The following is a 72,089-nucleotide window of genomic DNA, read 5'->3' as shown; positions in this document are numbered from 1 at the left end:
GACAGTTCTATCTCAATATCCTTTAAACCAGACACTTGAATACAGTGTGACTTATAGAAATAGATGTGAATAGCAATATATTATTAGAAGAGGAATCTGGTACCCAATACTATTTTATACTATATTAGAATATTTAGTCTCCCTGTTTTCCCATTCCTCCCCCCATGCTCAACTCTCTCATATTCACTTTTAAAATTAAAGGGGTTGTTCACCTTCCAAACACTTTTTTCAATTCAGTTGTTTTTAGATTGTTCCCCAGAAATAAAGACTTTTTTCAATTACTTTCCATTATTTATTTTTTTTACGTGTTTTCCAAAATCTAAGTTTTCATGTCTCTGGTGTTTGAGTCTGGCAGCTCAGTAATTCAGGTGCAGACTCTAAACTGTTACAATTTTGCAACATTTAGTTGATACATTTCTCAGCAGCATCTCTGGAGTATTGGCAACAATTGTATCAAGTCTAACAACTGCCTGTAATGAAACCCAGAGATTCTGCTCAGCAGGGACAAAGATAAGAAATGTATCAACTAAATGTATCCATTTAGAACAGTTTACACTTACAGGATCGGCGACCCCCCCCCTCCCAGAGCTGCTTCTGAAGGAGGCTTCAATACACTTCAATATTAGAAAAACCGTCACACATAGAAAATAGAAAGTCATTGGAAAAAGTAGTTATTTCTGGTGATCTTTCTGAAACCAACTAGTTGTTTGAAGGTGAACAACCCCTTTAAAAAATATGTGCAAAACCAAGTATAATATCCCAGGCACTACTTACTGACTCTCTTAAATGCCAATTTTCTGCATTTATGTCATTATTTTCCTTAAAATATCCCCCTAGTGTCTTTGTGTGTCCACTCACCTCTGAGTGGACACACAAAGACACTAGGGGGATATTTTAAGGAAAATAATAACATAAATGCACTTTTGGCTTCAAATAAATCACCGATTGGACACAATTGCAACTTACAGGTGTGCATCTGAATTTCTTTTGTCATTTACCCATTGACCCTTATGTGAGGGAAGGGTCTTCAGGATAAGCACCCTACACTTACAACAAGGGTGTTGAGATTAGGTTGAGCTCTCCATCTTTGTGCATTGGACCCACAGTAGGTGTGAGAAATCTCTGCAATAGGTTGTTGATAGGTCTGCAGTGATGCTCCCTCCCCCTTGGATGAAGATTCTCATCTTTCTCATACCGCAACCTGCTGAGGGGGTAACCCTTTTTAAATCACTGGGATTTTAGAGTTACAGTAAAGATGAATAAATCAATTGTAGCGCTATAGTAAATTGAGTGCACCTTACTCTACTATGGGCTTCACTTCTAGTATATATGCTCCGGATGAGACCTTAAATCTTAGGGAGTGAGCCTTCGCATCGAGGTGGAAGCAGGGTGTAGTGCAACTGTAACAATAATCAGGGTGCAAAGAATTGGGCGCCAGTGGTTCTTATAACTTAACCAAATAACAGATTTATTGAGCACAGTATACAATCCTCAGTGGAGTGTACATAAATGAGAACATTGCAGGATCATACAAGACATTGAATAGGCAGTACTCACAACACCTTTGGTCAGTATGATTCTCCTCAGAGATAGGAACAATACATGCAGCTTTGAGGAGGTACACCCAGCTTTCAGCCTTTTCCCTAAGTGGAACCTGTGGGGAATCTATCTACCCTAGGTCTGTACACTTAGTCCCTACTTCTGGGCAATGAGTACCCTGGGATCTTAATCCCACTACAATCCTCGTAGGAGCCTCAGACTGCTCAACTAAATAATCTAACTGTCTGTCACTCCTAGAGCGACCTATTAAGGATATACACTATACTGACTAGACTCTATTTAAGTTTAGGTTCCACAGGGGTCCTGTCTGCTTACTCAGACCAGGACTAACACAAAATGGACGACTCAAAGCATGGCTTCAGAGCCTTTTATATCCAGGCACAGTGCCATCTGCTGGTCACTGTTAGAAGTAGCAGGGGCCTAGCTTAGAGCAGAAAGAGCAAACAGTACCCCTCCCAACTGTATTTTAGGACCCAATTAGGTGTCCATAACATGGAGGGACTGCCTGACAATAATACTAGGGGTGGATATTCTACACATCCCTACACAATGTATAAATGTTATTGTGTTCCTGATTTATTTTTCTATTAAACAGACCAACTACAGTCAGTGTCGGACTGGGACATCAAGGGCCCACCCAAAAACCTTAGACCAGGGGCCCACTCTATTATTCTTCCTCTCCTCACTCAACCTCTATTCTCCTCATCTCTTTTCTTTACATACTATAATCTAAAATTGCATCCATTTACCCTCTTTGTTCTCATAGAAATAGGGAATGGCCATGAAATAGGCCAAATGTTTTAAAAGCATGAGGGTCCACTGACACCTGGACCCACTGGGAGTTTTCCTGGTATCCGGTGAGCCAGTCAAATACTGACTACAGTAAACTTACACTTTGTATGAGGCAAATTGCCAGTGTCCATTCACAGCAGCATTCCTGGTGCCCTTACATTGGCAAGTGGTATGTCAGTTCTACCCAGCAGAGGAAGAGGATAACATGAATAGGGGCATATTAATGGAAGTATAAAGGTGGCATTAAATAAAGGGCTTATACTAAAAAGTCAATGAAAGACTCTACATATATTAGACGGCAGATATATGATTCTTCATATACTCAGTGTTATGGCAGTTAGACACCATCTATTGTAAGTGCAAGTATTTTGATATACAAGGGCTCTGTGTGTAAATTCTGGTGTAACTCTGGTAAACACAGGGTTATAAACAAGTGCCTCACAGCTTTACTATATGGAATTATTGCCAAAGGGCAGGGTTAATTTACATGGTGCAGCTTTATAAACATAACTTAAATGTTACACCAGTTTTATGCTTTTTTGGTATAAAAGTAACTCACACAGCCCCACCCCCATCCCTGTGTCACACACAAGCATATCATGGAGGGCTTTCTGTGAGAGAAACCATCCCCTGCAATTTTAGCCAGTGAGGGGGAGAAAAGTAACCTGCAGCCAATGGGAGAGCAGCATCTTGCATCATGGCTGCAAATGGTCACTTCCTGTCATTTTAGCCAGTGGAAGAGAATATCCCGCAGCCAGTGAGAGAAGGAGTCTTGCCTCAGCTCTAATTGCCAATGGGAAAGGGAGTCGCCTCAGTTCTAATTTCCTGTAACTTTAGCCAATGGGAGAGGGAGTTTTGCCTCGGTTCTAATTTCCTGTAACATTAGCCAATGGGAGAGGGAGTCTTGCCTCAGCTCTAATTGCCAATGAGAGAGGGAGTTTTGCCTCAGTAATAATTTCCTGTAACGTTAGCCAATGGGAGAGGGAGTCTTGCCTCAGTAATAATTTCCTGTAACTTTAGCCAATGGGAGAGGGAGTCTTGCCTCAGCTCTAATTGCCAATGAGAGAGGGAGTCTTGCCTCAGTAATAATTTCCTGTAACTTTAGCCAATGGGAGAAGGAGTCTTGCCTCAGCTCTAATTTTTTGTAACGTTAGCCAATGGAAGAAAGCTTCCTGCAGTGATTCCAGAGATTGAGTGTGGGAGGGAGAAGCCCAGAGAGAGCAGGCACAGCAGAGGGAGACCTTTCTAGACAGAAGTGTTGTTCTGCCTATTATGAAGTAAGTGCTGGGCTGCAGGCAGGGGGATTTCTATAGGGCAGTTGGTATCAGGCAGGACATGGTGGGACATGAGGGAGTTTTGAGTCCCTGTGGTAGAGTGAGGGGGAGGGGTTAACAGTACATTGTCTGCCATAAAGTGATTCTCAGTGATATAATGTATGCCGCATTACTCATCATGACCAGCCAGATACTAGGCCTATTAGGGGCCCAATCGGCCATAGCAGTTTGTGGATCTAAAAAGGGGCCGGGTGTCTGGTGGGAATGGGCGGAGTTGTTCAGGGGAGTGAACTCTATCGCTTTGAGCTTTGTTTTTTGAAAGATTTCAGCCACATTTTTCTTAAACACCAGTGAACCACTAGTAACTTCTTTGGGGTAAATTCTTTTCAGAGCAATTTCCCAAAAGTGAAGCTAACAGTAACCCAGACTAACCAATTAGCATTTTGCTTTGATTAGTCTTAACATAGTTGATTGACCAGGGCTAAGTGTTTATTGGTTTCTGTGGGTTACTTCTCTGCAAAAAGCCTCCTGTTTCATAAACTCTTTAAAACGGTTGCTTTTTTTTCTGAGTACTGTGTTCCACTGAAGTGGTTTTTGGCTACCTCAAAGCTGTCTGCAGCATAAAAACAAGCTATGCTGCAATTGGTTTCGTACTAGTTTATAGAGCTAAACGTCATCTTCATTATTTTTCCATTGCACAAAGGTCTTATAGATCACTATTGTTTGTGATCACACATTTTACATACAGCAGATATTTCCATTTCTCTTAAGACTTTCTTAAAACTCTCTCTAACTTTGTATGTATTCCTCCCCACACACATTCCCCTTCTGCTTAAAAAAAAAACCCTAAGAGGAATCACAATGCATGCAGAGTTTGGCACATAGAGATCTCTCTCCTCTAATTCATACATTATGACTTATTCTCTTCACTCTATGTAAAAAATTAAGCTGCTATGCTTTATAAGCTGAAGTTCCCCTTGTTAATGTCTATACTGTTAGCCCCTCTCTCCTTAAATGAGAACTAAAGCTTAATTAAGGAAGTAGGCTAGAAATGCTGTACATTATGCTTGCCCAAGGCAACCACAGCCCTTTAACAGGGAAGGTCTGTGCTTCTGAAGATGCCCCTGTAGCTTCACATCTTAATTTCTGCTTATTCACTGCACATGCTCTGTGCTGTTATCAGTTACTGAACTTAGGAACTCACTCAAATTATATAGTATACATAGAATATAAATTTCACAATATAAGGCTGATGGAGTAATTAATACAGATAATTACTACATGTCAGCACAGAAATCAGTGCAATTAGCATGAGACACATTTTCTTCTCTCTTTTGACTCTTTATATTGTTTCAGTAGTCGGAACCAGTAACTTAGAGAACATAAACAACCAGACACACACTAGTGTTAATTTCAATTATATTTACAAATGTAAATCCAATAATTACACAAATAGCTGTTTGTTTTCAAGATCCTTTAAACAATGCTTTTTTGTTTTTGTTTTTTTTCTATTACTGTTGATTTTCTGGAGTAGGTGACCAAAATATATAATAAACTAATGGTCAGCATGTTCTACAGAAGTGGGGTAACCCATGGCAACCAATCAGATGTTTAATTACAGTGTTCAACCTACAGCTGTCTGAAAAACTAATCTCTGATTGGTTGCTATGGGTTACTGCCCAGGTGCAAATTTGCCCTGTGTTTATAAATGAGTCCCACTGACTATATTGAAGTATTTGGCACAGAAAGCAAACCATAAGGTTAGTTTGTACCAGATGCTTTAGTAAACTCTGCGCCACGTGTACACTGAATTTAATTAGTTTAACCTGCAGGGCTTGAAAGGTGGGTTACACAATGACAAGTCTCAGAGACAGAAAAACTTTTTAAGCAAGCTATACATGTAGAAAAAGTGAGATAGCTGGCATTTTCTTTTCAAAAGATATTAAGTCCATTACTAATAAGAACTTTACATAATTTAATATGAAGGGCATCATTAAGAGCATAATCACAGAGAAAGTAGACCCTGGCTGTGCAGCATTGACTTGTGAGCATTCAGTATATATGTCCATGGAAAATATCATATGCTCAAAGTTTAGGGGTAGCCCAGTAACTACTAGTTATGCCATTGGTTATAACTATCATTGAGTTTTTGAGCCGCTGCTCATTTACAACTAGTGAAGTAATGATTTTGATACGCCACCTTTTCAGTGACAGTGCTACTGCACATGTTCAGTACTGCTGCAGCTGAGTAACTAAGCTTAGGGGTCATCAAAAATCATCAAAATATTAGCAGTAAGCAAGGATATATCTTTCAGAGAAGCTGATGCTACAGGGCTTATTATTAATCAATTATGATGCAAAATGAACTTGTTTTTATGCAACCAAGTTATGTAAATTTCAATGAATTAGCCATCTGCCTTTTTATAATTTTATATATATATATATATATATATATATATATATATATATATATATATATACGTATATATATATATATATATATTGTAAGTCAGTCCCTAAGCTCAGTTATCTGACAGCAGCTCAGAGAAGAGACACTTTTACATTTTTTAAATTCAGGGCCCAGTAACAAAAGAAGAAAATAACCATTTCATAAGCTTTTGTGTGTTTGTGTGGATTTGTAGCCCAGACTTTCAGAAAAAAGAAACAAAGCATCCTGGAAGCACAATTTCATATTTGGAAATCCTCTTTTAATAGCCCCAATGGGGAAATTATTGTTATTAAAACAAAAATAGAACAAGATTTATCCAGTGTTTTTTCTTGTTATTTAGCTTCCTACGTGTCCCAAATCTCTAAGCTACCGTGCTTTGGAAGGAGGATTTCCTAAACCTCATTTACCGATACTTTTTGAAAATGTAGTGATTTGGTTGTTGATTTCAGTTTACATAGATGTAACCCTAGTGTATTCATTTTGGTTTTGCTGAGACTGGGGACAAAACATGAAACAGTCCTATAAAAGGAACCTAAAATTCCCTCAGCTGCCTCACATTTTCATGAAACATTTGTCACAATTTTGTCAAGACTGACAAATCTCTTGGTGTAACATGCAACTTAAATCTTTTGATGAGAGTAATAACATACAAAATAGTAATAGCAAGTGATCTGTTATTTCTCTAAATAACTGTAAAGTCTTCTCACAGCCACATCATCATAGGGGTAATTCACTGTGATGTGCAAAAGAACAGAGGTGCAAAGCACAGCCTGCCTTCACTGCAATTCCATAAGTTGTGCATTTGAATGACATGCAAGTTATAGAACAGGTAAGGAATGGGACGGGGGAAATCTATGTGCTCCCCTCTCCCGCTCCTAATAAATAGAGCGCCATTGAACAAAAGCATGTCTTCTACTTGCAGGGAGCAAAGCTGAAAAAAGTAGAAGACTGAGCCTGTTTTTGCATTATTGCACCCTGCAGACAGGAAGTGAACCCTCATGTGAATTACAAACCCTGCAAGTGAGTTGTCAGCCTTACTGTTAAGAGGAATAAAAACTCAATCCAGTCATATACACAATAACATGCCATGGGAGTGTGTGATTTAATGATAGAGGAATTGCAAGTTTCTATATCACTTCTCTCACACAAATTGTAACTAATAAAACTGAAACAAAACAGTTACTTCTGTCTTCTCTGAGATGTGGTGTTTTAAAACAGTGTTGCCTAAGACATAATTTATTTTATCCATGTAATCACAGTGCCACACCCTTCTTCTTGGTGATATAATTAGAGGAAACTATACTCCACATGCACAGATTATGTCTGCTCCATATGTATAAATGTAGGCAATATATTTTTGCCCCATAAGGTGCAGGGCAGCAAAATATTCAGGTGCTCTGTGAATGAAAGAGAATTACAATCACACACATGGATAATGATCAGTATATATAAATATATATGTTATGATTACTCCTCACTGAATTAGTCAGCACATTAGTTACTGTTTTACTCTTAATAACCAAGACTTTCAGTTCCCAGTAAACCTCCTTTATGCATAATTATATTATTATTATACTGTCACACAAAACAGTTGCATTATTATTCTAGATGATGGAAAGTGAGACATAATTTACTGTATATTTGTTATACATGCAGAGCACACACACCCCAACATACACATATCCAGAAACCTGCTATCTGTCTTCAACTATTGCCTGACTGACCTGTCCCTTTTCGTAACTACTCCATATACACATCCCTACATTAGCTTATGTATATTGAGTGCTCAGATTAAGAGCCATGAACTCCACCGCAAAATGTAGTGCTACTCACCCTTATTATCACTCCATAATCATGTCCCCTCTATAGTCTCAATTTTGCTTATGGTATAAGGTGTAATTTACTTGCAAAACTGTGTTATTCCTAAATCATGGGTTTAGGCCCAAATATATGCCCCCAATGCTGTTTACAACACACTGCTTGTATATAGTTTCTTTTTAATGTGTTACAATCGTCGTCATTTTTTTTACTTATTATCCATAGGAGCAGTGACCAACTCTCATTAGATAATGCAATAGGCGCCTAGCAGATTAATCACCAGGGCTGGTATTAGAAATTTACCTGCAATGTATGTGTTGGTAGCTTTGTAATACCCAATAAATCCCTCCCTTCTATGACCTGCCATGCCTGCCCAATTACCGATTTTAATTACAGGCCCACCTCTGCTTCAACCATTTCTTCTCCCATTTCCTCATGGATCCATTCCCCCCCCCCATGATGTCATCCGCCTGCCACCAAATGATGTCGCCACCTCCCCACAATCCAAAGGCCAGTATCATAAGGGGAAAAGATGACAACCCTTATGTAGACAATTAGAGCTGCGTGTTATGGTGGCCTAACCAGGTGTTGTCATTCCCATTACTGGGAGTGGTTACAATTCCATATGAAAGGCAATGTCATGTGAATGCAGGGCATATCTAGTTTTTACCCCCTCATGAATAAAGGTAGAGCTGTATGTCCAAATCACTATCTCTGTAGTGATACCTTTTAAAGTTTACATATGGTAAGCAGACAAAGCAGGCAGACTTTGATGTGGAGAGCCATATAAGGGGGGGCCGCCAGTTGGACAGCTCTGTTTTAACTGATTAGTGATTAGCTGTGCAGCATGGCTTTTCACTATACAGTTCCAAAAATACCTCCCCACATCCAGTGAAAATAATACAAAATATAAAACAAAATCCCAGTAAATTGAGTAATAATGCCTTCTTCTGCATTTTTGCTTGATTGCCCAAGATTTCCACGAAACTGTCTTCTTCCTCATTTTGTAAAAATGGTTTACACGTGGCAGATACCAAAAGATGTGGACAGGCAGGCATCTTTATCACTTGTGGGAGAGGAGATTTGCCATGGACAAAAAAACTTAATCTGTTGTGGCCACATGTGGGTCTGCAAGAGATTTTTATTGCCATATCTGGACACTGTAACTAAGAGAGAGGGTCAGACATTGATCGAGGATCAAATGGATATGTTTAGAGTTTTGATAAACTCAATGGATAACTCCTTGGGTTGTGTAAGGACAATAATCACAATCATCTCCAGAGATAGATTAAAGGTTTCTTCTTTATTTTACATTTTTGCAGCCAGCAGCTGAGTTATCAAGGCAGATTACCAGACAGATCAAACTCATTACACTTTTTGTACATTTGTAAGGTTACATATAGGATCTGGAATCAGTCAATAGCATGCTGCAGACAGTATATGTAACTTTATTTGGAGCAGGTAACTCTACTCTGAGCATGGCCATTGATATCAAAATTGAAACTAAAATCATTGCTTTTGGAGAAAACAAAAGTTTGTGCATAATTTATAGGAAATGAACAGAAAGCTACTAATAGAAAGTAACAGTACATTTAAAAAAAAAATTCTGTCAGTTGCCTCCTTATTTCTTTAAAAATATGTAAATTACTCCAGCTGGATATATATACAGGTATGGGACCTGTTATCCAGAATGCTCGGGACCTGGGGTTTTCCGGAGAACGGATCTTTCTGTAATTTGGGTCTTCATGCCTTATGGCTATTAGAAATTCATTTAAACATTAAATAAACCCAATGGGCTGGTTTTGCTTCCAATATGGATTAATTATATCTTAGTTGGGATCAAGTACAAGGTACTGTTTTATTATTACAGAGAAAAAGGAGATCATTTTTAAAAATTTGGATTATTTGGATAAAATGGAGTTTATGGGAGACAGCCATTCCATAATTTGAAGCTTTCTGGATATTTAGTTTCCGGATAAGGGATCCTATACCTGTATATATAAAGGGTTTGGTTTTCAGTCTATTAGCCTGCTATTTGTTGGGTAAGGTCTCACTGGCAGATGCTAAATCAGGCTGATTGTTTGGCCACTGATTAAACATTTGGGTCAAATCAGGGCCCTATGCAGGACTTTTTCATGTGCCCAATAGATACAGTAACTTGTGATCCTTAACTCATAAACCGACTCAAGTCATCGGTTTAGTCCCATTTACAGTATAACCACTACTGATTTGCTCTGGAAGCGCAGAGTTGGCAGATAATATCTGCCCATTTATGGCCATCTTATATTAACAGATGCATTCTTACTATACAAACAAGCATTTTTTTCTGAACTAATTGTTTAATTTTAAAATTGAATCTTGGATGTTACATTACTAAGTAGCAAATAAGGAAATATAGACAAACTGTTAAGTAATTTAGCAGTTTTTGTACTGCCATTTGTGCAGCCACATAGAATGTATTTGTGGTGTTTATACAAAGGGCCTGTAAGTGTCACTGTGCACAAGAGTTATACTGTGTACATAGTACTTTATAGACTGTTATAGAAAGTATTAGAGTTGAAGTGTATTGGCTGCATGACTCTGCTAATACAGCACTGTTATATTCTACTTATCCTCGGCTACCAAAACATAACAAATTGACGACGAGATGTCTCTTCTACCCCGCAGCAGCCTGCACCTTTTCTCCGAAACCCTGGTGAGCCTACCATACCTTTTACTGCTTGGATCCGTATGTTTGAAAATTACATTATTGCTGCTGACCAAGGGGAGATTTCTGCTGCTAGAAAGCATTCTTTTACTTATTCACTGCCTGGGAGCAAAGGGACAGCGTATATTCTATACATTACCATTACCTGATGAGACTTATGAAACTGCACTTACTGCTATAAAAAACTTTGTCATGCCAAGAGTAAATGTGGTTGATGAAAGATATAAGTTCCGCCAACGTGGACAACGTAATGGCGAATCCACAGAACAATTTGAAGCAGCTTTGAGAGAGCTGGTTGTTACCTGTGACTTTGGGAATCCAGCAGATGAATAAGAGACCAAATAGTGGAAAAAACAAACTCACCTCCCATTAGAGAGAGACTGCTCCTAGAGCAGGATTTAACCCTTGCAAAGGCTATTACAGTTGCCAGCCAAATTGAAACAGTAGTGGTAGAGGCAGGGAACTGCTGGGAATCAGCACTGTGGACTAATAATGCACAGTCACAGGCAAAATACAGTGCTAAGGAAGGGGATTCACTGCAAAACCATGCAGCAAATACAAATAATAAAATATTGCTTCCGCTGTGGTTCAACACAACACACTGCAAATTATGTTACATGTCCTGCAAAAGCTTTACAGTGCCGCAAATGCAAAAAAGTAGGACATTTTGCTAAGATCTGCCGTAGTTCTGCTAAAGATGTTCATGAAGTCACTACTACAAATGTCACAGTATTAAGTGTGGATAAAGCTAAAACATTTATTCCACACAAGTTTATTTGTACTGTCAGTGTCAGTACTGCTTCTGCTGACAAGGGACACTCCATTAACCTGATGCTTGATACAGATTCAGCTGTTTCTATACTACCAAAGGATATTTTCTTGAAATACTTTGCAAAAGATCCGCTTGTTGCACCTGCCCTGCAACTTGTCAGTTACTTTATGGATCCAATCCCTGTGCTTGGTTGCTTGCCAGTGACTGTACAATTTGAATCAAATACTGCAAAATGTGACTTTTACATTGTGAATAAGGGTACTGCTATACTTGGAAGGGATCTCTTTGCTGCATTAAACCTACAATTAGTTGATGGTATCATTACTACAGCACCAGTGCCTGCTACACAGCCAGTGTCTAAAATTTCACCACAAAGCAACACTTCACTGGGTTGTGCAAAGAAATTTCTACACAAAGTTAAAATGGATGCCGATGCGGTAACTGCGATTCCTTCTTGTGTTACTTGTCAGAATCGTGACAAAACAGCTATCACACATATACCACCACTTCAGCCAGTACCATTTCCTGATTCAGCATGGGAAAAACGTCCTATTGATATTGTGGGTCCTTTTACAGATGCTCTTATAGACTGCAGATTTGCTATTACCTTGATAGACTATTACAGTAAATGTCCTGAAATTGCATTTGTTTCTCATATAACATCAGCTATTTCGTGTTTACGGAACACATTTTAGGACATCTTCAGGAGAACACACGTTCCTGCATGCGCTGTCTTAAAGAAGAAGTATGCAGACACGTCTCTTATTCTACTCACTTATCCGCAGAAACTGCATTCACACCTCTGTGCTGCCCACATTTGCTTTTGCAATCTCCCCCCTCGTGGCTCATTCCTCAGCCCTCCCTCCTCAGTCCTCAGACCTCCCTCCTCAGCCCTCATTACAAAAGCCCTTCTGTCCTCAGCCCTCCCTCCTCAGCTCTCAGCCCTCCCTCCTCAGACCTCCGTGCTCAGACCTCAGCTCGTAAGCAAGGATGATAGCTGAGGAGGGAGGGCTGAGGGTTGAGGAGGGAGGGCTGAGGATGGAGGGCTTTTGTAATAAGGGCAGAGGAGGGAGGTCTGAAGACCAAGGAGGGAGGGATAAGTGAGTAGAATAAGAGACAAGTCTGCATACTTCTTCTTTACGAGAGCACATGCAGGAGCGTGTGTTCCCTGACATCAGAAATGGCAGGCGAGGGGCAAAAAAAGCAGAAGAGATACAAATACTTAGCCCCAAAGATGAAACAACAGTAAAACACAAGTAGAAAACTGAAATCAGCAAGGGGGACAATAGTATAACTAAAAAGTTAGCAAAAGCCAGAGATTATTAAGAAGTAAGACTGCACAGAGAAACTGTCGATTATAACGCATAATGCACCCCCTACTTGAATTTATAAAGATATTAGTAGTCACCTCGCAGTTATGTGGCCATATAAAAGCACGAGGCCGCACCTCTGTGACTTATAAAATCTTTATAAATTACAATAGAGGGTGCATTATCCACTATATATACTGTGACAAAGAGCTCTATCTTAGTAGGCTGACTGTATAAGATGGTAGGTATATAGCACCCAGCCTGAGGTATTGGCTCCTTTAAATCTCCAGGGTAACAGGCTAGGACCCTGGAGCAAGGTTAAACCAGTACGCCGCCCAATCAGTCTGCAGGTGGGTCTGTTTAAGGGAGCCTGGCTGTGCAGTGGGGGTAAACTGGGAGTGAAACTCTAAACACATGCTGTGATTTTCTTTGAACAAACTGTGTATGCTACTGGAACTCACCTTGAGACTGCAGTAAGGAGTTTTCCTGTATTGCGTAAAACAGCTTTCACTTATTATTGAGTGTTATAGCATGGAAATTGTGTCGATTTTAGTTTGTCCGGTTTGAACAATAAACCCCATGCAGGAGCCTGTTCATATTTGTTGCAAACCTGTGCTTCCTGTATAATTCTACAAAGCCTGCTTAATCCACTGCAAAAATTACAAGTACGAATCTGAAGTGCAAAAAAATAACACAGTAACATTGTATTGATATCATAGAAAAGCTAGATGCCTCAGAAATCTTTGTAAAAGCATATATCAGCCAGTATTTCTTAATTACCCTTGGTTCATTGTACTCTCTCACAAATCTTTGTACAGGTATGGGACCTGGCGTTTTCCAGATAATGGTCTTTCTGTAATTTCGATCTTCATGCCTTAAGTCTACTAGAAAATATTGTAAACGTTAAATAAACTCAATAGGCTGGTTTTGCTTCCTATAAGGATTAAGTATATCTTCGGTTGGATCAAGTATAAGGTACTGTTTTAATATAACAGAGAAAAAGGAAATTTTAAAAAATCTAGATTATTTGGATAAAATGGAGTCTATGGGAGATGGCAGTTCCGTAATTTGGAGGTTTTTGGATGACTGGTTTCTGGATAATGGATCCTATACCTGAACTAAATTATTTGTTTTCCCACAAACCAGAACAACATTATGTGAATTTCAAACTGAGCTTCGTCATGCACATTGCTGCATGTAATAATATGATGCGCAGTAACAACAAACTGTATGTAGCAATGTGTTATTGAGCGCTATATGTTGCTATATGTATGACTTTCGTAATGACCCAAACCAAATGCCTACAATAAATATGGAGACCCTATCAATGGAATTCAGTGATAGAACTCTTGCATATTTTCATGAGCCATCTTCAAATATGCTGCCTTTATGCGGCGCTTATAAATCTGTATAATCAGCTGCTATGTGTTACAAAAAAACTCACATTCTGTCATTTTTTGGCAGATATCTTGTAAAAATGTGTGTTTTATAAGCATTATTATGGTGTTTTCTATAGTAATGCTTATAGGAACTAAGAGTAAAAACGCCACACATGACATAGCCCTACATCAGTACTTATGATGCTCATGGTTTGCAATGCCATTTGATGGCACAATTAGTCATTTGCTAATTAATGTGCTTTGTAAATTGCACAGATACAACCTTTCAAAATAAAAATCTGAGAATTTGAGAGATACAGTGCAGCTAAATAACACTTAAAAGGGACTTGTCACCCTAAGAATTCCAAATCCTATTTTATGATGTTAGTCCAGCAAAATGAACTTCAAGTACACTATAAAAAATATTTAAGTTTTGTTTCTGTTAGTCTTGGAATTCACAATCATAGCAAGTAGAAAGATGCCATTTTGTGGACACTGTTATTACAGCAAGCTTTTTATTATTCCAAAATCATCTTTATGTGTCAGAATTGAGCACCTGATGCACATGCCCATGCACAGGCTACACAATTAGACAGTGAAAAGGGAAAATATGGGGGGTGCAGTTACATCTAGGAAGTACAGAATGGCAAATTCTAGCAAAAAAAGGCGAGACTTTACATTTCGAGGCGAAATCTGCAGAGTCTGTTCACGCCGGAGCCGACATAAGGCTTCCGGACGTGAGCAGACAAGAAGATTTGGCTAGGGGTCAGGGGGTGAAATCAGTCTGTGGATTTCGGCAGGCTGATTTCTGCCCCGTCTGGTCCTAGCCTAAAAGTAATTCGCTGCCCCACCCCTATGCCTAAGGCATATAGGAGGGGTAGGTTATATATGATTGACAGATGAGACTTTTAAATGTGTCTATAACAGGTAAGGATGTTTTAATAAAGAAAGAATATTGGTTTTATGTTTAATATGAAAATAACTTTTATTTTTTTAAGTTTTTTATGTCTGGGTGACAGGTCCACTTTATCGTTTAAGAGTATAAAGGTCATGTACTTGTTTGTTTTGTTTTTTCGTTTCCGCAAACTTTTTAGTGCTAAAATTTTTTTATATTTAAATAATTATGATTTATTTAGGGGGTTATTTATCAAAGGTCGAATTTTTTATACCTCGAATGAACTTACAACTCGAATAGTTTCTAATTTAAGAAAAAACTCAAATGGAAAAAACTTGAATCAGTGAGTTCAGGGTTAACGACCCAAAAACTCGAATTGATTGAGTTTTCAGTGACAAAAAACTCGAATCACTTGAATTGATCTAGTTTTCTAGCTAAACCTTCGGGAAAAAAACCTCAAACATCATAAAGGCTATTAACATCTTCAAATGGTTCAAGGGACCTCTGCCATTGACTTCTACATGACCTCGCAGGGCAAGCCCTTGCAATTTTATTATGCAGTAGTGCAACGTTTCGGGGTCACGCCCCTTTGTCAAGCATCTACATGACCTCAACAGGTTTTCTAGCTATTTTCAGGGTTGGAATATAATAAATCTTCAAAAAGTTTTGTTTTTTTAACCCAAAAATTGATTTTCTGAGAAAACTCGAAACTTAAATCTGCCCCTAAGTGTAAAAACCACATAAACTCTAATAAAACTTCAGCATCTAGAAGCTGCCGAGGTCATGTAGAAGTCAGTGGGAGGAGTCCTTAGCAAATTGTAAAATATTTCTTTACTCTGAGGTTTTAGAGTGCTTTTGGGATCTTAATGGCACTAAAAAAATCTTACAATAACAAGGATTTTGAGGTATTCATAGTTTGTATTTATTTGTTCATGTTTTGTATATGCAGATCTTTAAAAAATATGGAAACATTCCAGCTTTTTACAAATGTGAGTTAAGTTGGGTTGATAAAAGCTCCAGAATTACACAAATCCAAATTTTCATAAAGCCCATAATGTAAGCATTAGCAATCGAAAAATTAACCCATGACAAAAATAAAGATGTGATTGCAGAAAAGCTGCCTCTATAACGTTTCACGTCTTTACTTTCCGTTATACACTGACAAAAAAGTCAAAAAACCTTTTGATCAGACAGGAAGTGGTATGCTTGCATAGGTGCATCAAACTGGTACTAGTCGGGCAACACTAACAAAGATACAGAAGTTATGGAATGTTTTTTAAATTTAACACTAGATTAACAATTCACTAGTATCTTGGTACAACTCCAGACAATAGCAACAAGTGTCTCAAAATTCACTCCCAGAATAAAGATTTCATTACAACAGGTAGCACATTGTACCAATAAAATGACATTACTACCAAGGCTACTATACACATTTTGCACCATAACAGTAACAGGGGGAGGAACATTTATCAAGGGTCGAATTTAGAATTCATGTGAGGTTTTTTAAGCTCCCATAAATTCGACTTGCCAAAATGTATTAATAAAATCAAATTATTTAAACTTGGACGAATTTAAACGACCCACAAATTCTAATCAATTTGATCAAACTGGATTCGAGTTTATAGCTGCTTATATTTCACGTGCAGCTTCTTTTTACTGATACCGTCACGTTCCGATTTTTATAGATATGTGTCTGTATCACTTTAAATTCCATCACAACTCAGTGATAAACACAGTGCAGAACATTTTGTATTTAACTGCTTTATTAACTGACCAGAGCGAAATCATACAAAAATATGGTCTCCATGGAATACCAAATTCAAACTACAAATATTGGAGTGTGTAGAGCAATATTAAGGGATGACAATAAATCAGTGGATCATGTAGAATAATTACAGAAAAATCCTTACATGAATGGCTCAGAACTAATAAATATGAGATGTAAACATTTTTGCGCATACCACAATATTTTGTGGCCACTTGTCTCAAAATATTCTCTTGTTCTATAGTTTGTATGCCACGCACCCATTACAAGAGTAGTTCACTTTTAAATTAACTTTTAGTATGAGTAGAAGTTGGAGAAAATGTGCAATTGGTCTTCATATTTTTGTAAATAAATAATAATTTGCAATAATTTGTAGCCTCTCAAAGCAGTAGTACTTTGTTTGCTGGGGAAAAGTAACCCCCCATTAAAAAGCAGAAAGAAGCAGCAAATATTTAAAAAAAAAAACTTAAAGGAGAAGAAAGTCATCTTGCACTTGGGGGTGCCAAATGTTAGGCACCCCCTAATAATTGTATATACTTACCTGAAACCCCGGGCTGGTGCTCCTATCAACAGAAAACTGCACCAGCCCGGGGTTATTCCAGCGAGCACCACAGAGTTATCCTCTTCCATCTTCCTCTTTCTTTGGAAAGAGGAAGATTTAAAAAAAACTATTATATCTCCTGTGCATCCCCCACTGTTTCTCAACAAATGTGGGTGTGGTTCGGCAGCATGCCGCCTCCTAATATCCTGCCGCCCTAGGCCTGGGCCTTGGTGGCTTTTCCACAAATAGGAGCACCGGCCCGGGGTTTCAGGTAAGTCAATACAATCACTTGGGTGTGCCTAACATTTGGCACCCCGAAGTGCAAGATGACTTTCCTTCACCTTTACAACACAATTAAGACCAATGACAAAGTTGCTATAAATAGGAAATTCTATAACACACTAAGGGGTAGATTTATCAAAGTACGAAGTGAAAATTCTAATTAAAAAAATTCTAATTTCGAGCTAATTTTTGTGTACTTCGACTAAGCAGACAGCAGATAGGTTAAGCTGATAAGGCAGTCAATGCTAAGATTTACTCACTGGCAAGTTTGTGCAGTTTCTAAATAGGATTACCTATCAGGTGCAGCCCACTCAAACAAAATATAGAGCGGTCCCTGTGGCATTTGCCCGAACTGACAGATTGCCAGTCCGGGCCTGCAAGGTTCCCTCTTCCTGGGGGTTCACCGCTATGAACCAAACTTGGTCCTAGTGTCCATGTATTCCGGCTCCACCGGTACCTCTTATTCGTTGGTTCCAGTACTGGGAGCACACTAACATGGAGCTATCCCCTCCGGATCTGGTCATCCATCCCACTGGCATTCTTCATCTTGGGTATGGGCACGGTGTCTCCCGTGGCTGAAAAGAAAGTCTCTTGCACCTGCAGCCGCGGGACAGGAATGTAATCCACACAGGTTGATCTGGGCACAGCTGTCACCTAATAGTGTGTGACAGCATGGAGAGAAACTGTGCTACATTCACTTCTTAGCAGCCGCTGAAGGTACAAGCACATCCGAAGCAGGCACAGCAGCATGTGCATCCAATTCCGCTAGACTCTCCCACAAAAATGGAGGCAGTGACAAACATCTGGACCGCCTTTCTCCAAGTGTGCCAAAGTGCTTCTCGTGGCCAAAAATGGCTACCCTGAAGTCTCGTGCAACTTGGTTGATTGAAACAGGCCCGAAACCACACCAAAATACATTCACAACAAAAATGCAGGACTGCCTTTTTCCTACTGAGTCTGGCAGCTTGTCACAGAAATTTAAAGACGCAGTAGCTCAGCCTTCACAGAATCAAGGAATATACAGGCCAAGGGGTTAACAACCAGCTAGTATACTAGAGCATGGGTTAACACTGGACTCTATAACTTAAGGCAGGGCCTTCGCAAAGTGGAAGAAAATGAAGGTGCGGTGTAGTGAAACTACAACTCCCACATGCTACTGTGCTTTAACCAATAAAGAAAAGGGTGCCAGGAGGTTCTTGTAAATCAAACAGAATAAAATAACTTTATTTGTCAGAGACAAATGATCCACAGGTTACTCACAACAGTAATGAGGCATTTGCAGAATATATAGGCACACAGCTCAGACAGTATATTAGAGGTAAATGCAGGTCTATTCCTTGAGGATGTAGTCAAGGCAGTACAACTTCCCTCTAGGCAGAAATACCTCACATGTGGTCTGTATTTCACGAGTGGTCAGGGAAGAGAACCTAAAGACTGACACCCTATCCACTGTGTCCCTTCACTGTAGGCAATCTTACAGCCTGGGAAGCTACTCCCTGCTACAATCCTTGATGGAGCACAAAGCTGCTATTTCTCTCTTACCTCTCTGTCTCACTCTCCTAGAGAGTCTATAACAATTATATTCTTGCCACTCACTAGCCTCATTCATGGGATCCCTGACTTATCTCTCTCTAGAGGTACTGCTCCCTCTAGGGTGAATGGCTTTACTGGGTCTTGGTGTACCCAGGTTCCCTGGAAACATCCAGCTGGATCAGCAACCAGAAGCCAAAAGTGTGACAGGAAGTGGTCGCAGCACCTCTTGGCCAATAATACAACTATGCAAATTACAACTAGCTACATGGGCAACTAGGAAGATCAGGAAGTGTAGGGATTTAAAGCCATAGGGGCACATTAACCCTATGGGTCCCTACACATGTATTATATATACATAGGGTTTCCACCTGGCCAATATTTTAACGGCCTTGTAGGTAAAAAATGATAGCTGATCCCAATGTTATTAAAGGAAAACTATACCCCCCAAACAATGTAGGTCTCTATTAAAAGATACTGAGTAAAACAGCTCATGTGTAAATCCCTGCTTCATGTAAATTAACCATTATCATAACAATATACTTTTTTAGTAGTATGTGCCATTGGGTAATCATAAATAGAAAATTGCCATTTTAAAAAACTAAGGGCCGCCCCCTGAGATCGTAAGATTCACTGTGCACACATACAAACCACATGTAAGGTCACATGAGCCAATTAACAGACCGAGTTCTGCCTTTTGCTTCCTCACTTCTTCCTGTTACAGTTAGTGTTGTAGTATTTCTGGTCAGGTGATCTCTGAGGCAGCACAGATAGAGTCACGAAATGGTGGTTCAAGTCAAGAGATGTAAAAGGGCAATATTTATGTAAATATATATTCCAGTTTGGTAAGATTCTTTAATATGTCATTCAATTTGATATAAACTATCTGTTAGTTAAGTATTCATTTTGGGGGTATAGTTTTTCTTTAATAGGGAAAAGAGATAAATATATAGGAAGGCCGGTATTTTTCCCCAGGCAAGGTGGCAACCCTATATATATACAGTATATGTCTAAAAAGTATCTGCCTTCCATAGATCATACATTTCTGCCATCCTAGCACTATTGTGCAGGCAGACCATGGTGCAGCTGGCATGATGCTTTAATTCCAGTAGACAGGTGGACAGTAGATTTTCAGAAATTTCATAAAAACTGCAAACATTAGTAAAGCTTTGCAGCTGGATAGTTTGGAATAGGAATACATATTTGCATTTTTGATGTGGGCTTAAAGGGATTGTTCACCTTTGAAATAACTTTTAGTATGATGTAGAGAGTGATATTCTGAGATAATTTGCAATTTGTTTTAATTTTTTATTACTGAAGGTTTTTGAGTTATTTAGCTTTTTATTCAGCAGCTCTTCAATTTGCATTTTAAGCAATCTGGTAACTAGGGCCCAAATTACCCTAGCAACCATGCATTGATTTGAATAAGAGACTGGAATATGAATAGGAGAGGGTCAGCAATAAAAAGTAGCAATAACAATACATTTGTAGCCTTACAGAGCATTTGTTTTTTTAGAAGGGTCCAGCGATGCCCATTTGAAAGCTGCAAAGAATCAGAAGAAAAAGACAAATTGAAAATATAATAAAAATGTATTTGTGACATATTCATATTATGTAAAATATGTTTGAGGTTTGAGGGATACTGTCATGGGAAAAAATTTTTTTTTCAAAATGAATCAGTTAATAGTGCTGCTCCAGCAGAATTCTGCACTGAAATCCATTTCTCAAAAGAGCACAGACATGGGGCTAGACATATTGTCAATTTCCCAGCTGCCCCAAGTCATGTGACTTGTCCTCTGATAAACTTCAATCACTCTTTACTGCTGTACTGCAAGTTGGAGTGATATCACCCCCTCCCTTTTCCCCCAGCAGCCAAACAAAAGAACAATGGGATGGTAACCAGATAGCAGCTCCCTAACACAAGATAACAGCTGCCTGATAGATCTAAGAACAGCACTCAATAGTAAAAACCCATATCCCACTGAGACACATTCAGTTACATTGAGAAGGAAAAACAGCAGCCTGCCAGAAAGCATTGCATGACTTGGAGCAGCTGGGAAACTGACAATATATCTAGCCCCATGTCAGATTTTAAAATTGAATACAAAAAAATCTGTTTGCTCTTTTGAGAAATGGATTTCAGTGCAGAATTCTGCTGGAGCAGTACTATTAACTGATGCCTTTTGAAAAAAATATGTTTTCCGATGACAGGATCCCTTTAAGCCGTATATCTTGTTTAAATGTATTTACACAAAAATGTAGGAAGTTTAATGGTTTCCACAGTAGACATACCACACCCCAGCTCCACTCCCATTGAATTGAAAGAAAGATGTAACGGAAAAAAGTACATACTCTATATATTGCGGGTGGGAAATCGGCACTGCATTTTTATCAATATTTATTACTGCAATTTGCAAAATATTTTTCACTTCTTCAAAGAACATGCTAGTAATTCAGCGCTGCTGCGTCACTTACAAAAGACAAATGCTTTCACTTTCACTATTAAAGTGCGACGCGACGACTAACATGGAGGAAGATCTATAGCTGTTTGTAGAGCTGGGCCTCGGCTGGAGATCGACGTGCAACTTCCTTCAAGCCGCAACTGAAGTTCATCTGTTTGGCTGGGGCAAGATGACGAATAAAAAAACATGAATGTCATTACACACGGACTGTTCTGGGTAAGATGGCGCCTAAGAATTTGTTTATGATCAACTTGATCAGTATCAAGGGCAAGGGCGCTCAGAAATAGGGAGAAGGGAACGGGTGAACAGATTGTAGTTAGGTGGACGGACCAGTTTACAAGAATGTGCGTAGATTCGCTAAGATCAGGAATTCAGTAAGGCAGAGATCGCCGAAGAAACCAGAGCTAGAACTGGGAAAGGTGCCGAATGGAAACTAATTTCGAAAGAGCACGGAGACGCTATGAAATCGTGTCTCGACTCGAGATAAAGACTAGCAAGAAGCGGAGAGCACCCAAAGACAGAGCAAGTGCTTGAGGGGTAGAGAACTGACAGACAATGATAAAGGAGACACCACAGAAATCATGGGGGGGCGGGCAATGGGCACAGCTATTGGGGTAAATATTGGAAAAAATAAGTACAATGCAGGGCAAAATTAGCATACCTCCCAACTGTCCTGTTTTTAGAGGGACAGTCCCTCTTTCGACAGCTCCACCTGCAGTCCCTCGTTTGTACTGGAAAGTCCTGTTTTTCTCTGCACTGAACAGCCAGAAAAAGAAACAAACAGGGTCCCTTGGGAGAAGTTAGACCCGCAGCATTAAGGTCAATTCACCATCATTAGCAAAACTGTAATAACTGGAAAAAAAAACAGAAATATGTTCAAACTTTCATAACCCGCCAAATTTTGTAAAATGAACATGGTAATTAGGGGGTGTGGCCACACTTTTTTGTCCCTCTTTTTTTATTTTCAAAATGTTGGGAGGTATGAAATAGGCATGAACTACTTTTTTGTGCTTTGCGTCCTGCATAGAGAAATTGCTGCAGATCTGTGCTCTCCAAAGTGTAGTATAGAAACCTACACATTGATGCTTGCATCCATTAGTGCTAACTATATTCCGGATGGAGGCACGCCATCATCAGTGGCGGATTAAGGACATGTGAGTGCGCCGAATATTTTTAAAACACGCCCCTTTTAGCCAGACCCCCAAATACCACACTCATTAATAAAAAATAATTCTGTCATGCCAGTATTAAATGGATAATCAAAATATTATATGCAGATCTGACAGTATACTACATTTACTACAAAAATGGATAATTACCATATTAACCCTAGCTGTTCCAGTATAATCACTGTAGGAATGGCCAATGAGCACTCCATTTATTCCAGACAAGTAAGATGACTAAAAACATGGCCAACTGTGCAGAAATTATTTCACTGCAGAAATTATTCACTGTGCAGAAATTATTTCACTGTCTGCAGAAATTATTCACTGTAGAAATTATTTCACTGTCTGCAGAAATTATTCACTGTGCAGAAATTATTTCTCTACAGAATTATTTCCCTGGCTCTACAGCTAAAATTATTTCTCCGGCTCTACTACAGCTGTTGCTGGCCTGGGCCCGGCCGGGTGGTGCCCCCTGTGCACTGCTGCTGCCTGCTGCCCAACCCCTTTCTGAGCCTGAAGTTTTCAGGTCCAGTGCCAGTGGTGCTGGCTAGCCTGGCTGCTAGTGCTACTGCTAGCAGTGGCTGGCCTGGCCGGGTGGCCCTGGCCCCTCCACCCTCTGCTTTCTAGCTAGCTGGCTGGTACTGAGTGAGACAGACAGTTAGGCCTAGGCAGGATTGAAGGAAGGTGCTAGCCCCTAGGTGCACCGTGCAGGGCTGCAGCCTTAGTTAGCTAAGCACTCAGAAGTCAGCAGCTCTCAGAAAGATGGGGGGCCCGGCTAATCAAGTAAGTGTGGCGTGGCCGGGGCCCCCTACAACTGTCACCCCCTGATGGCTGCCCTGGTCGTGTGTGCCAGAGCGCTCTGACGTGCTTAACTATATTAAGGCACGGCGCAGGTCAGTGACGTCACCAGTGTGCGCATGCGTCACTGTGTGGAGCGGCTGGTGCCACGCCAGCGTACCAATTCCTAGTCGGCCGGGCAGCAGCAGAGCGTTGGCGCATGTCACACTGACACGCAGACGCGGCACGCTGCCTGCCTTCTGTGCCTTCCCAGCTGCCCTTGGGACCCCTACCGCTAATGGGCCCCTAGGCTAGCCTAGGCGTTAATCTGCCGCTGGCCATCATCTCCCCCACCACCTCCTAATTCACACCTTTTTATGTGGTGTAGAGTGAAGCCAGAACCCACATACAAGCTCACTTCTATTTGCATCTAGGTTCATAGTAAATAGCTGCTATTGTGGTGAAGTTGCAGGTTTTCAGGAAAGTTTGGACTCCATCAAGCTGGTGTCGTAAACCATTGTGATTGCAGTGTGAATTTAAATACTTAGGGGCAGATTTATCAAGGTTCGAAGTGAATTCGAGGGAATTTTCGAAGTAAAAAAAATTCGAAATTCAAAGTCATTTTTTGGATACTACGACTTCGAATTCGATTTGAAGTAAAATAGTTTGAATATTCGATAATCTAAGTACTGTCTCTTTAAAAAAAAACTTAGACTTCAATAGTTCGCCAAATTAAACCTGCCGAAGTGCCATGTTAGCCTATGGAGACCTTCTAATGCATTTTTCTAAGTTTTTTGTAGTCAAAGTAAAATCAATCGTTCGATTCGAATGAATTAATCGTTTGATCGAACGATTTTACTTTGAGCGCAAAACGGTCAAATTCGGTAAAAAAAACTTCGACTTCGATATTCGAAGTATAGCCATTCGATGGTCGAATTTCTAAGTAGATTTCACTTCGAAATTAGACCTTTGATAAATCTGCTCCGTAGTATAAATCTATGAGTGAGTGGCATGCCCACTTTAGAGCCAGTATGTTTCTGAAGCTTCAGCTTAGCCATAGTAATCACATTTTGTTAGACAATGAGGCAAAATTCTTCATGTATATAAAAGGACGAGGAGAAATTTCCAATGTATAAAACAGTCAGCAGTGTATTAAAGGGGATGTTCACTTTCGAACAAATGTCTGACCATGAACAGTCCATCCCATTAAAAACATTTTCTAACTGATGCTGGTTGTTTAAAATCAAGTATTACCAAGATATCTAGCACTGTAGCTCCTCTTTGCCAGTCCTGAACAAATCACCAATTCCGTCACCAGCTTTGGGATCACCAACCCTACCCACAGGAAGACAGTTTGGTGATTCAGTCCTACTGGACATGCCTGTCTGTAACATGCCAGCCAATTGGATCACTTACATAAAAAGGAAGGAAAGAAAGCGTATAGGCAATAGTGCCTCAGGTCTTTCGACCCTTTGCAGGGGGTAGAAACAGGGAACCAAGTTGTATGAAGAATCAGAGGTTCTTTCAGGACTGGCAAAGTGCTGCAGAGCTAGATATCATAATAATGCTTCATTTCATAAACCAATATCACTAGGCACATTTTTAAAATTTCATGCACTGTTCACTTTTGGACTTTTGTCTGAAGGTGAACATTCCCTTTGATACAAAAAAGTAATGTACTTGAAGTGTATTGCAGAAGTAAAGCTTAATCAGAAAAAATGTTCTACATTTAGAGGTCTATTTATCATGCTGTGTAAAAAGTGGAGAGATGGAGTGATGTTGCTCATAGCAAACAATCAGATTTTTACTTTTGTTTTCTAACTGTTGAAATATAATTGCTGGTTGGTTGCTATGGACAACATCACTGGCAGTGTTTCACTCCACTTTTTATACAGCATGATAAATAGGCCCCTTAGAGCCCACAAGATAAGAAGATCTACCAGCTCATATCCCAAGTCACTAAGCTACCAGGTAGGGACATCCTTGTCATGTTGTCGAAAAATAAATACATTGAATAAAAATATTTTAACATAATACAGTCTATGGGAGATATAAATGTTTAGAAAGTTTGCAATTTGTGAATTTGAAGTTGTATCTTTTTGTAACCAACCTTACTATATGCTATGAATGCTAAATAGTGTGTATTTAAATGTACTTTTACAGCTGTATATGGGGTCAGTCTTCGGAAGAATCCTCGTACGTGGCTTAATTTGTAATCCAGGAGAATATGAAATTAAAGGTGAATGCTGTCCAATGTGTGCACCCGGTAGGTGAAAGCTGCAATTTTATTGAGTACAGAAGGTGTTTTTCGGATGTTCCTGCAAAAAAAGTGCTGGCTGAGAGCAGCCAAGCCAATATTCTGTGTGCCCTCAGCCTAAGAGCTGAAAAGGCTGAACTTTTATTTTGCAAAAGGCAAAACAGCTGAACTCTGATACTCTATGGGGGGGAATTTACAAAAGTGGAGCTAGAAGTTTGTGAATTTGGTAGGAAATCTAACATTTTTATCTCCACTTTTATTTTGTCTCAATATCACCACTTTTGTGAATTCCCCCCTATGACTTTTTACCCATAGTTCTTTATGGTAATGGGTTGTAGATGTTATAGAGTAAAGGTGGCTATATACTATAAGATCTGCTTGTTTTCCCAATATGCCCACCAAAGGCAGGGCAATATCGGGTGAATCCAGTCGTTCTGCCTAATGCCAAACAATCTGATTACAACAATGGGAATAAGAGCAGACGGGACAAGGACTGCATCAATAAGCCTGCGAGATCCTCAATCGCAGGGAAAAACAAACCTGCCCGATCGATATCTGGCCAATTTCACAGATATCACTGGGGAGGCCCATCGGAACTCCCCATACACTGGCAGATAAGCCGAATCAGCATCTTAAATCGAGAGATCTACCTACCCCGAAGGAAGTCATAAGAACCCGCAGCTACGGAAAGAACGGAGGCGAGGCGGGCGTAGATCCAAATCCAGGCCATCAGTCCTGGCGCGGAGGGAAGAGCAAGAGATCCCTGCCATGGTAGGATCTGGACTGGCTTCTGTTGCTACGGACTCTGGTCAGGTAAATACAAATGAGGGTATTCCCCAATGGAACATTGATTGTAACAAGGACAATGTCATAAACTTATCATCTAAGTCTTTATCTAATAGTGAACTTTCAATACTATCAAAGGGCTTGAATTTCATTCCGGACAGGAGCGTTGATACTTTCTCCCTTATCCGTGATTTGTATAAATTTATTAGGACTTTAACCCTGAAACGACATTTTGCAAATATGGACAAGGGTAAGCTTGAGGGAGATTTTTCTTTCTCAGTGGAGGATGATTTTCTTGACAAAAGTGATGTTAATGCAGATGATTTACGACTGTGTGACCTCCCTGGGGAAATTGATAATGAGGTTCAGCTACGTGACTTTAGAGATTTATGTTTAATAAATGATTTGCAGGACCTACAGAGTGAAAATGTGGCAGGGTCTAATTTGAATATTATATGTACGGATATAAGGAAGAAGTCAAATTTTTACCCTATTGCAGCTAAGAGTCCACAAATTAATATGTTTCATAAATTAGTACAAGCTGACATTGAGAGTATGGGAGATATAAATAACCAATATAAATGGAGGAATATGACCAGGGGCGAACAGGAAGCCTTAATGAATTTGAGTCAAGATAAAGATATAGTGGTAAAGCAGGCCAATAAAGGGGAATCAGTGGTGGTTATGGATGCAACAATGTATGTAACAGAGGTTATGCGCCAATTGAGGGATGATGCCACATATACCCCCCTTGATAAGGATCCCACTTTGATCTTTAAAAGGAAACTGGAAGCTCTGTTGTGGGAGGGCTATGATCGAGGTATTTTGTCATTAAGAGAATGGGAAGGGTTGAAGTGTGAATCCCCAGTAATGCCAATATTTCATGTGCTTCCTAAAGTACATAAATCATTGATGGAGGTTAAGGGTCGCGCTGTTGTGGCAGGGATAGGGTCTTTGGGGGATGGATTGTCGTCCTATGTTGACAAGTTACTGAGACCTCTGGTAGAACAGCTGCCGACATACTTGAGAGACACTACAATGTGCATAAATAAATTCCAGGATATGGAATGGAAATCTACATACAGATGGTTCTCAATGGATGTAGTAGCCCTTTATTCTTCGATCGACCATAATAAGGGCATTGAGGCTCTTAGGTTCTGGTTGAATTTGGAACGTAGATTTACAGAGGCACAGTCGGCATTTATGCTGCAGTCGGTTGAATTCTTACTTGGATCAAATTTTTTCATGTTTGGTGGACATTACTATATTCAGAAGTGTGGGGCCGCAATGGGGGCTTCATTTGCCCCCACATATGCCAATCTATATATGGGATGGTTCGAGCGGCTCCACATTTTTGATGATACTAATCCATATAGAACTAGAATGGTTCGTTTCTTCCACTATATCGATGACTGTATAGGGGTGTGGGATGGTGCCGAACCCTTGTTGGATGCATTTGTCGGATACTGTAACTGTCAGGTGGGGGGATTAGCACTCACTATGGAAACGCATTACACATGTATTCCTTTTTTGGACAAAATGTTGATGGTTAGGGAGGGGAGGATATGTACGGACCTGTATAGAAAATCCATCACCCGCAATACCTTGCTACATGCTGAGAGTGCTCACCCAGCGGCTTGCTTGAAAGGGATTCCGATTGGCCAGTTTATACGTCTAAGGAGGATTTGCTCCTCATGGGATGATTTTCATTCCCAGGCTATGGCATTATGGGATCGGTTTATTGCAAGGGGCTATGAGATGAGTGTGGTGAGATCGGCCTATGAGAAGGCAGTGGCTATGGACAGAAATAGGTTGTTGTCCGAATGCGGCTCTAAATGGCGTAAGAAGCTTAAGACTGAGAACAGGCCAATACCATGGTTAGGTTTTGTACTACATATAGCAAAGAAACATGGTCATTACAACGTAGTGTTAGGAGATATTGGGGGGTGCTGCTCCAGGATCCAGTTCTGGCGAAGGTTTTGGATACACGGCCATCGTTTGTGTATAAGAAAAATAGGAGTGTGACATTGTGGATCTCCCGTAGTTTATACAGCTCCAGGGACCAGGGAAAATCTTAAAACTGGCTTAGATATAAAGGGAACTACAGGTGCGGTAGAACGAGATGTAAATCGTGCCAATTTCTTAAAGTTTCTAAAGAATTTTTAGCTACCAATATAGGGAGTGTTTTCACGATAAAGAAATATTTCAACTGCATATCTAAGGGAGTAGTTTACCTGATAACATGTACTTGTGGGTCCCAGTACGTAGGAAAAACATTGAGAAAGGCAGGAACACGTATTCTTGAACATATTTAGACGGTAGGTGGGTAGGAATGACTATAAATCCACGGTAGCTAAGCCCATCTTAGATAAACATGGAGGAGTTATTGATATTCAATTTCAGATCATAGATGAGCCTCATTTTGATGTGGGGGGGGGTGATTTAGATAGGAGGCTGTTGGTTAGGGAGGCGTTCTGGATTCATCAGTTGAAAACCACTGAAGCTTATTGTGGCATGATCAGGGAATGGCAATTATCATGTTTTTACTGAAGATATAGGGGGTGTTTCTAAATGTGGTATAGACTCCTTGATTATCTTTTTATGGGTGAAATAGAGTTGGCTATTGGGGATTTATATATGTCCTTTGAGGTATGGCCTTACGGAATGGGTTAATACACTTTTGTTGTGGGCCATAATTCTTTCCACGTTTGAACAATATGCATGCAAGTGGTTAGGCAATTGGTAACATTGTTTATGGATTTTGACACATTGCCATTTACATTTTACTAATAACATTTTCGCACACTAAGTTACAGTTCATATTGATTATTTTGTTGCTCTTTGGGGGTGTGCGTGTTGTCTGTATAATGATACACTTTATAGTTATTCCCTTAGATTTTCGGGTAAACAGGTTTTTTAACATATTTAAATAATATGGGGTTAATGATCATTGTGGGTGTGTCTATATGCATGCTTTTAAGGAAGTTGAAGGTTGGCTGCCGACAGTTTCTGATGAAGTGTCAGGACGCCACGAAACGCGTTAAGCGGGCAGCCAGGGTTCACTGCTGCTGTAACTTGTTCTTATATGCATACTAAATAAAATTTACATTTTTTATACTTTTGCTGGATCCCCCGCTGTTTTTGCTTTCTTCCAGCATCTTAAATCTGCCTATGTATGGCCACCTTAAGGGGAATATTTATTATAAGTGTTTGGAATATTTTATAGTAACAAATGTGTACATATTCGTGTAAAATAAATGGTTTATTTATAAAGCTCTGTTCTATTCCTTACAAATGAGGTATTGCCATGTATTAGGATCTCTGTACTCACACAAGCTTACAAGTAAAACTTCTATGAAAATTATGTTATTAGTTAATATGGCTCAGTGAAATAGAAATTAGAATTGCTGCCGGTCAATGGTCAGGTTGCAGGATTGATTTTGAACAAATTACTATCTATGTGGAATTTCCCTGTGTCTCTGTGGGTTTCCTCCCACTGTCAAAACCATATTGACCAGTTAATAAGTTTCCAGAGGGTATTTTGTTGTCCAGTTCTGGTACATCTCCACACAATTGTTGCTTAATTTTATTTGGTTGGTTAGTAATTGCCTTTAAGGCCATTAGAAGTTAAGATAACCATTCTGGAAGTGTACGTTTGCTGGCCTGGTCTGGGAAAGGTCCTAATGTATTTGTACCCTGCAGGAATTATTATTAAAGGGGACCTGTCACCCAGAGGGTATTTTGTTGTCCAGTTCTGGTACATCTCCACACAATTGTTGCTTAATTTTATTTGGTTGGTTAGTAATTGCCTTTAAGGCCATTAGAAGTTAAGATAACCATTCTGGAAGTGTACGTTTGTTGGCCTGGTCTGGGAAAGGTCCTAATGTATTTGTACCCTGCAGGAGTTATTATTAAAGGGGACCTGTCACCCAGAGGGTATTTTGTTGTCCAGTTCTGGTACATCTCCACACAATTGTTGCTTAATTTTATTTGGTTGGTTAGTAATTGCCTTTAAGGCCATTAGAAGTTAAGATAACCATTCTGGAAGTGTACGTTTGTTGGCCTGGTCTGGGAAAGGTCCTAATGTATTTGTACCCTGCAGGAGTTATTATTAAAGGGGACCTGTCACCCAGACAAAAAAAGCTGTATAATAAAAGTCCTTTTCAAATTAAAGCATCTTTTTTTTCTATTAAAACATCCATACGTGTTATATAGAAATTTAAAAATCTCAGCTGTCAATCATATATTGCCTGCCACACCTCTCAGACATAGAGGTGGGGCAGGCAGTTACTTTCACTTTTCATTTTGTGCTTCACTCCTCAAAGTCTAATTCAGAAGTTTGTGTATCGACATCAGATCCCCCAGTCTGGTGCATACTCTGGTGCATAAACAAGATATTGCCATGATGCATAACTTTCCTTAATAAAAGTTTTTTGAAAATGGCACCCACCTGCTTAATGTGATTGTGAATTCCAAGAAGGAAGGAAACAAGATTTAAATAATTTATATAGTGTAATTAATATTTCTTTTGCTTGACAATCACAATAAAAAATAATTTGCCATGATTTGGGATTATTTCTTTGGGCGACAGATCCCCTTTAACTTGTTTATGGAAAATCCTCTGAATCTGCTAGATAAACCTATAAAATTTAAATTTCTCAACCAAATACCCCAAGTGAAGCCCCACAAATTTCCTATCGTCTCTTAGCCAAATTGTGAACTGCACAATACCTGAAAAGCAGGGGCGATGGGGGCAGTCCTGTCTAGGACTCCTCTTTAATTGTATGACTGGTGAAAACATAACAGCCACCAGGACTCTGACTTGGGGTGGTGCTTATTATAACTGAACCCAACGTATGAGTCTAGGCTCCAATCCATAGCAGGTTATAACTTCACATAAATCGGACCAATATACAGTTTCTCCATGTTCAGGTACAATTCATACTTTATATTTATAGAGACAAATACAAGACTATTTACATACAGTATATTAACGTATAAAGTGATGAATAAATCTTAAAAAAAATTAATGCTCAGGGTACTCTTCTAAGCACTTTTGCAATTGACATAATTATTTTGTTTAATTTTAGAGCCATTAAGTTGTTTATAAACTTCTCATACCCAGCAGTATAGTTCAGCAGAAATAAAGAGATCTATTATAATTTTGCTCTTCTCAGGAAAGACATGAGAACGGTCATCTAAGCTTTCTGATCTCTTTCATAAGCAAAGCAATATCAGAACAGTTCTCTGAACATATTCTCTTTGAACATATTATTAGTATTAGTATATTATTAGTATATTAATATATAGTCAATTGGTGTAATTTTCACTACATATTTTATTAGAAGTTTATAGACCATTTAATACCTGTGAATTGCAAAGTGCTTAGAAGAACACCCTGAGCAAGTTTACATTCTTTTATTAAAGGTTTATTTTTAAGGACGTTAAGGGCAGATTTATTAAGGTTCGAGTTGTTGTTCCTTTAATATTTATTATACCTCGATTCTGGAAATAGCTAGATTCTGAAAACCTGTCAAAAACGTGTAGAAGTCAATGGCAGAGGCCCCTTGAACCATTTGAAGATGTTAATAGAGGGTTTTGTCCGAATACTCAAATAATTCAAGGTTTTTTTCCTGCCTAAAATGCAATCCATTCAAGTTTTTGGGATTATGAAACTCAAACTTGCAGATCAAGTTTTTTCCATTTGAGTTTTTTCTGAAATAAGATACCATTAGAGTTGTGAGTTTAATCAAGGTATAAAAAACTCTTAACATTTGACCTTTGATAAATAACCCCCTAGGACGTTTTGTGAGTAAATGTTACTAAAAATGCCCCTGCTAAACAAAAACAGGTTGTTTGTCCTAATTTTGTAATATATTAGAGCTGAGCAACTATGGCAAAGTCATCCCTAGTCTGACCACTCCTACACTGACTTTCATCTGATTCATTAAGAATTCTACTATTTCATTATATATCTTTTCATAGAGACTAAGTTTTACCTGCAACTTGCTTTCCAAATATATAACGGTTACCTTTTTATTGGCCAACACAGGGTTTGCTTGACTGGAGTTGGGGGAAATTAAGCTGGAGCCACTGCTCCTGTATTAATTGTAGCAAAACAAGAAATGTGTACTCACTACTACACACTTTTAAACCATGTTTTTATACCTGTTTCTTTTAGGAAAGGTGGTAAGCAAAGACTGTACAATCTCTGGAAACACAGTGTGTGTACCATGTGTGGGTGGAACTTATATGGATCACATTAATGCTGTTTCTAAGTGTCTCAGATGTAGAGTATGTGATTCAGGTAAGATCTTTTTCTCTACTACAAAAAATTAAAATAGATTGTCTTTGGAAAAATAATATAGAGTACTCGCTGTAGATCTTCAAAACAGTCTGTCATTTTAATTTTGCAGTCAGTTGGTTTGACGTTATTAGATTTATTGTAGATCATTCTTCATTATTAAAATATTTCCCACCATTATAGCATCTGAAATACTTTGTACTGTAGGACAAAATCCTCTCATGTATTCTAAACAGAATAGCACAAAACAATATATTGTTTACAAAAGATGCAGTTGAACCTTGATTTTTCATTTTCCTGGAATTTATGAATTTTCTTGCTGCCCTGTACAGACAAACTGCATTTTTCTTTTGTTTATGGATTTTACAGTTTCCTGGATTTTGCACCATATTTGTGCAGCCCCAAGGAGAAGGTAAAATTGACTGTGTCTTAATATTATGACTTAGAAAGTGATGCAATAGTTTTTTTAGTTACTTTTATATGATATCCTGATAGCTCTGCTTTGTGATGACAAGATAGCTCCAGTGAAAATACATACATTGTTTCCTACAGACTTGATGTTAAATTATAGATACAATTATGAATTTCTTTTTAAGTATGTTTATTTTGTATTAGTTATACTATCAACTTATGGCATTCCATGTTTTTTTCAGTTTTACTTAATAGAAATATATGTTTTTTTTTCTTTTGATAAGACTTGATTTTTAAGGTTTTCAATTAAGAGGAAATGTAAAGGAATAGTTCAGTGTGAAAATAAAAACTGTGTAAATAGGCTTGTGCAAAATAAAAAAAAATGTTTCTAATATAGTTAATTAGCCAAAAATGTAATGTATTAAGGGCTGGAGGACTGGATGTCTAAAATAATAGCCAGAACACAAATTCCTGCTTTGCAGCTCCCTTGGTTTCCACTGATTGGTTACCAGGCAGTAACCAATCAGAGACTAGAGGTGGGACCATACCATACGGGTCATAACTGTTGCTTTTGAATCTGAGCTGCATGCTAAGGATCGATGCAAACTCACTGAACAGTTATGTCCCATGTGGCCCCCCATCAAGTCGTTGACTAACTAAAAAGCAGGAAGTTCTGTTCTGTTAGACATCCAGTCACTCCAGCCTTTATACATTACATTTTTGGCTAACTATATTAGAAACATTTTTTATTTTGCACAGCCTATCTATTTACCCAGTTTTTATTTTTACACTGAACGATTCCTTTAAAGCACCTGGGAAGTAGTTGACTATGGAGCTCTAGCTATATAAAGTGTTCAAGCCACATTTCCTACTACACAGGAAAATACAAACCCAGCACAAAGAAAATTCTGAAAAGTTGTAAAGCAGAGCTTCATTAAAGTATTGCAAGGAGCCCACTATATTAGACCCAATTCTTTGGACGGATTTTTAGGGGCATATTTATCAAGGGTCGAATTTCGAATTGAAAAAACGTCGAAATCCGAATTTAAAAAGACCAACCTAAATTAAGTCGAAGTTTTTTTTGGTCGAATAGGTCCGTATTCGGCCGAATTCGAATAGTGTGAATCGAAGGAATATCGCATTCGATCCGCATTTTTAGAGACAGTACATGATAAATTTCGATATTCGAATTTCAAATTTGAATCGAATTTGGATTATTCCCTAGTCAAAGTACACAAAAAATAGCTTGAAATTCGATTTTTTTTTTTTCATTTGAAAATTCAACTCGACCTTTGATAAATCTGCCCCTATATGAAACCTAAGGGAAGATACAACTTTAAAGCTAGTGAGCCTCCCTATTTTTTTTTATTCCTCACTTCTCGTTTCTAACAGTTGCTTTAAAGGAAAACTATACCCCCCAAACAATGTAGGTCTCTATAAAAAGATATTGCATAAAACAGCTCATATGTAAAATCCTGCTTCATGTAAATAAACCATTTTCATAATAATATACTTTTCTAGTTGTATGTGCCATTGGGTAATCATAAATAGAAAATTGCCAATTTAAAAAATAAGGGCCGCCCCCTGGGATCGTAGGATTCACTGTACTCACAAACATACCAACAAACCATACATGTTAGGTCACATGAGCCAATTAACAGACAGAGCTGTGTCTTTTGCTTCCACACTTCTTCCTGTTACAGTTAGAGTTGAAGTATTTCTGGTCAGGTGATCTCTGAGACAGCACACAGACCATCACGAAATGGTGGCTCAAGGCAAGAGATGTAAAAGGGCAAGATTTACTTAAATATATATTCCAGATTGGTAAGATTCTTTAATATGCCACTTAATATGATATGAACTATCTGTTGCTTACGTGTTCATTTTGGGGGTATAGTTTTCCTTTAAATCAGAAGTGGCCAAGAACTTTAGCTGGCAGGAACACAGCTTGCTTTACTCATTGAGCTACCATGTGGGGCAACAAAATCATGATGAAAGTGGTAGTGGGAATGTAGTAGGCAATGTAAAGTACCTGAAAATGGGATATGACAGTGTGACTTGTATGAATGTTGTTCACACTACATGATTATTTTTTTTTTATTGCATTTTTATTAGAAATTGTATTGAATTTATAGTTCAACATTGATGTTGTTTGCTTGTTTGTTCCTAATAAACGTAATAACACTGTACACAAATATTTAATGTTTTTTAATTTTAAAGATTTGATTGCATTCTTGTTCTTGATTATTTATTTTGCCTATACATACAGTATTATGTGTGCAATATGGGTGGGTGTATTTATCTAGGCTGTAATTGTACTTAAGAACATGTGAAAAACAAGATGCTATAAAGTGCAACCTTTGAGGTGACATAGTAATACAAGATATAGTAAAAGAAATCCACTGTAACCCATTTATAGTTAAATATAGGCATGTACCAATATTCAAGTTACTTGTAAAATCTCACAGTTACTGTAAAGATTATTTCTCTTTACCCTTATGGTTGTTAAGGTGGTTGTTAAGGTGAAATAGTGTGCCAACTATCTGCGAATATCCACCTTTTATATAATTTATACTTCAACTAAAATTCAAACCAAGTGAAAAGTGGCTTTCGCAATAGTGATTCTTACAAGAGAACATTACAGGTATGGGACCTGTTATCCAAGCGGGGGACCTGGGGCTTTCCGGATAATGGATCTTTCTGTAATTTGGATCTTCATACCTAAAGTCTACTAGAAAATCATGTAAACATTAAATAAATCAAATAGGCTGGGTTTGCCTCCAATAAGGATTAATTATATCTTAGCTGGGATCAAGTACAAGCTATTGTTTTATTATTACAGAGAAAAAGGAAATTATTTTTACAAATTTGGATTATTTGGATAAAATGGAGTCTATGGGAGACAGCCTTTTTCATAATTCGGTGCTTTCTGGATAATGGGTTTCCTGAAAACGGATCCCATACCTGTACTACAATGTGGGTAGAAAAAACTTCTACAAAAGTGACTTGGTGACTTGTGCAATTAATTAACATTACTGATGTTTTCAGTGTGTGTGTGTTTTTTATATATATATATATATATATATATATATATATATATATATATATATATATATAAAACCTAGCCAATAAAATAAAAATTATGGGGCCGGAAGGGGCGTGGTCTGACCACCAATGTTCGTGCACATAAATACAGGAGCGCCGCGGCAAACCTGGCAAATAATCCTGACAAACCCGCAATAACTGCCTCAACACAGAGCTGGAGGAACCTGCCTGGCAAGCGCTACCACTGAGAGAACAAATTGGCCAACATACGGAACATAAACGGACATCAGAGGCAGCGGCCCGCTTGGGAAAGTTTGCCAACGAGCCCTTGCAAATTGGCAGCGATAAGGCCCAATCTGCGAAAACAGACAGATTCCTCTACAGCAGCAGAGAATGGGGAAACTGGGTATACAAAGAGCTCTCGCACACCCATAATATGTAGATAACGTAAAGAAGCCCAGTGATAGAGGTTACAGCAGCCTCCAAATACTCATATGGGGCAAATTCACTAACATTCATAGTTTTGCCAGGCGCAACTTCGCCGCACTTCGCCAGGCGTAGTTTCGCCAGCGCTCCGCAAATTCACTAAAATCCGAAGTTGCGCTCAGGGGTAGCGTAAGGTTGCGAAGTTGCACTAGCGTTGATTCGCTATGTAAAGCGAAGTTACGCTAGCGAAGGCTAATTTGCATACGGCGCCAAATTCAAATTTCAATGGAGGAATACGTATCAGCACTACAAATGCCTAGAAAACCTTCAAATCATTAAATAAAAATTATATTTTGCCCTACACATGTGCCCACTGTTTAGGTAAGTTGCCATGAGTCAGGAAATGTAGGGGGGAAGGAGGGGAGCCCCAAAAATTTTTTCGATCTTTTTCAGCCTATCACCCATAATGTAGAAAACACGCCAGCGTTTTTTGGGACTTAGAAAAATTTTTGACTTTTTTTGAAACAATCCCTATCTACTCTATTGCGCTTCGCCAGGTCTGAGGTGGCGAAGGAAGTCTAGCGTAAAAGGTAGCGTTCAGTACACTGCGCAAGTTAGTGAATTTGCGTAGTTACGTAGCTAGCTGAAATTCGCCAGGCGTAAGGGTGCGAAGTAACACTAGCGAAACTACGCCAGCGTTCGTTAGTGAATTTGCGCAGTAACGAAAATGCCAAACGCTAGCGAATTAACGCTAGCGTTCGGTGCTTCGGCGCTTAGTGAATTTGCCCCATAGAGAAGAAGCACACTGGCACACAAGACTGCTGGTGCAGGATACAACCTTGCAAAATTTTTAGCAGAAGTGCAATGTTTCAGGCACGCCCCTTTGTCAAAAATGGGGGAAGAAGAATGTCAAGAATGGAAAACCGGGCCCAGCGCCCCACTAGGTACCAGGGGCAGCAAAAATACTGCTCCTGGTACTTTAAGAGCGAATTTCAGGGGCAGGGGGCTCAGGCGGCGGAGGGGACAGGATCGCCCCTGCGCACAACAGCAGTAGAGTCCCAGGTAAGCAAACTAGAAGACTCCTGCAGAGAGCTACAGGACCATATACTATGCTGTATCGACAAAGCTCCGGGTGCAGGGAGATGGGTACTCACTTTATCACGCTGCCACAAGAATTAGTGGCTAGATGCAGGGGAAGCCTGCCCATGAAAAAATACGTGCTCAACCGGGCAGCGCTGTCCTGGAAGCTACAGGCCGCATGTAAGTACTGTTTCACTTTAACTCCCAACACAGTTTCAGAGGGGAACCTTTAACCTCATTCTATATAAAGCTCAACACGCTGTGAGGCTCCACAGAAGTAAGGGGACTACTTGCAACAAGCCACAAGCTCCTCACATTGAGTGAGGGGTTCCAGGTGTTACAATAGCAGCAGTTACAAAGGCAATCCCTTGGGTGAAAGATAACACTGACAGCAATGGGTCCAGGGAACCGCCAGCTCCATGCACCAAGGTGTACACTCTAGCCAACAGCAGGTATAACCACTTTCTCCTAAGGGTTGCAGCCATACCAACAAGTGACAAGTGGTAATTTTGGTTGTTTGGCTGCAAGGCAACACACAATCAAACACCTAAGTTGTGCCAACGGAGTGGCATGACCTACCCCTATGAAGGATTATGTTACAACGCATTGTTTTGGGACAAATTCTACCCACAGTTAAGAAGGGGTGGAAGGGGAGGGCGGTACTTTATGGGCGGTATAAAGGTGCTATGTTCAAGCACGAGTTCATGATTGTTCCACTACACTGGAAAGACCTAGGAGGACTTGGGAACCCTAGAATGGATTATACTGGACAAAAGAGGACAGGTGCTCTAAATACATCCAAATCTGGCACCAGTGGAAGAACCATATGGACATTCAAGTGCTCCTGCCCATCAGTCGGCCTAACCTAATTGTTAAAGGGGCAGCCTAACTCATTACAACCATGCCTCTTAGACGAATGTAAGTCTACGGTGGGGGGACCATTGGTAAAAAAGGACACCAAAGACCAGGGGGTGGTAGTTCTACGTATTAACCTAGAGCAATGGTAATGCATGAAATGTATCAATGGCCATGAATGTACTTCTGAAAACAGGTTGAATTTGTCAGTCAAAACTTGTTTCAATAAAGCTTCCTAATGAGCAAAAAAAAATATTTAAATTAAGGGACCATTTGCTAATTGTTTATATTTTTTTTTTATATTATGATTTTGTATAAATGAATAAGGGTATGGGAACTATTATCCAGTATGCTCAGGACCTGGGGTTTTCCAGATAACAGATCTTTTCGTAATTTGGATATTCACACCTTATGTCTACTAGAAAATCATGTAAACATTAAATAAGCCTAATAGGCTGGTTTTTGCTTCGAATAAGGATTAATGATATCTTAGTTTGGATCAAGTACAAGTTACTGTTTTATTATTACAGAGAAAAAGGAAATAATTTTTAAAAAATTTGATAAAATGTGTGTTTCCGGATAACTGATCACATACCTGTACCACAAAACTTTCTGATTTATAACTGGAATATTTTGTTCCTGCCAAGAGAATAATCGTCTGCATTGTGGGGGCAATGACATACGGAATATTTTGTCTTCTTCAGTAAATCTTTTCTACCAAGGTCCCTCAAGACATCCCTAGTTTCCTTCCAACTGGCAGTAATTTAAATCGCTGGTGTGAAAACATGCATTGCGAAGTAGCCTGAAGTTTCCTCTTGAGGCAACTTTGAGCAACTATGGAAAGTTGAAGCAGTGCGTCATGTGTACCATCACCCTTGGGTAATTGTACTGAGTACGGACGCCCACTGGAAAGGAATGTTTTCAACTGCTCAGTGCATTCAAAGATGTTCAAGAGAATTGACGCATCTTCTTGTTTTGATAAAATTATTTCCATGAAAATGTTCCTGAGAGTCAGGATTCAGAACATGAAATAAGATTGTGGATCCCCCAGTTCTCTGATAAATCTGACAAAATGTTATGCTATGATAATGATATGATAATGTTGTAAGAGGGTGATTGGGTGTTGTAAGCTAAATGTTTGTGTGAATTGTGCAAAATGATGAATGATCGAAGAATGTTAAATGATTGCAAGTGTATGTAACTTTAAGATGTAATGTGTAAAAAGTCGTCAAACGGTGTCAAACATTTGGGTTGAAAGAGGTTTCATGTGATTAGTAAAGGGAAGGCACATGTATATGTATAGGCTTAGGAATGGCATATGCAGAGAAAATGTCACAGTAGTGATTGGGACAGAAATGGTATTTAAAGGGAAAACACACCCAAGGGTTGTTGGTTGGTGAACACAGTCTGGAAGTAGATAGTGATAGGGCTACAAGTGTAAGTACTATGTACTACAGTCAGCTAGGTGTTAGTTAGAATGGGTAGCCAAGACCCTGACGAGGAGATAGAGGCTTAGGAGCCAAGGCTTTGCCAGTGAGGGCAGCAGTGACAGTGAGGTACGGATATCCTGAAGGAGGGGCTAGGAAATTCCTACCCGGAGCAGGACTGGGGGGCGTATCGCATACCCCAGGCTGCCAGGACCGGGAGGTGAGTGACCCTGGAAAGGGATGATCCTGTGACACTGTAAGCGGGGTACCGTATTGGAGAATGTCTGCTCAGTAAGGAATGGAGTGACTGATATTGAACAGTGATGTGATGTGCCAATGTGAAAATGCCCTGAGATGTACGAAAGTCTGAATGGATGTTGCAAGAATTTACCAATAAATATTTCTTTTGTGTGAATCCTGGATATGGGCTATTTTCCTGGAAGGAGTTGGGCATTATGCTCAAGTAGCCTGAATTTTACCCTTTCATGCTCAGGTAATCCGGGTTTAACCCCTTACAATGTGAGTAATTTTCCCCCACTATGCCTCTGCTTAACTAAATAGTTTTTTTGGCACAAATGTAAACACCAGTTTTTGATGTTTTTTAAAGCAATTAAATAAAACATTGTGTGCTTTTCTCTTACTCTTTAGGATCTGGTCTCACTGTAGAGCAGGAGTGCACCTATCAAAGTAATACCAAATGCAAATGCAAAGAAGGATATTTTTGTAACACAAAAGACTGTGATTTATGTCAACCATTTAAAGAATGCCAGCCAGGTAGAAGAGTAAAAGAACATGGTAAGTTGAAATGTGTAATACCCAGGCTAAAAAATACAGGTGTGCATTTTATTTATCTAAAATGCTTGCAATACACTGACACTGAAATTATAGGGGAGTAACCCTGCATGAGGATTAAACATGGCAAAAATTAAATTTTTCTGCACTCAATTTTTAAAATTGGGCTAGCTGGATTTTATTGCAGAGACGAAGCAAATCAGTCAAAAATTTAGTTTTTTTTTTAATGGGATGGTGTCCGTTCACATTCATATGAATTGCAGCATATATAACACATTCCTTGTGGTTATCCTGTAATCGTCTGAAAATTTCTCATAGGTCTTTGCCCTTATGGTTTATCTCAGCAAATTGTTTTCCCTTATATGGCTTAACTTTTATAGCCAATGGTTTCTTAGAAAGCATATCTAAGAAACAGAAATAAACATCATTTAAATACCAAAAGTAATACAAGTATGGGACCTGTTATCGAGAATGCTCAGGATCTGGGGTTTTGCAGATATTTCTATAATTTGGATCTTCATACCTTAAGTCAACTAGAAAGTCATGTAAACATTAATTAAACCCAATAGGCTGGTTTTGCTTCCAATAAGGATTAATTATATCTTAGTTTGGATCAAGTACTAGGTACGAATGCTCGTGTTTCCTTTGCCTTCCATTGCCGGTTCTCCTATGGCGCGCACTTCTGGGTTTTTGCGTCATCGTGTTTTGGCGCGAGATTCAAATATTTAAAGGGGCTTTAAGCACAAACTCATTGCCCGTTGTTAGGTCTATTTGATTAGTTCCTGGGTGTTTATTCTTCGTGTATTGATCCTGGTATTGACCCTTGCCTGCCTGACTATTCCAAACTCTGCTGTTACCGCCTAATGCCCGTCTGACCTTGCTTGAACTCTGCCTGTAACGACTCCGGCCTGCCTGACTACACTATTCCGTTTGATGCCTCTGGGTTGGCGTTGCCTTCCGTTCAAAAATTCTCTGTAACGATTTGAATTTACCTTCAGTTCCTCTACCTGCACACTTCCTTGGCACCACTGTATTGCTCAACTATCCTTCTTTTTGGACAAGACTACAATTGTCCTGCCTACACACTTAGGACCACTGCCTCAGACCAGGCCTCAAGGCCAAGGACCCATAAAAAGTTTTTTCAGGGTGACTTTTGTTTCTCACACCTGCCTACTGCTCGATATTGCTGGCAGCACCAGGGCAGCAGTTACTTGGTTAGAATAACATGTCTACCCAGAACTCACTGGATGAGCTCATCAATAATATGCCATTGCTTCCCTATTACCCTGGCACAGTGCTTACTCTTTCACAAGGAGCTTGCCATAGCTCAAGGCCACTAATCCAAAAAGCAATACCAGGCTGGCCATGGGCACTTTTAGCCTCGGGAACCTTACAAACAAATTTTGGATGTCAGCAAATCTCACTAACATCACTGACTTGTTCCAAATTGTTTCAACAAGGAGCTTAGCTTGCAATCATTTAAACAATCACTCAAAAATATCAACACTATTCTTACCCTTTCATATTTAGTGGGCACTCTTCATGAAGATCAAACTTTTCTTCCAATCGATCCTTCACATTAAACCCCTTACAAGGTTCTTGTGCTAGATTTGAACCATATATTGTCTTGAACCTGTGTTCCCTGTTCCCACATCAAAACTGGGTCAGTCACTCATGCTTTTTGACAAACCCTCACATTATCCAGAGCTCATATGAAGAGTAAAATATGGTGGTGGTGGTAGCTTTATACTATGAGGTTGCTATCATCAGCAGCGATCACAGACAGAAGAATGCATGGTAAAAAAATCAGGAAAATGCTGCAGAGGAGCCTTTTTCTTGTTCTCTGGCTGCATTAAAAAACAGAAGCATGGACAAAAGTAATATTGAAGTACCTTTTTGTTGGAGAACAAAAAGGTGAATGTAACACAATGGCCCAATCAAAGCCCTGAACTCCATCCTTTGAGAATCAATAGCACTATTTGAAAACAGAGGTACACAAGCCTTATCTGGCTAATCTGAACCTCCTGGAGTAAATCTGTTTGGATTAATGGGCCAAAATCACAGTGCACAGATGATACATATTTACCTCAAATACTTATTGTAATATAAGTGTCTATTTAAAATATTATTAGGGTAGGGGCACACTGGGCGATTCAGAGAGATTTAGTCACCTGGCGACTATTCGCCTCGTCTTTGCGGCAACCAATCTCCCCGAACGCCTTCCCTCTGCGAATTTCATTATAGCCGGCAGAAGACAGAGGGAATGAGTTCGGGGAGATTGGTTGCTACAAAGACGAGGCAATTAGTCGCCAGGCAACTAAATCTCCCTGAATCGCCCTGTGTGCCCCTACCCTAAGGTGTTGGATTAATACTGTTTGCTTGGGTTTTCTTCATTTTTAATTTCTTTTAACAGGAACATTGTATTCAGATACAGTGTGTGAACCATGCCAAGAAGGAACCTTCAGTAACGAAATTATGTCAAGTACTTGCCATAAATGGACTGAGTATGATGAATTATTATTTCCTTAACTCCTGTGCCTTGAACAGTTATATTTTGGAATATCTAAATATAGGGTTTTACCCCAAAACGGTGATTAGACAAAACAAAATCCCATTATGCAAGATAAAATTCTATTACAAAACATTTTTCTGGTGAAAATTTGGTAATCTGAATTATAAGGGTGTCTGAGAATTTGATTTAATTTGGATGGAATGCATTCTAATGTGCGCATTTAAATGGGGTGGTTCACCTTTAAGGTAACTTTTAATATGTTCTAGAACGGCCAATTCTAAGCAACTTTTTAATTGGTTTTAATTATTTAATATTTATAGTTATTTGCCTTTTTCTTCTGGCTCTTTGCAGCTTTTAAATGGGCGTCGCTGACTCCCTTCTGAAAATCAAATGCTTTGTACGGCTACAAATGTCTTTTTGTTACTTTTTATTACTGATCCATTTATTCAGGCCATCTCCTATTCATATTCCAGTCTCTTTTCAAATCAATGCATGGTTGCTAGGGTAATTTTGACCCTAGTTACCAGATTGGTTAATATGCAAATTGAAGAGCTGCTGAATAAAAAACTAAATAAATCAAAAACATTCAATAATAAAAAATTAAAACAAATTGCAAATTGTCTCAGAATATTACTCTATACATCATACTAAAAGTTATCTCAAAGGTGAACAACCCCTTTAAGATAGATCTTTAAAAAATTAACTAGGGAAACCAGTTCTGCAGAAACTTGGCTACTATTTAAGAGGTACACTAAATTCTAATCAATGCAGTTAGCTTCTAAATGGGACCTTTTAACGTTATGAATTTTTTTGTTGCCTACCTACATCAATAATTGAAAATAAAAAAAAATGGGGGATTAAACTGTGGTGGACACGGAGACAGTTAAGAGCATCTGCTCTTCTGTACCGCTCAAGTCAGTGTTTCCATAAGGTGGTATTTTCAGATGCATACTTGGATCCCACCAAAAAAGATGTGCCCAAAAAAAGCACTTAATGAAATCTGATGGCACTGAGGTCTGTTCAGGACTTCAGCCTTAAAATATATGCTCCCATAATATTATGGATATTATTAGATTTTGCAGAGCATTCACTGGAAAACCGCAACGAAGATCCTATAGATTTTCACCACAGTAGTAACATGGCAATCAGACATTACTTTAATTATACTGAATATACATGGTTAATCCAAGTGACCAGAAACTTTTACAGAAAAGTGTTTAATCTCATCACAATCTCATCAGAAACTGTAAAGTGGTCAACAGTAAACATGATGCCAAATAAGAAAACGCAATTTTCAGTTGAAGTTACAATTAGTTGTTTGACAGTTTATGCCTATTTTAAAAGCTACTTTGGAGTATTTCACCTTAGTCCCACTGCATACTTTGCCTTATGCTTATTAACATTTTTACCTGATGCCATTTATTTGCACATTGACCTTCACATTCAGCACACTGAGCACTTATGGTCTGTTCCACCTCCCCCTTTTTAACTATAACCATTTAATGGCATCAAATGTCTACATATGATAAATGGTCATTTGAACACTATTTAGAATATTATACATTTAAATAGCATACACATTATAACAAACTGCAAACACAGCATAATTTCTTTTATAAAGTGGAAACTCAATTTTGCATCCCCTGATTTTAAGTTTTCCCTCATTATGGATTTTACACCATTTTTTTTCTGGTCCACTGAAAAAGTTAGTCATAACTACATAGAATTTTATAATTCTATGTAGTTATGACTAACAATATGGGGCAGATTTATCCAAATATGAATGTTTACCTCAATTCAGGTTTTTTTGCTGTAAAAAGTTTATGGTAATTGTCCCAGCAAATTTTTAAATTTAAGTTTTTTGTTTTAAGACTAAGTAGTAGTAGTTGCAGACTCATTGAAAATGAGAATACAATTGTTATGCGTTTGAGTTTTCAAGATTCAAGTTTTTAATAAATAAGCACAACGTTTTTCAAATTCTAAGTGTTAACACGTCAAAGCCAGTAATATTATGTATCTTTCTGCTCAAGGTGCTCTGAAGTAGGCCTGAAGGAAGATCAGCGTGGTACATCAACTTCGGATTCAGTGTGTTCCAGCAATATGAAACCTAGGGAAAAAATCACCTTAGCAGCACCTTTTTGTTTTTTTATTTTATCATTACTAATATTCGTAATGTGTAAAAAGGCAGGTGAGTTGTAAGGGGACTTGCCATTTATCTGGTTCCCACTAAATTAATGATGCGCGGGTTTGAGCCAACCAGTTATTTTCCAGCTTCGCTCACTGTCTTAGCCCCTTTAATGACTTCTGGTGCTTTTTATATACTGGTGTTTGCTCTGCTCCCTCCAGTGATGTCAGAGATTGGGTGTAGGTAAAATGGGCGGGGTCTGGGTCTGTTATGGGTTGGCTTAAGGTGCATTGGGGTTAGGCAAATTGATTGACCCACACATGACTGCAGTCAATGTCACTGTGGCAAATGTATTATAATGTTTGGAGATAGTTCAGAGAAAGGACATATCTCGAATGTGCAAATGCAAAAATAAGATTGCAGAGTGAGTGAAGAGTTAAATCTGTGATGGAGAATTTGGAGGAATCTGCCTTCTGAGCTGAACTATTTATCGTCCCCTTTACTTTGAAGAGTATCTGCATTACTGCTATATGTCATTTTTCTCACATAACTTACCCTCTTAAAAAGCTAAGCCCCCATGCTATGTATATACACTGAACTGTAGCACATGCATTACCTACATACTAGGAAATTTTGTAGTACCCAGTCATGATTTTCAATGTCCTGTTCTTGGCAACTTTCAATTGGTCTTTAGTTTTTTATTGAATTGCATTCCTTTTCTGCTTCTTTCCAGCTTTAAAGGAGAACATAACTAAATATGTAGCTAGACATGTTGTACATTATGTTTTGGGCTTCTGTACCAGCCCAAGGCAACCACAGCCCTTAAGCAGGATCTGTGTCTCTGAAGATGCCTCAGTAGCTCCCCATCTTCCTTTCTGCTGATTCACTGCACATGTTTTGTGCTGCTGTCACTTACTGAGCTTAGGGACCCACTCACAATATATAGTACTCATAGAATATAAATGTCGCAATATAAGGTTGATTAGTAATTAATACAGATAATTACTAAATCGCAGCAGATAAACCAGTGCAATTAGCATCAGAATTTAATAATCAGCCCTGTAGCATCAGTTTATATTACAGGCCAACCTCATTTTCTGCTTGATAATTTGTGACAACCCCTAAGTTTAGCTTCTCAACAGCTGCTCAGAGCCCACTGAGCATGTGAGTGTCGCAGACACTTTCCAAGAGGGAGACCCCCTGTGACAAGTTTGAAGTCCTGGATCATTGCTGCTATTGAGAAGCTGAAACTTTAGACTGGTGCAATAAGTTCAATATATAAAACATGGGATTTTTAGCCATTTTAATTTTTAGGGTTTAGTTCTCCTTTAAATACACTAATACCAGTAACCTAAAGAAATTCATGCTCTGTAAGGCTAAAGACTTATTGTTGTTTTTTTTATCTTTTATTTTTTTATTCATGCCCTTTCCTATCAATCTCATTTAGACCACTGCCTGTTTGCTATGGTAAATTGGACCCTAGCACTACTGCTGAAGGACAGTTGCAAATATCACTATCCACTTCATATGAACTCCCCCTTTAACAGGACAGGAATGTAAAGTTTCCTTTGTAATTCTCAAGGATGTCAACAAAACTGTACAAATCTTCTAATCATAATCTCCTAGCATATTATATAATTAACAAGATATGGTAAACATTTAGCAAATTTATAGGTAACAGTATAGACAGAATAATTTTTCTCACTTATGACTGAACGTCATTGTCGGCCACACCAAAGAAATAGCATCAAAACATTAGTGCTTTTTTCTTTGAATAAATGGTGGAAACTGCAAAGGGAGCAAATAATATTATACAGCGCTGAACATTCTAAGGGACTTAAATAGTATAGTATTTTATATATATAATATATATATATTATAGTATTTTATGACGGGTTTTAAAGAAAAACGGATCCTATCAAATGTACCTATGTTCATTCCAGGTCAGAGCTAAATTGTAAATCCCCACTTTAACTTTCATTGCTTTAATTCAAGTCATGTGCTAACACCCCACACAATTTAAACTGCTGGGAGTCTTTCTGATTTCTTTAATTTAAATTTGCATAATTCAGCCCTAATAATTTCTACACTTATATATTATAGATTGGTACTTAACATTAACCTAAAGCAATACACCTTCATTTTTGACGATTAACATTGCTAACTATGAATGCACTGAAACCGTGAGTTAGTGAGGGATTTGGGCAAATCCCAGCACTTTTTCAGGTTTCGTATGTTGTGTGATCTTTAGATTCTAGACAACCAAGTGCAACAATGATTTGTTCATAGGTGGTGTAGTTATTTCATGTATCTCAAATCTGAATTTAATTGATGCAGTGAGAAAAGCATTTCATGTCAACATCACATGATGTAGCAAGAACCAAGTGTTTTATGCACTTTCATGTCAAGGTTCTAGTGATAAAGTTGACATTATAGGCAGAGATTTTTATATTTTCCCAAGAAAAGCAACCCTCCATCTGAAGCCACATCCAGTTTGCCTTCCTCATCTGCCTCTTTCCAGCTTTAACATGGGGAATATTTATTTTTGTCTCCAAGAGGCTAATGGACCAGTCTCTAGATTAATTAAATTTATTTCAGTAACCCTGTATTTTTTTATTTTCTCCTGCCAAAAAATGCACCCAACCCACTTGAAGCTAGGTAATATAATATATAATCTTCCACTGCAACTGCTTCAGGTAGAGAATTCCACATTCTAATAACTCACACCCCAGCTTAAACATTCAAATAACTTGCCCACTACAGATGTCAAACATATTGTCCTATAATTTCTAGGTTTCAATACCAATCCCTTTTTAAATATTGGAATGCTTTCCTCTAATACACTGGTACCATAATAAATTAAAAGGGTCTGAGAAAATCAGAAGTGGTCTGGCTAAGTTTTGTAACTCATCAATAGTGTGCTTCATCAGGCCGCAGAGTTTTTAGCACCTTAACTTTACATAAATAAAATAAAACAAGGGGTTGTTCACCTTTCAGTTAACTTTTAGTATGATGTAGAGAGTGATAGATTGGAGAGCAGGGGTGTCCAACCTTTTGGCTTCCCTGGGCCACATTGGAAGAAGAAAAATGTTTTGGGCCACACTCGAAATACACACAAACACTAATTCTAACTTTTGATTTATTTTATAGTAAAAGGGTGTCATAAACCTAGTGGGATTTTTGACATTGTGTTTTAGAAACTAATGTATCAATATCTGGTTGAATGGAAGTAGTTGCAATTCTCAGTGAATTCTCAAGGTGCTCATCAGATAATGTGGTTCTAATTTTACTCGTGGGTTCGAATATCAAGGGTTAATTAACCCTCGATATTCGACTGCCGAATGTAAATCCTTCGACTTCGAATATCGAAGTTGAAGGATTTACCGCAAATAGTTCAATGGAACAAAAAATCCATCGATAATCCATAGATCGAACGATTTTTCTTCAACCTAAAAATTGTTACAAAGCCTATGGGGACCTTCTCCATAGGCTAACATGGCACCTCGGTAGGTTTTAGGTGGCGGGGGTCGAAGTTTTTTTTAAAGAGACAGTACTTCGGCTATCAAATGGTCGAATAGTCAAACGATTTTTAGTTTGAATCATAGATTCAAAGTCGAAGGTCGAGGTAGCCAATTTGATGGTCGAAGTAGCCAAAAAAATCATTTGAAATTCAACGTTTTTTTTTATTCTATTCCTTCACTCGAGCTAAGTAAATGGGCCTCCTAGTGTGTTCATTCTTGAAAAAAGTTGCTCACAAATGTAGGCGCTGCATATATCCCTAGCATAGCGCGTGATGCCGCTGATGAATGCTTACCTGCCTTTGTAAGTAACTGAACGCTCAATGCTTTTCCTGCTCTAGGAAGCCACACACCGCACACTGCATGTAAAATTTAAAGCACACAATTAGCGACTGTGTACATACGATCTCTGTACGTGACATTGCAACATGACGTTTCCTGGATTGGCGGAAGTTCAAGCTGGGGCGCATTCATATCCATCCTGGGCCGCAGGTTGGACACCCCTGGTGTAGAGAGGGATATCCCGAGGCAATTTGCTATTGGTTTTCATTCTTTATTATTTATGATTTTTGAGTTATTTTGTTTTTTACTCAGCCTCTCTCCAATTTGAAATATTAGTAATCTGGTAGCTAGGGTCCAAATGACTCTTGCAACCAGGCATTGATTTGAGTAAGAGACTGGAATATGAACAGGAGAGAGCCTGGATAGAAAGATAAGTAAAAAATGTTGCAATAGCAATAAATATGTAGCCTTACAGAGCTTTTGTTTTTAGAAGGAGTCAGTAACCCCCATGTGAAAGCTGGAAAGAGTCAGAAGAAAAAGGCAAATAGGTCAAAAAGTATAAAAATAATTAAATAATGAAGACCAATTGAAAGTTGCTTAGAATCGGCCATTGTAAGTTAATTTAAAAGTGAATCACCCCTTTAAAAGAGATTATGATATAGTCACTAAAAGAGCGATTGGACAGTGTGTATTGTGAATTTTTTAGTACTATGGAACACTTCTGTAACAGTTCAGTGTAAAAATTAAAACAAGGTAAATAGATAGGCTGTGCAAAATAAAAAATGTGTTTTAATATAGTTAGTTAACCAAAAATGTAATGTATAAAGGCTGGAGTGACTGGATGTGTAACATAATAACCAGAACTCTACTTCCTGCTTTTCAGCTCTCTTGGTTTCTTCTGATTGGTTACCAGGCGGTAACTAATCAGTGATTTGAGGGGGGGCACATGGGTCATAAATGTTTGCTTTTGAGTCTGAACTGCATGCTAAGGATCAATTGCAAACTCACTGAACAGTTTTTTCCAATGTGACCCCCCCCCCTTAAATTCGCTGACTAGCTCAGAGTTACAGGAAGTAGAGTTCTGTTATGTTAGACATCCAGTCACTCCAGTCTTTATACATTACATTTTTGCCTAACTAACTATATGAGAAACATTTTTTTATTTTGCACAGCCTATCTATTTACCCAGTTTTTATACTGAACAATTCCTTTAAAAGCAATGCAAGGTTGCTGTGCTTATACTTGTGTGTTTGATGCTTGTTTTCTACTGTATGATCATTGTACATTGCTTTTTTTAGGAAAGAAGAAAAATCAGGCACACATGGAAACAGGTACAGTGTAACCTTTTATATACAATTATAACTATTAGTTACTAAATGTAACTAATACAGCCTACAGTGATACATAACTGTCTGATTGTACGGAGTATGAAATAGCACAATGAAGCTTTATGATCTTCATAAAAATATGAAAAAATATATTGTAAGTCCACCGCCATTTATGTAGAAAATATGTAGCAAAAAGTAAATGTAAGTATCAAATGGGATTTTTGGAATAGATAATTAAGGTAAGAGAACAACTATGGTTTATGTGCACTTAGGATACTGTCAGTTGAAGTGCCATAATGAAAAAATGCAAAGCCTCATTATTTTATTTGCCTGGAGCACCAATCAGGTCAGCCTCATTCACCAGATAAGTAAAGGGAAAGAAGGTTGAGCAACTTCCATAAAAGAAGTAAGAAAATCAGTGAAAAAGACTTGTTTTGCCTGATATCGCTTTATCAAAGTCAATATGCTGATCTGTCTGATGGCTTCTTCTACCCTGAAGACTAACCCCAAGATGGCAGCAACAAGTAGAACAGACACAGATCCTGGAGGTGGCAACTAATACTATTTAGACAACTATCTCATTATTCAAAGAAGAAGGGTTGCTTAGGATATTCTCATACACTACTTTACAAATTACAGCAATTTGGTAAATACAGATGCTTGTAATATATATTCAGCAGTACTTGTATATGCATTGCTGTACATTTCTTACAATGTATTTATTGTACAGATAGGAACCATAACAGTGCTAGAAAATAATATATATTCAGCTGTATAAAGCAATTTAACATTACAGACAGACTGTGTGATTTACAATTAATCCCTGATTTCTCTGTGGGTTAAAATCTTCTACACTGCTTTCAGTGCAAGTATTTACATGGACTGACAGACCTATTCTGTGTGAATGATGTGAGACTTACTGTACCTGTTTTCCTATTCATCATTAGGCTGGCCACCTAATGCACTTTCCTTTCTCTGCTCTCTTCTCTGCTCAACACCTGTAGACAAAGCATTTTCTTAACTAGCTTGTAGCAGCAGAACCTTTTCTTGTGTTTAATTAAAAGCTTTTTCAGGTGACTTTTGTTTCTATACATTGGAAATATAGAGCGTTCTTCACCATAATGGTGTTAAAGTTTTAAAAGTAAAACTTGCCTGAAATAGTTTAAAGTGTTTATATGTTTTATATACACACAGTACTGTGCAAAAGTTCAAGACACTTGTAAAGAAAATCTGTAAAGTGTGGATGCTTTAAAAAAATAAAGTAATGAATAGCTTTTATTAATTAAGAAAGATAAAAAAAACTGTGGTGCTTTTTGCAGTGTAGGTACAACCAGGGCCATCAGGGGAGAGCGTTGTCCCGGGCCCGGAGGGTTTTAGGTTTTAAGGGAGGCCTGGTCGTGTTGTACTTACTTCCAACGCTGTCACTGAGCTGGAGACTTCAGAAGGGAGCGTGGGCCGGAACCTGCATCTTTCAACTGCTCTGATTTGCAAGTGAATTGTAAGTCCTGGTTAAGCCACATGGTGATTGGATGGGTGAAGTTTGAACCTCCCCTCCAGCTTATCCAATCACCATATGGTAGAGTCCTGCAGCGGGTCGGGTACCCGCAGTTTACCAGCAAAAACCTGCGGTACCTTGCGGGTTGAGGGGAGAAGTTTTGGGTGCGGGTAAAGACACAGGTCGGCGGTTTCACGGGTCGGGCCGCGAGTCTTCTCAATAACGATATTTACTCCTTTTTTCTTGTCATGGTTGTGTGGGGCCCTGCAATTTCTAATGCACAACTACATGTTACAGATGAATGCAGCTAACTACAGGCAAAACAAGTGGTAAAGCGACTGAGAGTACACAGCCAGGCAGTAACTCCCCCTTGTATCTGTGCAGCAATGATGTAGTAAAAGTCCACATAAAAATGTAGTTCAGAGTTCACACACTTGTATACCAAACTATTTGTGTCTGGATATGCCCACATATGGTCTCAATGCAGATTACCTACAAAAAAAAAAGAAACCTGTTATGGTGCAGTAAATAAATACATACAGGCTGTATACCCCTGCTTGTAACAAGGCTGCTCCCCTCCTCTCTCTTCCTGCTACACTCCTCTATATAAGTACTGTGGGTGCCTGGTCAGATAGCCTCAAGTTCCTCTATGGGTACTTTACTGGGACAACTCTTTCAGAGATGCACAATCCCAGTGCAAACGTGTATGGAGGTCTAAGGCAGATTCAGTGAAGTAATTCACACAGCCAAAAAAGACTTTCAACTGAGACGATCAGTATTTTATTCCAAATAAAAACATGTTACTTATACATTGGTAAGCGGCCTGACATGTTTCATAGTTGGTACAATCCCTTAGAGGCTCAAACTTTTGCTCACATAACCGGTGGACCTATTCAGCAGCACGCCTGTATTAAACATGAGCCAATTCTGCAAGTTATCACAACCACTGCTCAGAAGGTTATCATCAGGATTCAAATGAATGCAGTTTTAAATCCTATAAACTTTTAAACCATCAAATATCACTGCATGATTACATATGCAAAATATTGTACAGTATTAAGATTTATATCATATAAAATAACCCAGTTGTATAAATATAACATAAGTATAACATAGCTATAACACAATAACAAGACACCAGCATTAAAGTAATAGCACACCAGTACCTCTAGATGTATCTATATTGACTACGATGGCTAAATTTGTTGTAGTGCTACATCTACTTCTATGTATACACACTTCTATTACCTGCAGGTATGTAAATTAATACAATTATATATATGTCGAACTACAACACTCTCCATATCACTATCCTTTTTTGGATCATCCTAGAGGTCCAGGATTAGTTAATTAGTCATAACGATGTTAAAAGGCTGACAATTGCATAGAAGGAGTATAAGTAATTCAAAGCACATAAAAAATGAAGACCAGTTGCAAATTGTCTTATAATACCCCTTTTTTACATCATATTATTTATATATATATATATATATATATATATATATATATATATATATATATTGTGAACAATGCCCTGTAGTGTTAATGATCCCACTGCCAAGTATTTGGTATGGTCCTGTAAATTTCTATATGTTTCAGTATGATTGTTGGGTAAGCATTATTTAACTTTTTTTGAGTGATGGCTAACAGGTCACATTGTTGCCATGAGGATATTCCTTGATAAGACTCCAAATGGGTTGTTATGGCACATGATCTGGTCAGTGGTGTTCAAATAAAAATGTTTTTTGAGGATGATTAAATAAAATAAAAAATATATATCATAAAATATATACAGTAAACATTAACATCATCTTGGTGTTGGTTCTTAGGGTATAAGATGCCATCTATTTTATCATTTTGCTTTGGTCAGACCTTGTGGAGAAGCATGCGTGTGCTTTCTTAGCTTTTATTTATCCAGATGAGGGCTATCTGGTGACAGAGAATTTTCTTTATTATGACTGGGAATAAATACAGTAGTTCTTACTGCAGTACCTTGAATTTAGATAGATTCTTTATAGATAGATGCCCTTTATTTTACATTTCAGTGGAACCCCCGATTTCCCATTTGCCAGGGGACCATGTTGAAAATTCAGGGAATGGGAAACGCAGTTTGTATGGGACCAAAAAAATGACAGTATTCTTCTATACCTATTCACTAAGCAATTTCCTATAATTACCTATACTTTTTGTAGCACATTTATTACATGAATGGTGGTGGATGTATTACATTGTTTTATTTATTTTTTTTGCACAGTTAGGAATAAATATTAACGGGAATGTAAAGAGAAACATTAAATGTTGCCTAATGAAAAAATTTCATTCTAAGAAATGTTCCAATTCCAATAATCTCACTAATAAGAGAGAAATATGTCCAAAGGTTCTGCATCTTCTGTGCTACATAGAAAGGCTTTGTAGAACAAATTTTCCAAATCCTCTATAAACTCTGGTATCAGCAATACAACGTTTTTAGTACTGTATATGGGAAAAAGTAAAGAAGTCCACTAACGAACAATAAGGAATCCTGGGAAAATGCAGCCCATATGTTCTGCTGTATCACTCTGGAGGAGAGCCGATTCCATTCGTTTTATGCCTAGAGATGTCAAACTGACCATGGGACGTAGAAAGTAATGCACCAAGACCTAGATAAATTAATGTATCAACAGTTATGAAACGGTGTTCTAAATAAACACTTATAATTAAAACACTTGGCAGGTCTGGACTGGGAGTCAAAATAGGCCCTGGCATTCAAGTATAATGAGGTCCAAATAGCCCCCTAGCCCATTCTATGGCATCTTACAGTAGCCCCTCTGGCATTTGTCAGAAACCACAGATTGCCAGTCTGGGCCTGGCACTTGGTGCTGCCTTTTGTTATATCACTTACCTAAATATAGGTTGCAGCTTGAGTCTTAATGATGAAAGCTTCAAACCCCTCCAACAATCAAAATAATATTATGGACAAGGTAAATGTAAGCTATGACAGCAGAACTGAACTGAGTAGTGACTGTGTGTGCAATGGAACTATCTGTCTAATTCTCTCTAAGATCGTAACAACAATATTTACGCATTTGTATAACTTACTGGTCAAAGGCAGATCAAAGTTCAATGGCAAATCTCTCTGAAATTAAACAGCAATATTAAGAATGAATAAAAATCATAAGAGTACACTTCTTGTAATATATGCACTAATAATGCAGGAAATGAGAATAGTTTTGCTTTTCCTCTCCCATGGCATAAAGCTCAGACATCTAAAGCCCTGGGCCAACAAACGAATCATAAAAGAGGCCTGTTAGAAGAGGACCGAAGCAGTGCACCAGTTCAGTCCTTGCTGAACAGGATTTTTATTTCTGACAATGTTTATTTTATTTTTTTTCTAGATGATGGTAGGTGTGAAAGTCATGAACCAGAACAAGAACAATATGGTCGTTGAACTAAATTGGGGATGTAATAAACTAAATGTAAAAGCATGGAGGTAGTGAGCTTTGAGAAGTATTCATCGAATGCAGTTTTTCCAGAGACCCCTTCGAAGCTTTGTCTAGATTTCCTGCCAGCCACAGCTGTGAGAGCTCTGAAGACCAGCCTCTACCGATTGGTGGCCATTCACCCCCCACAAGGTGACGAGCAAGACCTGACCACCCCTGCTCTTCTCCTTCATGCATAAAATTGCCAGCACTCATTAGATGTTCAGGAACTTCCATATTTGTGACTACAATATTTCCAACATTTAATTTTTTTGTGTCCAGGGTCACCATCAGGATTAAGTATGATCAGGCTATTGATAGTGTGTACAGATGCTGTATTCTGTTAATGCTTTTTAGATTAGATAGGAGTTCCTAAAAAAATAGTTGAAAAATAGTCCCAAAAACGCTAGCATCTTTTCCTTTTTCAGGGTGATAAAGCGCATACGTTTTTTTTTCGGTAAACGGCTTTCCCCCTACATTTCCTAACATGTGGCACATAAACTATACACTGGGCTCATGTGTAGGGCAATATAACAATTTTATTTTATTAAGGTTTCCCAGGCTTGTGTAGTGTAATGTATTTGCTGCAACATATACGTCCATTGAACTTAGGTAACGCTATCGCAACTTCGATTCACTTGGCGCAGTAACGCTAGCGCAACTTCGCCAGCATTTGGCGCCCTGAACGCAACTTCGGATTTTAGTGAATTAGCGTTGTCCTGGCGAATCTACGCCTGGCGAAGTGTTGTGCTGTGAGCAAAGCCGTCGCTGGTGAATTTTCGGAGGTTAGGGAATTTGTCCCCAAGTATCTGGGGCTCATATGGCAGTAAACTTCCCAGTGAATCACTTGATAGATTCACCAGTACTGTGATTTATATTATATTTTAAGTGCCCTTTTAGGGAGGAAAATGCGCTGCCATCTTATATATCTTTACAATAGAGACACATATGCAATGCAGTACAATTTTCTGACCTTTAAGCTATTGTGCATGTCAAGTCTGTACTAGAGAAACATGTGAAAGGGTTTTTACTAAAAGGAGCATTAGTATGGGGAACGAACGTTTCAATGGGGGCACCAAAAAATTTGCATCAGGGTTTCCGTGTCCTTTAAACTTTTCATGCTTTACTGTGACCGCCAGTTAATTTTGATACCTGTTGCAAAATTCATTTGCAAACTTCATTATGCAATAAGCAAACACAACTAGGTGAGTAGGTCAGTTCCAGGGAGAAACAATTGCAAAAGAATGGAAGGCAGCTATAGTGTTGTGTGTTGGATTTAATAGTGGTAGTGCACATCGTTTTAGACACAGCACCCATCCCGTGGTTACTTACAGAGTGAGCCAATGTGCCAGGCTACAATCTAGCAATCCTGATGGGCAGTTCTAGTTTGCTGTCTTCAGGTGGCCTGTGACTGGACTGCTTCCCTTAAAGGAGTCATAGGATAAGTGAAAACCCCTCCCTAATATTGCCGGCAAAAATGAATAATACAGTAGAACCCCCATTTTACGTTTTTCGGGACCAGAAAAAAGTGGTGTAAAATCCAGGAAAATGTAAAATCAGGGAAATGTATGATGCATAATATATAGGCAGGACCACAAAACAACAATGTAAAATGAGGGGAAACTTAAAATCAGGGGGTGTAAAATGGGCGTTCTACTGTATATGTTGCTGGTTTCACTTTGGGCTAAAAGTTAATATCTAAAAATGGACCCTTTATTGGAGCTCCCTATAGATCTGCTACAGTCACTGTTCATGTTTCAAATGAAGGGTGGGCATGTCCTATGGTCCCTGCCAGAAGCACAGTAGGAGGGGGGGCAGCCAATCACAGTTCTGTTTGACATGCTTCAGTTCCCTATCAGGTCAGCCTAGCTGCTGATTGGCTCTTATCTTACAGTGCTGCCAGCTCCCCTGCACAGCCTGTGAAAGGAACAAGCGGAAAGTAGAATAAATGGGCGGGATTAGGGTTTTTACAAAAATATTCAATAAATCAGCCTGAATCACTGCTTTTTTAAGAACAATCCTTTATTTATAATGTACTGGCACATTCCTCACATACAGTGGGGCAGGGGGCAAACTGCAAATAACAGATGCAAGTCACAATGTTCACTCTGCCCTACTGTCAGCACTTATTGGGGGCTGGAGTGCAAGAACCTGCACTTATTGCGAAAATACAGTACTGCCTGCTTCCCATTTCCTGACCCTACTTATCCCATCATTTGTGCATTATTCATGGAAGTTAGAAGTTTACTTCTATTGTCTTTAATATTTATATCCTCTTAGCTTGGTTTCTAAGTAGTCATTTCTTCTTATCTCCTCCTCTAACAGGTATAGAAATCTGTTGAATTCATTCATAGCAAAATAGCGGCATTATGTTTGCCAATAAAAAATAAACCATTTTTGTATGTTTCCCAGTCTGGGTAAACACAAGTCCTGGCCACAAGGGCATTTCAGGTAATACATCACTGATTCTGAATTCCACTGTTGATTGATGGAAATTTTGTAACCATTGAGGGGTGGTTCACCTTTTAGTTAAACGTTAGTATGCTATAACTCCTTTTAATTGGTCTTAATTTTTTTTACAGTTTCTGAATTATTTGCCTTTTTCTTCTGACTCTTTCCACTTTTCAAATGTGAGGTCACTGACCCATCTAAAAAGCAAATGCTCTGTAAGGCTACAAATGTATTGTTTGTTTGTATTTGTATTGTACTCCTCTTTCTATTCAGGCACTCTCCTATTCATATTTCTGTATCTTATTCAAATCAATGCAAATAATAATTGAATGTTCAATAATATTCATTTGTACTCTGTGTATATACAGATAAAATAACAAATACAAAAAGTATTGTAGAAGTGATACCTATATTGGCTAACAATAAAAATACATTGCAAGCTTTCGGAGCACCAAGGCCCATTCGTCAGGCAAAATGCAAATGAAAGCTAGAAAGGCACAGCATATATACTGTTAGATCAGTGAAAGGTATTCATGGGCAATACATTAGGAAATTACAGATAGATAGAGATCACATGTAGAGATAATACAATGAATTAGGGTGGGTTTAATCAGGATTTAATCAGGTCACATAGTGTGACATGAAACCTGACCCTAAATTAAGGCCCTGTCTTAATGTGTTAAATAACTCCATACATTTGAATTCACAAATCTTCCTTACCCTGTTCAGTTTTAAAGTTTTAGAATTAAGACCTGCATGTCCTGAAGACTGTGATTTTGACTGCAGAAGTGTTGCCCCACTGGCGTATCACATGATTTGGTGATAGATATTTTAGATACAAAAAGTGTTGGTGCAGTATATATATATACTATATATATGTATACTATTATCTGTCATCTGGGATGACTTTGACGTAGTTGGCCATCTTAAATATATTGCAATATATGGACAAACAATCCCTGTTTTTTTAAAGGGGAAGGCATTTTTTAGTCGCTTAAGGCACAAAATGTCTCTGTCTTAAATATATTGATAATGGGTTCAGTGCATAGGACCTTTTATATTTGTCTATATGTATTTTGTGGTCACAGCCTCATTGCACCCCCGCCTAATAGTTTTAAAAATTAGTGGTGAGCACAACTTTCCCTTGTTTGTTATAGTTATAATATTATCTTTGTTCTTGTGTTTTATTCATGAAGTTCATTACATTAACATTTGGAAATATTTTATTTTAACACAATGATTCCTGCAGTAGGTGTTAACTACTTTTTACTTATTAATTTGAGATGGTTGAATCCACTATATTCGTGAAAGATTTGGCCGAATACCAAACCAAATTTAAATATGCAAATTAGGGGTGGGAAGGGGAAAACATTTTTTACTTCCTTGTTTTGTGACAAAAAGTCACATGATCTCCCTCCCCATCCCTAATTTGCATAAGCAAATTAGGATTCAGTTCCACCGGCCAGAAGGATTTGACCGAATCTGAATCCTGCTGAAAAAGGCCGAATCTCTACTTATTAATTAATTTTCTGGATCTTAATCTAAGAGGTAATTACCTGAGGGGAGGCATCGAATCCAATATTTTTAGGAAACCGACGGCAGGCAATACAATATTAAAAGCCAATAGTTGTCATCCTAAGCACACTATACGCAGTATCCCATATAGCCAGTTTGTTAGGTATAGAAGGAATTGCAGTCAAGACGATACTTTTAACGAACAATCCCGATTGCTGAGAGAGAGGCTCCGTAGGCGGGGCTACTCAAAAGAGATTGTAAGGACATCATATGATAAAGCACGGAGTTCAATTAAGAAAAATGGTTCCCGTTTGCACTCTAATCCCAAGACCAAGACACATGCCACTAAAGGGGAGAATCAAGTCCATTTTATAACAGAATATAGTGAAGAGTATAACAAAATCTGCGTCATCATTAGGAAACTTATTCCAGTATTATATAATGATGCTAGGCTAGCGGAGACTCTGAAGTCGATAGACATCAGATATGTCTCAAAGAAAGCCCCTACGCTAGGAAAGATTTTGGCACCTAGTTTGGTGACCAAAGGCTTAAACAATCCCAACAGCACCTGGCTTTCGGTTAGAGGCACATACAGATGTGGGACAATGCCATGCAAGACATGCACGGTTATTTCCACAGGACCCGATTTCAAGTCCAATGTTACTAAGAAGACTTTTCAAAATTATGGCTTCTATAATTGTAATACTAAGAGAGCTATCTATCTACTGGAATGTACATGTTGTGGGAAACAATATGTGGGACGTACAACCCGTTGCCTAAAGGACATTTTGCCCTATGCTCTTCAAGAGGTATCCAGGACCTGGCTGTTAAAGTCATTGGACAGGTAAAGGTACCATTTAGAGGGGGTGACCCACTACATTCCATTAATTTAAGGGAAGCCTTCTGGATCCTAAAACTTGAAACGAGAACACCAAAAGGCTTGAATACAAGATATGATATTACTTACCTATACTGATATACGCGAAATATAGGTTATATCATTTGAATATATATACATCTATTGGATCCAGGTTGAGACACAGGACAACCCATTAGGATATTTGGGTCTGTCCATGTAATAACCACATCAACTAATGGAAGTCAACCCATAGCTTTCGATAGAATCTGACTATGTAAAAAATCCCCCCAAAAAATATCAAAATCCCCCCCTCCTCCCCCTCCACATATGCATACATGAGTGCACACACACACACCTATATATTTTAGTATATTTAAGTATAAATACAATACACCGATAAATAGAAAAAGGAAAAACTAAAATAATAAGATATAAAGTAAATAAGAGTTGATTTGTTTTAGGATAAACTCAATAGTAAGTACTTAATATATTACAACAAGGTTATATTTCAACTCTAACTGATAACTATATGCAATTTCCAAGGCAAAAATCCCCTTCCCCTTATTTTGTTTTATACATTTTAGCAGAGTGTGGTTGGTTTTATTGATATATAAAGCATAAGAAAGTATAAGAAAATATATATATATTTTTTAGCCGCAATAATTTTGATAACCAATAGAGGTCGCTAGAGATCTATTGTATATAATTCATGTGTTCAAATCATTTTGCAAGCCTATGATTAAGGGAAGGTATTCTCGAAACGCGTAAGGCCTATGTATTTCTACAGTACCCAGCAATAAAAACATTTTTTACCGGAGTGCTGTCCTCCTGTTCATGTATTTACTGTTGGGAGTGGGGATGCTGCGAACTGAGCACCCGGCACCACAGGGGAGCAGCTAAGTGGTGGTGAGTTGAAGCGGTCCTAATCGGTTTCGTGGAGATTGTTATAATGCCCTACACATGAGCCCAGTGTAAAATTAATGTTCCATATGTTAGAAAATGTATGGGGGAACCCAGTTACCCAAAAAAAAAATTTAAGGACTTTTGCAGGCTATCACTCTGAAAAAAAGGAAAAGACGCCAGCGTTTTTTGGACTTAGAAACTTTTTCCACTACAAAATATGATGTAAGTAGCAGAAGATTGAGGAATATCTATGCACTCCAATGCACTTCGCCTGGTCTGAGCTGGCGAAGGCAAGTCTGGTGAAAGAGGTAAAGTTCAGTAAAATCCGCATCTTAGTGAATTTACGGAGTAACGTCCATTCGCCAGAGCGAAAATCCGCCTGGCGATAGAGTGTGAATGAGCGCCTGCGTCTGTCTCTTTCGGTAGTGAAGTTACACCTGTACCCATTAGTAAATCACCAAAGTGCCTAAAAACAGTAACGCTAGCAAATCGTCTCCAGAGTTTGCCCCTAATTTTGCCCCTATATGTGTCTGCTACTGTATTGGACTTGAACATACAACATAAATTACAAGTAGCCTATTATTATTATCATCAAATATTTGAAAATCAGCAACATATTTCACAGTGTTGTACAATAAATGGGTGTATACAAAAATAACCAATATCTGATACAAGAGGTAAAGGGGTAAGCGGTAAAGAGCTTACAATCTATTAATTATTATGAAAAGATCAGTACTGAAAATATCACAAACAAAACCCTGGGGTGCCTCAAGATTCCTTCCCTTAATATTTGCATCATGCTTAATGTTTACTGGCTAGGCTGGTAAAATTAATTGGGTAAAACGAATAAAACCAGACTATGGGGCAGATTTATCAAGGGTCGAATTTCGAGGTTTAAAAAACCCTCAATTCGATGGATTTTAGTGCAAAAGGTGAATGAAAATAGTTTGATTCGAATGATTTTAAGCGATCGATTGAATGATTTTTATTCGATCAAAAAAAACTTCCCATAGGCTAACATTGCACTTCGGTAGCTTTAATGTGGCGAAGTATGAAGTCAAAGTTTTTTTTGAAGAGACAGTACTTCGATTATCGAATGGTCGAATAGTCGAACGATTTTTACTTCGAATTCCAATTCGATGGTCGAAGTACCCAAAAAAATACTTTGAAATTCTAATATTTTAGCATTCGAACCATTCACTCGAGCTTAGTAAATCTGCCCCTACGTGTGCTCACTCCTAGAATTAAACAATTGACAGTTTCCAAACGGAAGTATGCAATGATTTCCCGTGTATGCCAACAGGAGGAGCCCAAGTACAGGCAGCTGAGAGCAGAGCTAATCTTTTCAGCTGCTCAGAACTATAATGATGCTAAAGCAGGTCACACAAGAACCTTATCTGCAAAGTTTGGCAATTTTGCATTGAAATGTTATGATTATTAGACCATGTAATCACACTCTAAAAAGAGTTTTGGCCTATTAAATACCTGTCCATTTGCAAAATTGAGAAACAGAGAGACTTACAGTATGTCCCAAATGGACATATATATTGTACTCTGGCCAAAATTTTTATGGGTTGGCACTTCTGTCTTCTTTCACATGCAAATGTCCCTACTGCAATGTTCCAGGCATTATTGTGGTAATGGGATACCGCAGTATGAACAACTGAAACCCCACAGATTATTACATTAACAGGACTCACTTTATAACACCCATATAAGTTTTCAAAGCAACTGTTGCACAAGACAGTATTTGCCAAACTTGGCAGCAGACAGCACCCTTTATAATGATATAATGAACAGGTTTTCATGGCTCACTGTATTATATAACATTATATTCTATTATTATTATTCTAATATATTCTAGATGCTCTACTTAGAATCAGGAATGTATCTAGTTTCAAGAACTATCTAGTTAAAGGGAAAATAAACATGTATTTAACGTGATCTAAAAAAATAGGGTTTGTATTGGAAAAGCATTCTTCCTGCTATAAGTTTTTAAAAAAAAAAAATATGAGTTTTTGTTATATGTTTTGCTACTTAGTGTAAAAGTAACTGCTTGTTATTTGTAAATACAAGATAAAGATAGCAGTTTTGTAAAATAAAGGATTTTTTACAGTGCTCATAATCTCTCTTTAAACTCATATGGCCTATTCTATGGGCGGAAGGAAGGAAGGCCTATGGACCCATTCTAGATTTCAGACATCAGCAGTAAAAGCACCAGTAATCACCTCCCATGGCTAAACAGCATATTGCTGGATTTTTTAGCCATTTCTCAATTCTGAGGCAGCAGAGGGAATTTTAGGCCCCAATAATTTCAAATGTATGCATTTTTTGACTGGCATGACCATCACGGGGACAACAAAGAGTATTGTCATGGGTCTGACAGATGCATACCTTCAGATAGTCCAGATTAAAGGATCGCAAGGGGTGGGGTGTTTTGCAGTGTCAGACTGCTGACTCTTGGACCCTCTGGAGGGCCTCACCTCAAGGACCACCACTAACCACCCTGTCCACCACTGGCAATAACATCCACCAGATACACCCTGCTGCCATCACCATTACGCTGATGACTCCCCCCTACATACATACACTTACGCTACCCTCTATGCAGGGGCCGAGAGCAGATCGACCCAACAGGCCCAGGCCCACCAGGATTACTACAGGTACCTTGTTGTGCTAGTCTGATACTGCCTGCTTGGGTAGATGATGCAATATTTGGTCTACCATGATTTTTAATCTCAAACCCAATTCTACTTGGTTCACAATGTCCTCCCCATTGTGTGCATAAAAAATGTCCTCCAGTACTGCATTCGGTACTAGCCATAAAAATTACCAGTGACAAAAAACTGACTCTTCATTTAATTTGATTCCAGTTTTTCCCATAGACATAAATGGATTTCTGTTCCAATGTGCTATAAGTGGCATGTGCACAAAGATGCCAAACACACAAATATGGAACTAAGTCCCTTTTGATTCTGTAAGTGTAAGGGGGGTTAACAAGTTGCACTCAGGAGAGAAATAGCTCACCATTAGAATCATTTCTTTAGGCCTGTAGCATCTCATGTGCAAGTTATATATATCAACAGTGTCTAGACTTTCCTAAATGTGACACTGGCAAAACCCTGCTAAATCCCCAGTGATGCATCACAAGACAAGAGAACATGTATGTCTGACCTTTGCAAAGATTATAGGGCTTCAAACACAGAAATAAATATTCAGAAATGATAAGGATAGGCCATTATAATAAATAAACGTACTAGGGCTGCAGGGTGCTTTGATGTTACATCATTATACAGGAGGAATTTAGCTCTGTCTGAGCAAATTATATTGATCTGTTCTCCAGCTGCTACTCTGCACATACATTTTATAAATCTGTGCTCATACTTGCTAAATGCAATACATTCCATTTCTCTGGGTAAAGTGTCCGTGCCCAACTAAATACTTAAGAAAAGATTGTTATTTTACCCTTTCCCTACACAGCACCCTTTCTTCCAAAGTTAGAAAACCAGCAGAGAATGAGATGACTTTGCAGAATGGGTTTCTGAATCTTTCAAGCTCGTTTGCTCATATTAAAGAACATATTCTGCCGTTCTTTACAGAGATTGTACAGGAATGGGATCCATTATCCGGAAGGCTCTGGATTACGGGAAGGCCAGCTCCCATTTTAATCAAATAATTACATTTTTAAATATGTTTCCTTTTTCTCTGTAATAATAAAACAGTACTGTGTACTTGATCCAAACTAAGATATAATTAATCCTTATTGGAGGCAAAACAATCCCATTGGGTTTATTTCATGTTTAAAATATTTTTAGTAGACTTAAGGCATGGAGATCCAAATTACAGAAAGATTCTAATTCTGAAAAACCCCATATCCCATACAGTTGCCATACCTGTACATCTTTCACATCAGTCCCAGGAGAGCTTACAATCTAAGCTCTCTATCACATTCACACACAGTAAGGTCATACTTATCAGAAATCAATTAACCTGCCTGTATGGTTTTGGAGGAAACTAGAGTATCCAGAAGAAACCCACACAACCATGGGGAGAACATACAGACAGTGTGATGTGGATGGAATTGAATGTAGGACACTACATGTCTACAAGTTGTATTGGTGTGCCTCATTGTTCTGCTTTGATCTTTTGTTGAAATTCCTGCTTGTTTAACGTGGAAAACAATAAAAACATTTTCGACACTACATGTAAGAGTACTGCAAGAATGCAGTGGTGACCATTGTGCTGCCAAATTGTGCCTGTTAAGGAATTGAGACCATTTAATTAGGACTGGGCCGTATTTCAGGTGCCCTATACAAATGGCCTGTGTGTCACCTAAATATTCAGGTAGTATTAAATTATAAGATCCCTTAAATACTAGTTTCCCATTGGGTAAAAGTCCACAAAACTGAAAAATCTGAATGGTTTAATTTTTCCGATATTCTGCTTAAATCAAGTTTAAGTGCAGGTTCCTTTGCACTTGTCATGTTTTCACATTTCACCAGATTTTCAGCTCAGTGCAAGACGCAGATCACAGTTTGCATTTGCAGTTTGTAGGGGTGTAAGTGATCCTGCATGGGTTCCTGTTCATTGTAAATAAACCAATACTATGACAGGAGATGTATCCTTCTTTCTGTAATTTTTAAACACTACACGAGGGAAGTAGGGACCGGCCCGAAACTGCAGAAAATCTTCAGGTCGCCAGCTTCCATTCCCTGGATTTATAAACTCGTGCCTGCCCTGCCCTTTTTGTGATGTCACCATGGGGTGGGGCAGCTGCAGGTCAATAAATAGAGGGGACAGAGTGGGCCAGGTTTGGGTTGGGAAAGGGCTGGTTAGGGTCAGGTGCTGGTTGAGGGAAACACAACTCGCACATCACTACAGTACACCACAATGCTGTAAAAGTTGAGTCTTCCGAGCACACTGTATATCATGTTTCTAATCATCTGGCATCCAGTTTCTGTGGTCATTACACAAGTTTTTTCTCTTCTTTGGATTATAGTCTGTAATGATTGTGTCATAGTAGGACCTGATTTTGACTTTGACACCTGATTTTTGCTGAAAACTTTCAGATCACTATTTATATCTGCACTTACCAAAGATATAGGTGGGGTGCACCAACACCCCATCCTTTTTTGGAAGTCAGCCACATGTGGTCTTTTTCATGTTTACAATGCATTCTTAGATACAGGCGTATATAGAAGAAACTACAAGAGAGAGACTAATGACATACAGTCCCTTGGATTTGATTCTAAGCCTTCTGTTATGGCTGGGTTTATATGTTTTATATAACTCTGGCCTAGTCATTAGCATAAATTGTAAGCAACACACAGACCAGATAAGGTGTTCACCCTTAATAGGCTTATCATTCAGTATCATCACATTTACCATTACATTCAAATTTATTTGCCAGCTGTGATTCCTTGTCACCTTGACACAGTCCATAATAAAACATGCTGGCATTCTTGTAACTGGATTTGTGGAATGTAAAATCATTTTTGTTCAGTGTGACATTCTTGGAAACAGAAATATTGAAATGTAGTCTGGTTAGTTTGCTGACGTAAATAGTTATACCCTCCCTTCTAAGAGCTTGTGCGGCCAGAGCAAGGTGTGATTTCATTTTTGGCTGAACCAGTTTACAATCTTGGGGTGTTGCAAAATACATTATTATATCTAGTTAATGAATCATAAATGATTGCTACTTTATTTATAATTTGTGCTTTATATGTAACTTCCTGCTGCTACTCAGTTTTCTCCAGGCCTGCTAATTACTGGTCTCTGAAATAAAAGTAACGATAATAAAAGTTATGCTCAGCTTTTAAGGGGATTGGTTAGTTTATTTTGATTTCTTGAGATGTGTTACAATGGTGCAATAAGTTATAAGCAGTATTACAGCAAGGATTTCTGTGGTTTCTTTAAAGGTTCCCACTATGGGGCACATTTACTTACCTGCAAATTTTCCCTTTGGAAGTCTGCGCCATACTATTCAACTATCAGACGTTATTTCATGATCAAAATTAGCAATTATATCCAGTAAAAGTACTTTTGTCAGCAATGATTTGTTGGGGTGAAAATTTCATACAGAATTTTCTGTAGCGTTACTTCTTTCCTAGTTACTTACGCTTCTGTCAATTTAAATTCAGGGGGTATATAAATGTCATATGTATGTATTTATTAGTGAAATTGCTTCATAAAAATGTCCAAGGAAGCAAAATGAAGACGTAAGATCCTCTATTATCTTAGGCGATGAGCCCATCCTGAAACAAATGTGGCATGAGCTTCATATGTTAAAAAAAGTGTAAATAATATATGTTTAACAGTTACAATTTGTAAACATAATACCACTTTAAATATGACAAAATACCTGCGTTTTGACTCTAGCTTATGACTTTTTTGGAACACAGGATATGATGTCACTGATAATAATGTTGATCATGTAGCTTCATCGTATTCATTTGCCAGTCGGAACCAGGCAAAATAGATTTTGGTGAAAAGGGTAACAAATTGAAATTTTCACACTTCATCTGGCAAAATGTAGCAAAAGTTCTCCAGCAACAAGGTATTTTGCGAGCAAAGTGTGTTACTCGACTCTTATTAAATAGGCAATATTGCTGTGAATTGTCTTTTTAGCAAAATTTGTCAAAAAAAACACAATTCACTTTTTAGGAAATGTGCCCCAATGTCTCACTGATAGGAGCAAGTGCTGGTTCACCAAGGGATACAAAATTCACCTCCGTCTCTTTTCCCTTGAGGACCAGGTGCTTAGCAGTCAATTTCCCACTCTGCCATGGGTATCAATCATATACAATGTCCAACAGACCGCAGCACACTGACACGTTGTTTCTGTGAAACTTTTGTGATTTTGTGAAATAAAAGTATAACACAAAGGCTTTCTATACTCTTAACTAAGAATTAATTTTCCCTATACAGGTATGGGACCTGTTATCCAGAATGTTCGGGACCCGGGTTTTTCTGGATAACAGATCTTTCCGTAATTTGGGTCTTCATGCCTTAAGTCTACTAGAAATTCAATAGGCTGGTTTTGCTTCCAATAAGGATTAATTATATCTTAGTTGGGATCAAGTACAAGCTACTGTTTTATTATTATTACTATTACTATTATTATTATTATTATTATTATTATTAAAACTCTTGAGATGTTTTATATTTATACCATTGCATATTAAAGTCTTATATTCTATTTAAAGGGTTCCTGTCATAATAGTGCTGCTCCAGTAGAATTCTGCACTGAAATCCGTTTCTCAAAAGAGCATTTATATTTAATTTTGAAATCTAACATGGGACTAGACATCTTGTCAGTTTCCCAGCTGCCCCCAGTCATGTAAACGTCAGTCACTTTTTACTGCTGCACTGCAAGTTGGAGTGATATCACCCCCTCCCTTTCCCCCACAGCAGCCTAATAACAGAACAATGGGAAGGTAACCAGATAACAGTTCCCTAACACAAGATAACAGCTGTCTGGTAGATCTAAGAACTCAATAGTAAAATCCAGATCCCACTGAGACACATTCAGTTACATCGAGTAAGAGAAACAACAGCCTACCAGAAAGCAGTTCCATCCTAAAGTGCTGGCTCTTTCTGAAAGCACATGATCAGGCAAATTGACCTGAGATGACTGCCTACACACCAATATTACAACTTGTAATAATACACTTGCTGGTTCAGAAATAAAATTTTATATTGTAGAGTGAATTATTTGCAGTGTAAACAGTGTAATTTAGAAATAAAAAACTACACCATAAAATCATGACAGAATCCCTTTAAATTGTATGTATTTCAGGCATTAAAATCCTTCTTAAAACACTTGCTTCTTCCTATGTTGGATTCCCTCAGAAGCTTCTGGGTAAAATAAAAATAAATCTTTCTTGCCAGATCAGTTCTGTAATGTGTTTCAGTTTTATAAGAAATTGCCCTTGGGGATGCTGTGGTAGAGGGTTGTTAAACACTCAGGTTACTGAACCACACAAAATGTTGCTATGTAGTGAGCTTTGTTTGGGGCTGTCAAGTACAGGCAGATGTGATGTGCTCATTCTGTAGCCTTCTTAACTAAGTCAGCAAAATCCAATTTATTGGAGCAGAAACCCTTTCTAATCACAAAGTGTGATTTATATCTTGTATAGAATTTACTAGAGTATAGCCTACCCGTCAGCTTCAATAAAATGCAGTTAGTAGAACAAATACGTTGGCTTTAATTGTGGACATTATGTTTCATTCTTATTGAATTTCTTATTGATTTAATTTTTGTCAATGGAAAACATGTTCCTATAATAAGTCTCATGTAATAATGATGCTCTGATGTATTTTTGGTTGAAGAAGGGTACAGCACATGGGTGTCCGCAGACAGGGGCAAGACGGGGCAGTGGCTAACCCAGGCTCCTTCAGCTAGTTCCAAAAAATTGTTTGTAAATTTGATTCCCGACCAGGGCAGCCATCAGGGGGGGGACAGGGGGGAGAGTTGTAGGGGCCGAGGGTTAGGGGGGCCCGGCCACGCCACACTTACTTGATTAGATGGACCCCCAATCTTTCTGAGAGCGGCTGACTTCGGGAAAGGCATGGACGTTTAAGGGGCCCTGGCCACCAATTTTATTATAATGTGGGGGGGGGCTGGCCACCAATTTTGGCCACCAATTTTTTTTTCCTCATGTGGGGTCCTAGCCACCAATATTTTTTAATGGGGGGCCCTGGCCACAAATGTTTTTTTATGGGGGGCCCTGACCACCAATATCTTTTTATTTTTATTAACATGTGGGAACCCTAGCCACCAATATTTTTTTTGTTTTTTTACTGTGTGGTGGGGAGGGCGGACCTGTAGGTGGGGCTTGCGGTGTGCGCAGTCCCGGGGGCCCAGGAAATTTTGTCGTATGGGGCCCTGTGATTTCTGTGGTCCTGTTCCCGACAACACAAAACATTTTTTATACTTCCCTCCCCAAGGCAAGCCTTAATCATCTTTTACTCACAAAGTAATGTCGGAAGGGACTAAGGAGGATTTGAAGAGAAACCTGTAGTGCCAGCAATAAATTTAATTGGTTGGCAGCAGCTTACCTGCAGCATTTGCAGGGGATTGGCCGAGCTAAGAACATGCAGTACGGAGTGTTCATTGGCTGTTAACATATTAGTGGGAGTGCTAAGGATGCTGGAAGTGTGTTCCTGATAATTGAATTATGTGAAAAGCAGGTCTTCATTAAGGGGCAAATTTATGAAGGTTTGAATTGTAAATTTTAATAAAAAATTTCGAGTTGGATTTTTCGTCAAAAATCACAAATTTGAGTTGGAAATAATCCAAATTCAAATTCGAAATTTATCGTACCTTGACCCTGGGAACTACTCAAATTTGATAGTACGCCACCTAAAACCTTCTGAGTTCATGTAGAATCAATGGCAGAGGTCCATTGACCCATTTGAAGATGTTAATAGTCTTCCTGACATTCGAGGTTTTTTTGGAGAAAAAACTCAATTCGAGTTTAGTCGAATTCGATTTGAATTCGATTAGAATTTTCGGGTTGGTAATATTCGTTCCAGTTTAAGACATACAAATTTTTTCTTAAATAAGATACTATTTGAGTTTTGAGGTCATTCGAGGTAAAAAAAACCCCTCTATAACTCGACCTTTGATAAATATGCCCCTACAACTGAGTCTGCCACCTATGCAGAGTAGTAGAGCAGTACAATAACAGTTGTAAATGTTTTCATAAATTAACATGAATGTAGTTAGGAGTGTATTAATTTATTATCATATCATTAGGTTATCTACTTCATTGCCATGAATAGGTTAATCTTCAGTGGAATGCTGCCCTGATGTGATATTAGCTTACTTGCCCCACCCTGGAAAATTTTCTGTGAACACCCATGAGCACAGAATATTCAATTTATATTTAATTCTAGCATATACTATGACATACACAGAAATCTCCCAGTGCAGCAACATGATCTGCAAAGGACAGGTTACACCATCTCTATTGTTGGGTGTGTTACAACATTGCTGCTAATACAATAAATAGACAGTAGTGTACAATGTACATTTTGTATTTACAGACTAGTGCTTTGTGGTCTGTATGACCTGCATGGCAGAGGCAGCACATATACATTACATGCAATAAAATTATGTGACAGCATGAGGGGGTTAAAGGAAAACTTTACTCCTAAAATTATACTTAAGCAAATTCATATTAAGTGTTAATATCATATTAAGTGGCATGTTTAAGAATTTTACCAAACTGGAATATATATTTAAGTAAATATATCCCTGTAATGACCACGTTATCAGGAACCTTAATCAGCGACTGTACCTTGCGGACGCACAGGAGATGTTCACTGACGCCCGTTTGGGGCCCCGGGCTTTCTGCCGCAGAAACCAACAAGGACGTGCGTAACAAGACCGTAAGCAAGTTACCAGCGGGGTTGTAGAGAAGACGTAGTCTAAGTCAGGTGAAGAGTTCAAGGCAGGCGGCAGAAGTCATAGTCAAGGGTTGACGCACCGGGAGGTAAGAGGATGCAGCAATCTTCCGGCACGTCTTACAATCCCTTTCACATTTTTTCCTTTGAGCCACCATTTTATCATATTCTCTGCGCTGCCTCAGAGATCACCTGAGCAGAAAAAAATGCAGCTCTAACCGTAACAGGAAGAAGTGTGGGAGTAAAACACAGAATCTTGTCTGTTTATTGGCTCCCATAATCTGTATAAACATGTATGGTTTGTTTGTGTGCACCGTGAATCCTACGATCCCAGCCCTTATTTTTTTAAATGGCAATTTTCTATTTAG

At 38.5% G+C, this 72,089-nt stretch overlaps 1 protein-coding gene across 2 annotated transcripts; it reads left to right on the top strand.

The window, feature by feature from the left end:
- Positions 1-21,574: 21,574 nt before the first annotated feature.
- tnfrsf14.L (TNF receptor superfamily member 14 L homeolog) lies at positions 21,575-56,019 on the top strand. Of its 2 annotated transcripts, none has more exons than XM_018225996.2 (8): positions 21,575-21,755; positions 25,646-25,748; positions 32,707-32,832; positions 40,722-40,868; positions 43,279-43,369; positions 45,408-45,565; positions 50,601-50,633; positions 51,130-53,554. In XM_018225996.2, the coding sequence occupies exons 1-8, from the start codon at positions 21,726-21,728 to the stop codon at positions 51,132-51,134; spliced, it is 693 nt and encodes a 230-aa protein (XP_018081485.1). In that variant the 5' UTR covers positions 21,575-21,725; the 3' UTR covers positions 51,135-53,554. The 2 variants fall into 2 exon arrangements, with proteins under 2 accessions (XP_018081485.1, XP_018081484.1); XM_018225995.2 differs by lacking the exon at positions 51,130-53,554 and adding an exon at positions 55,500-56,019 and having other exon boundaries at positions 21,577-21,755.
- The last annotated feature ends 16,070 nt before the right edge of the window (positions 56,020-72,089 follow it).

The sequence above is a fragment of the Xenopus laevis genome, chromosome 7L (assembly GCF_017654675.1).
Source record: "Xenopus laevis strain J_2021 chromosome 7L, Xenopus_laevis_v10.1, whole genome shotgun sequence".
NCBI classification, from domain to species: domain Eukaryota; kingdom Metazoa; phylum Chordata; class Amphibia; order Anura; family Pipidae; genus Xenopus; species Xenopus laevis.
This window is presented reverse-complemented; position numbering and strand designations above follow the sequence as displayed.

Coding starts and splice junctions, on each gene's coding strand:
- tnfrsf14.L (XM_018225995.2), top strand. CDS start 21,726: ATGAATGTCATTACACACGGACTGTTCTGG. Junction 21,756..25,645: donor TTACACACGGACTGTTCTGG/GTAAGATGGCGC, acceptor GTACTTTTACAG/CTGTATATGGGGTCAGTCTT. Junction 40,869..43,278: donor TAGAAGAGTAAAAGAACATG/GTAAGTTGAAAT, acceptor TTCTTTTAACAG/GAACATTGTATTCAGATACA.